Below are 60,948 nucleotides of genomic sequence, written 5' to 3' on the forward strand. Positions count from 1 at the left end.
CAATGCACACAAAAGACTGATGAAACAATTGAGCTTTGAAACTTATGTGCTGGATCTTGATTTTCACATAATGAACATCAATGGTTTGAAAAAAAAAAAAAACCTTTTACTGAATAGAACTGAATCTCTTAGATGTTTCTATTGATAATTTTGCTTGTAAATTATGATTTTATCGACATTGAAGTGAACAATTATGCCAATGTATGAGTTGATCATCTCCATGCTTGCTAAAATTGTTCTGAAGATAGATAAAACTGCAATGTGAACCTTAGATATTATGATTTTGTACTCCAGAACATGACATTTTTTTTTAAACATTATTAGAAACTTAATTAAGAGAAGAAAATTGCAGCCGGGACAGAGATTGTCGCACATGAACACCTCCATTTACACCAGTCCAAATTCACTGTAAATAAGCGAACTACTCGCCATGATCCTGCAGATCCAGATGCAATTTACCAAGTCGAAGCAATGGGTTGAAAAAGCACTACGAGGGAAGGGAGGGTTCAAAGATGACTATGAGGGAAGGGAACGACATCTTGACCATAGTTAGCAATACTTCATTTTAAACACCATTTTTGTTTTCCGTTTTGGACCTTTGCTGTTTAATACTTCGTTTAAAACTTTTACAGCTCCGTTTTTTTTAGGAAAACGTTTAAAATTTGTTTATAACGTACTAAACACGTTTTTTGGCGAACTTTTTAAATTTACCCCGTTATATTTTGTAAATGACAAACTTTTAAGGCTACTGATGTTGGCACTGCCATGTTTTGATAATTGCACGAAGGTTATTATGTACAGTTCCCACAAAGCTATAAGAAGCTAATTAAAAAGGAAAATATCAGCGGAGTTTGTGCAATTATTAGAACATGGTAGTACCGATTTGCCTGTTTTAAACGTATTAAATGCATTTTTTAATATACTGTGTTTTTTTTAATCAAGAACATATTAAACTTGAATTTTTTCCACCCTGTTTTTTTCCCGAATCACGTTTTGCTAACTATGGTCTTATGGTTCTGAGTCTCTCAACTAAACAAAAGCTTCTTCAATGGCAGGGCCAAGAAAATGGTACCCTTCTTATGTGGTTACGCTGTGTAAACTCAAATTCATTCTTGCCTCATATCTCTGCCACATTCAACTATAATTAGCTCGACCTTTGCCGGTGATGCGCTCCTGCATCTTAACCCAGTTGAACTCTTGACTCTTGCTCTCGAACTGGCTTCTAACCTCATCATATCTGTACCAGTTGCTGGTTTTGGTTCTAATGGGTACACAATTGTGATTATTCCCTCTTAATCCCATTTAACAAATTCCCTTTCCACCCATAATCTACCCTCAATGTCGTTGGATTTAAATTGGAATCAAGTGAGAAGGGCACTCTTTCTAGTACTCAGAGAGAGAGAGAGAGAGAGAGAGAGAGAGAGAAAGAGAGTTGAACAAGTTGGGCTTAAGATATCACCATAGTCAATGCCCCTCTTTCTAGTTATAATCTTTGTCAACACACTAAGAGAGAACAAGAGTTGGACTGAGTTGAAGGTATCACCATAGTCAATGCCTTTTTTTTCTACTTACAGGCTTTGGAGACTTGTGCTTTATATTTTGCTCAATGGATCAAATCTAAAAGTTGAAACAAGTTGAACTGGAGTGGGCTTCACGACAAGGTATCACCATAGTCAATGCCCTCATTCTAGTTATAGGCTTTGGCGACTAGGCATGCTTTATATTTTGCTCAATGGATCAAATCTAAAAGTTTATTATCATATTTTTACAAAAAAGAGGAGTGCTAAACTCATAGGAGCCCTTGCAAAAAATGAGGGAAAGGGCGCCCTAGTTGGTCAAAACTCCTTTCTGGCAGTTATAACCGTGATTTTCTGAGCATCCTAAATTGGTTTTGACCAATGAGGGCGCCCTTTCCCTCATTTTTTGCAAGGGGTTCTGTGAGTCTAGCATTCCTCAAAAAAAAAAAAAAAAAAAAAATTATATGGAATCCGAAAGTATATATAGATCTTTTCTACATGAATGATTGAGAATATTCAAAAGCATAAAGAAAATAATCAAAGTTTTACCTCAGTAAGACAGTTCAAGTACACTACGGATTCACAACTTTCTTCCTGGCTTCCTTTTACATGAGACGCTCCACCAATTTTGAAGATGATAACCCTTCAAAAATTCATCTCCTTTGATTTATATAATTAATATGGCTTTTGAGACATGGGGAGTGTAGGATCTAATAGGGTTCTTCTATCCTTGAATGGAGATCTTAAGTATACTCATTAGGTAACATCAATTTTTGGTTAGTGAAAAAAGTAGAACATCATTTTGAACGGCATCCCAATTGCATGATAAATGGGTACAAAGATCAACGGTTTAGCTTTTCTTGGTCGATTCCTAAACAAGGTTTGTTCGATCAAGGGCTAGGATCATCATCTGATGAAAGTGTTCTCATCACTAACTCACCTAAGCGCCCCGATTTTTCTTTAGGGAAAATCACATTTACACCCACTCTAGTTTCTGACACAAACACTTCTACCCTTGTGGTTCTAAACATGACGACTACACCCCCTAAAGTTTCAAAACGTGACGGGTACACCCCCTCCGTCAACGGTCCGTCAGTTAACCTGACGGAAAGATTGAAACTAACCATGGTTAATATTTTGAGGACTGAAATATCCTCATTTGCAGAGGGATTAGGGTTACACCATTTCCCACCGCCACTGTCGCACCTCCGGCCACCGCCACCATCGCCACCTTTGGCCACAGCTACCGTTGCCATCTCCGGCCACCGCTGTCACCTCCACCATAGACAATGAAACCCCATCCCATGGCTACGTCAAACTCACATTTCAAGAAAAAGACATTAATAAAAATAAATAAAAAACCCTAAAATATTAGGGTTTATGTTGATAAATAAACAATGGTTTGAATCAAACCGTAATTTTTAGTTTTCAAGTCTGAAAACCCTAATTTTCAGTTGGGGAAGACGAAGGCATTTTGGTCATTTCCACCTCGCCGTCTGGTCCGTTCAATTAAAAAACCCAATGAAACCACAGGGGGGGTGTAGTTGGCGCGTTTAGAACCACAGGGGTAGAAGTGTATGTGTCAGAAACTAGAGGGGGTGTAAATGTAATTTTCCCTTTTCTTTATTCTATACTTGTTTTCTTTCCTTTCCTTTCCTTTTTTTATTTGTTGACATCAAATTGATAGATCCTAATCTCCTACCAAGTTTCCTTGAAAAATAGAAGTGAATCAATAAATAAAAATAAAAAAATATTAAAGAAGATCCGTTTAAGACAACAAATGTCAGTAGAGACCCAAATATCGAGTCACAAGGAACAAGTTCAACAAGTTACCGAATAAAAAAAATCATTAGAGTACCTCTAATAAATAACATTATCCCCACGAAGGAAAAACAAAATTGATATTAGTAGCTGGCATATGCAGTGTACGTGGTAGTGCATGTATATATTTATGTGTGAGAAAATAATACCAGTCCTTGTGCTTTGATAAAGTATTTAATAAAGACAGGAGTGTCATTATCAAACAACACATTTCCACATGTTGTCTACATGTCTTTGTATACGTGCATCGCAATGGTCTAATTTTAAAGTGTCTAAAGTTGTAAGTATAGGTTTAATCAATTTGATCATTTGTAATAAGATTGTAAATATATATATATATATATATATATATATAGGGGAGTGATAAATCGACTCCCAAATATGATAAATCGACTCCCCATATGTCTTTCTGTCTCCTCTGGGTTAGAGAGAGAAAGAGGAGAGAGATAGACAAATGGGGAGTCGATTTATCATTTTGGGGGGTCGATTTATCACTGCCCATATATATATATAGCAAAGCTTTTATGATGGTTTGTAAGAAGATTATAATTATGGCATGCAACTTTTTATAAAAGACAAAAGATTTTGTTGCCCATTAGGGTAGTTTCCTTAGTTCAATATAGCATTATTATATTTCATAAACACGTCTTGGTTTGTATCCTTTTCTTGCTATCAATGATCATATGCATTTACCCACCGAGGCATTGGCTCTTCGGCATAAAGTCAAGGGTTTGCTCCCTGTTGACGAGTGTTCGAATCCTGGCCCCGACTTACCTGATACACGGGGTGAGTGGGTCGTTGCGTGTATCCGTAGGGACTAGTCCTACTCCTACTCCCGAAGGGGGTGGGGACATCCTACGTCATCAAAAAAACAAAAATGATCATATGCATTTGACAAATTATATTAAGGGAAACACTTCTAGGACAGAAATCCTTCTGAAAAAAAGACAAAACTGAAAATGGCTGATGAATTGTTCATTTTCATGTTGCTTTCTAAATTTATTTTGGTGGGGATTCTGGCTCGAGCCCACTCGCCTTCAAAAATTAAATTTCTAAAATCAAAGACATGTGTGATCATAATCCAATTTGGGATTGCAAAATTTTCAAAATTAGACTTCATGAATCATTAAAAAAATTCACTAATTTTTATCAAAATTGCGTCTAATTGTAATTTATTTCTTAAGAAATCTATTTCTATTTTTTCAAAAATATAATTCTCAAATCACATATTCAAAAAGCTCCCTCTTCACTCAAAAAGTCTTCGAAAAGAATTATTAAGTAAATTTAAACATCTGATGTTATCATATGGGACCCACACACATGGTTGTGCGCCCATAACCACCCGACCCGTCCCCTTCTAAGGTGTGTGATTCATGTGATTATAGTTAGGGGAGTGATAAATCAACTCCCCATGTGTCTTTCTCTCTCCTCTAGGTTAGAGAGAGAAAGAGGAGAGAGATAGACACATTGGGAGTCGATTTATCCATTTGGGGAGTCGATTTATCAATGCCCTATGAGTCTTACAATATGTAGCTACTTAAAAAAAAAAGAGGAAGTGATATATTCACTGCATTTTCCCTTGGGACAGCCCCTTCTAGTGTATTTATGACTATTATTTTATACTAGAGGGAGCTGTCCCAAATAAAACAAGGGGCAAATGTATAATTTCCCTTTTAAAAATAGTTGTTCAATCGATGTGTTGTAAACTTGCCTAGTGCATGGCACAAGGAACATAATATGAACATGCACACAACAACTATACAAAAGTAAGCTTATATAGTAACGGAGTGCAAATATCATTTTCTGAGGGCATGTTTGGCAACCACTTGTATAGTATACTATACTATACAGGAACTATACATGGAAATTTCAAACATACTGGACCCTAGATTTTTTTTCCATGGAAAATTTTTCCCATAATTTTTACTCAGTTCCAATCAACCACTTGTAGAGTACAGTACAATTACAAATGGCATGAACAAAAGTTATGTAGTTCATGTGGACTTCAATCCAATGAAAACTTAAGAGGGTGCATTTATTAAAAAAAGGTGGAATTAGTTGGAAGAGTAAGAGAAAAGGAAAAGTTCCCTTCCTACCTAAACACATCATTTTCTTCTCTCTCTCTCTCTCTCTCTCTCTACCTTCACCAACGACTCCCCCATGTTATGTTCACTCCTTGAAACTGCCTCCCCAACTAACTCTGCGGAAAGAGTGATCCTGGAAATATTAGAAAAGGGCTGGTAATATCATTTTGTCTCCATCCTAATCAACAAAAAAGATTTCTTTTGTTCTTGATTCTCTACTTCCCACCAAACTTTACGCCACGTTTGGCGGTCATGAAATTTTTTTCCATAGAATATAGTTTATCCCGTTGTGGGGGTGGGGGGCAAGGAGGGTGAGAAGTGGCTTTAAAATATGGCAAAACAAAAACTCTATTCAAAATGCACTCTCCCCCATACCATACTATATCTCTCCTAACTTGGTAATCTAAATATTCCATGAAAAAAAAATTCAAGATTGCCGAATGCTGGAGTAAAAGAGTAATCATAAATACACTAGAGGGGTCTGGGTCTGTCCCTAGTAATAAAAAAAAGAAGAGGGGCGAATATATCACTTCCCAAATCGTACGGATTTATGATCCCAACTATGTGATCAACCGAGATTTTATATGGGGGAGTGCGCTTGAAGTGCTGTACACCATAGATCATCTACATAGGATGATCCTAACCCTATGATCTGTAGAGGTTTCTATAATGTGAAAATGACATGCACTCAAAAAAAAAAAAAGGATAATACACCAGAACAATGACATATGCTCTTAAAAATGAGGACAATACACCAGAACAATGGTATATGTTGTTAACAGCTCAAACCAAATCACTGAAAAGGAAACCTTTCCAACCCACTTAGAAAGATAAAATTTCTATGAAATTCTACCTACTCTTGATTTGAGGAATATACGATTTGGTGGACTACCAAAAACAGAAAAAATAAAAAAAATGGATGTGATTTGTTGTGAAAGGCTGCCTACTCTTCATCAGGAATGATTTCATTGATTTGGTGTGAAACGCACACCAAACCAAAGTTTTTTTTAAAAAAAAAATCTATCCCTTCTTCCTACTTTTGATAATGGCACCCCTCCCTCTATCACTGTTTTGATGGGCTGTGGAGGTTCATATGATTGTCAATAGAACTAACTACCAAAGTTGGTAGCAATTACCCATAAAAAAAAAAAAGTTGGTAGCAATCCTCGGTCGATCTCCACCGTACATATTAGAGTGTACGGAGTTGATCTTGCGCCTTGATATAACACAGCCAATTATATGAAATTGATGTGATTTGGATGATTCATTTTGGTGGGCCCCATTAAAATGTTGCCATAACCTAAGTGTTCGATCGTGACCATTTGACGGTTCGGTGTTAGAATATGCGGGATCTCACCTTTGGATTGGGTTGAGATCTTACCGTTGGATTGTCTTGATGGCAGTTCAAAGGAGTTAACCTAGAGTGATTAAAGAAAGTAGTTTGGATTAGGAAAATTCTATCACTATCTCTTTCTACAATTACTCTTCACTATCTATGTTTATCCCTCTGAGTGTTTTTATATAAATAGATATTAGGGCTATTTGTGATTTATGCAAGGCATTCAAGATTAGTTAAATCATCCTAAATTTATCATTAAGTTAGTGTGGAACCATCATAATTGAAGGGTAGTGAGTATGTTTCATATGTGTCTTTATCACATGATAAGTAAATAAAATATAAGCTAAGTTTTTCAATTCTACATTGCACTAAACTTGTTTTGTCCCCCTCCTTTTTACCCGATAAGAAGATGTCATCAATAAGGCCAAAATGATATTTCCACCCCCTTTTCCCAGCTTTTGTCCCTAAAAACAAATACTTTTTCACTTCCCTTTTTTGTCGTCTCTTTCTTGGTGCTGCTAAGAAAAGGTGTCAGTATCATGGATGTCCTATCCTCTCGTTCGTCTATGAAAAAGTGAAATACCAATATAACCCATTTTTCTCCATTATTTACCTTAAATCACACGGGTCCCACCAAAATAATAAGGTTAAAATGGTCATTTCGACTTTTCACGCCAAACATGCGTAGTCTCTGGACTCTGGTCCCCACTCGCACCACTACCACTCACGTCCCATCATTTTGATAATGACACTCCTTACTTCGTTGACACTTCATCACCTTCTCATTTTAAAATGAAGGGTTCCTCTCCAACGGGAAAAAAAAAAGCTCTGTTTTTTTTCTCTCCTCTCCATGAAAGCTTGTTCTGAAACAAAATGGAGGTTTCATCAGAAAAAGATTTCTGGGACAGAATTATAGAGCTTACAAAGGGTGCGCAGGATAAGGACAGTGACCCCCACTTATGGGCAATTCAGTTATCTTCTACCTTGAATTCAGTGGGTCTTTCTCTACCTTCTATAGAGCTTTCTCACATTTTAGTTTCCCATATTTGTTGGGAAAATAACGTTCCCACCGCATGGAAATACCTCGAAAAGGCGGTAGCTGTGAAGATCGTTCCTCCTATGCTTGTCCTTGCTTTGCTTTCTTTGAGGTTTGCACAATTTTTTCTCTCTCTATTGTTCTATTTTTTTTATTTTTATTTTTATTTTTGATGTTTTGGTGGTGTGGGTTTGGTTAATTTTTTGGTTTTTGATCTGGGTTTCATGTGTATTTTATATTTGTTGTGTTTGGAGGGATGAATTTGGAGTTTTTGATTGAGTTTTTTTTTTTTTTTTTGGTGGGTTTGGTGGTTATTATTTGTTTCTTTGATTTATACTTTGGTCATGAGAAGTTGTTGATTTCAATGTATGGCTGTTTTTGTTCTGTTTGGACGAAAAGGAAAGCCGAATCTTTTTGGAATTTAGAGAGTGGGTGTTTTTTTTTAACTTTTAACTTTTTGTTTTTTGTGGAGATTGAAAGTGAATTAATGTGGGCTTATCTTTCGGTTTTCTATTAAAGCAATATGTCTACCTTTTCCTGTGCTCGTCTATATGATATTCGATTTTTTTACGCTATTTTTAGCCCTTCTATGCTAGTTTTTTTAGTAAAATTTTTAAGAATCAGAGTCCTTGAATCTAGGTCACAAAACACTCCTTTCCTCCTGGCTGAGAAAACTCGCAAAACCTTACAACTTGTAACCATAATATGTAGCTTATATATCAATGTCACTATGTTAAGGGGCCGTTTGGATACGCAGATTTTAGAATCCGGGATTTCTTCAAAATTGTAGCTAAGAGACAAGAGAAGAAGCGGACCAGCCGTTGTTTTTGACTCGTTTTTTACTTCTCGCCCTTCTTTCCGTCAGCAAGAGAGTAAGCAAGAGAGTAGCAGATCCTCCCATATTTCCAGGTTTTAGAAATCTCATGATGCAGGAGAGATTTCTAGTTTTGTAATTCGATCTATCCTGTAATCAGTGTATGCACCCTAAAAAATGTCATTCTTTTTTGTTAGTGCTACCTTTTTTATTGACACATTAAGGTTCATTTTGTCTGAGATCTGTTTTTCTACAGGGTGATTCCAAGTCGACGTTTCCAGCCTGCAGCATATAGACTCTATATGGAACTCCTTAAGAGGCACTCATTTTCATTTGCATCTCAAATTAATGGACCGAATTTTCAAAAGTGAGGTTAAATTTTATTTTATTATTGTTTTGTGAAAAATTAAGCATTAGTTGTCCATTGCTTGTCATTTTATTTTGCTTTTCATATTGTGATCTATGATATGTAAAATGCCTGTCAATAATATATGCTCATACCCAGTGTTTGATTGTAATATGTATATGTTATAAATTGTTTCATTAATTGTTCTTTGTTTCATTATTGGATGGATTCACCAATTGTTGTGGACTTTATGATAATATTATCTTGTGGAGTTTTAAGATTACGTATTGGGTTGAAAGGCTGGATTAATGTGAGATATTACAATAATGAGCCAGAAATGCAATTAATTACACCGTCTGTTTGCATTTCCAATAGATAACATTAGGGATAATTAGTTGGGGAGAATTCTAGAATGTTAGTCTTCAGTCTAATTTTGAGAAGCTTATTATTGTGTGTCCACCTGCAAAACCTGAATAAATTTATGTTTAAGAACTCATATTTGATCAACAACTCACCCAAGGAAAAAATTATGTTGCATTGATGACACAGGGCTGAAAGACGTAAATTTCAAAACTGGTTATTGCATGGTCAACCAAAGGGCTTTTTTAGTCATTTTCCTCATTGTAGGGGTATTTATATCCTTTTATTTCAATAGGACTAGTATAAATAAGGGATCTCTTGTCATTTTACTCAGCTTTTACAGAATTTGAATTGGAAAGTTGGGGATTTTTTGTTTTCTGCTTGGTGAGAATCCCAGCAGTGACATTTTCATCCCAAGAGCTTCTAAGATTAGATCTTTGGTTGACTATTCTGTATCTCCTTCGCTCCAGCTCAACCTCTTCAATTGCTTCTGTCGCGAGGTCTCAGGCATCTTCATGCGAGAGAGTATCTTTTGTGAGCGGACATGGTTTGGATTTGACCCTGCAAGGGAACATAATCCATTGGCACTTGCAGTGAGATTTCAGCGTTTTGATTTGGTTTGAGTCATCTAATGAAAATTTGGTTGTTGTGAGGAGTGTTTGTCATTTCACAAAAAATAAGAACGGAAAACAAACAAGTGGTTATTTATCAAAAAAGAAACCAGTGGTTAACCTGGTTGTCAACACGACATTTGCCATCCCTGCATGATGCATAAACTAAAATGTGTGACAAAATGCGTTGTGCTACATCTCTCTTCAAACATTGTTAAGGTTCTCCTTTCATAGTGAGTTGCTCTATTTGTAGATTATTAGCTTTTCACTTAAAGTATTTATCTTGTCCCTTCTTTTTCTAATTATATCTCATGTATATTGTGTCCTTCTTAGCTGTAACAATTCCTGACAGTTTGTTTTATGCAGGATTATGATGTCTATTGATGATGTTCTTCATCTCTCCCAAACATTTGGAATTCAGGCTTGTGAACCTGGGGTTCTAGTAGTTGAGTTTGTTTTTTCCATTGTATGGCAGCTACTTGATGCAACATTAGATGATGAAGGGTTGCAGGAATTGACCCCGGAAAAGAAGTCCCGATGGGCAACCAGGTCTCAAGATATGGAAATAGATGTTGAAGATAAGTTCAATGAGAAAAGAATGGAATATCATGAAAAAGTACAGAAATTGAATACAGTGACAGCTATTGAACTTATTGGACAATTTCTACAACATAAAACAACTTCAAGGCTTCTTTACTTGGCGTGCCAAAACATGTAAGAGAGGCTTATCTGCTAACATGTTCTTTGTGCATGACTTTTAGAACCCAATGTTATTTGGTTAGGTAGATATTAATTGCTCCGTCTTTTCATTCTTAGTTTCATACCATGTATTGAGATCTTAACGGGATTTATTCATATGGTATTTAGTGTGTGAACGAACATACAATAACACCAATCGACACAATCTGATTAGATTCCCAAACAGTCACTCCATCACATAATTCAATTGAAATGATTTGGTAGGAGGATGCCTTCACAATCTTGAAATTGTTTATAAGTGACAGTGAAGAACGACCTTACAAAGCTTTCTTCCCATCGCAAATATCTAAAGTACATTTTTCCATGTATAGCAATTTTATTTATATTTTTCTGTGTTTTAACTAAGGTTTTAAATTTCGAACGAAATCCGAATTTTCAGGTTTCGGTCGAGAACGAAACCGAAATCGGCTTTACCCGAAATGGTATAAAATTTCGGCCGAAATTTAAAGGATTTCACACAAAAAGAAGTTTTTTTATTGTTAAATAATACTTTCCCGAAATTTCAGCCGAAAATTTCGATTTCGGTTTCGGTGAGGACCGAAATCACTCCCGAAACCGAAATTTAAAACCTTGGTTTTAACTTAATGACTCTTGATTGCAACATTACTATTTATCTTTCTGTATCCAGCTTGAATTAATTGGATCCTATTCTTTTATGGGATTTGCTAGCGTCCATCACAGAACGCATTTCGCGGATGGCCTGTTGCATGTGAGAGCAGCCACCTCGTGAATGAAGACAAAATCTGCTAAAAGTGAGCCTGTGTGGGTGCTCCCACATGCAACAGGCCATCTGCGAAATGCCTTCTGCGATGGACGCCACCAAATCCCTTCTTTTATACTGTAAATTTATCCGATTCCCCATGCTCTTGGATATACTTCTCTTGTGATGAATTTAATAGATGAACCAACCATGTGTAGGTTGTAAGTCTATTTGATTTGCCTATTTCACTGGCACTTGGTTCACAATTCTAGTGACAGTGTGGAGCCATGGCTCATACGAGTTTCGTGTTTCCATCCAGGGTTGTTAGATTGTACATGTGAGGTGTGGCTAGTGTTTTCTGGCCCTTTTGGGCATCAAGGACTCAAGGTGCGTGGAGGTTAACGAAGGGATCATGGGACTGTTGGTGGCTGATTTTGTTGGAGAATTGATGGTTCTTGTCGATGGTGAGAGAACAAAACAGTGTTGCTTCAAGGCGTGATATCACTTTCCTTAAGACAAAATCCGCCCCCACCAGAAGTGTGCAAAAGGGATCCGCGAACTGCCTTCAAGATACAATGAAGCCTAGTAGGAAAATCCTACTAATGCTTGATGACGCCTCGCACAAGCGAAATCAAACCCGAAATGCCCTTCAGAAATTTCAAGCCTTAGAGAAATTTCCAAATACTATTTCTGCAAAATAACAGTATCTAGAACAGTAAAAAGAATAAGACAATATGTAAAAGACTTGGGGAAGTTTGAAAGAAAATAGAAGTGTGAATTGGATCTGTCGCACTACAAAGTTGCCAATTCATTTCTGTGTTGAAATGACAGAGATCTGCTCTTTTTTATAGAGCCTCGGGTGTCTTTTCAGTGTGAAAAGCACCTTTACAGGGCAACTTTTCAGATTGGTTTGAATTTTGACCGTTAGATCGAACCTGTTCGCAATTCAACGGTCCTGATCGATCCTGGAGTGACTGTTGGTTTGAGTAAAACCTCCCTCCAACCCCGCAACCACTAGATCAATCATCTACGGTGCGGATCGCAACCCTTGGGCTCTTGACCGTTAGGAGGATGGGACACAACCAACGGATCACACCCGTTGACTGTTGGAGCGCACTGGGCCCACTGGACCGACCATTCGGCCCGACTACCCAAGAAGTGCAAAGTGCGCCTAAAAAAGTGCCAATAAAGCGCCCTACTGCCCACCACGCGGTGGCTTTACCAACTTGAAAGGCAATAGGTGTCTTTTGTCCAGCTTATGTTATTGCCAATGAGAAAAGAAATTACTAGCTTTGTAACTATTCAACTTGACCTATATGGTTTACTTTTTAAAAGTAAATGCGGGATATCATGCTCTCTCTCTCTCTCTCTCTCTCTCTCTCTCTCTCTCTCTCTCTCTCTCTCTCATAGAACCACAAGTGAGGTGAAACACCACAATTAGCCCTCATTTATGCCCCCTACTCAAAACATAAACCAATAGCCTTTTTTTTCCAACTAAAATAACCTTTAAACAAGAGAAAAGACCAACTAAACTCAAATGGAAAAGAAGTTTACTCTAATGCCACTCAAGGGTCACGTGGGCCCTTTGGTGGGCCATGGCCTCCACGCATATGAATCCTTGGTGGGCCTTGGCTCTGGCATGTATCACTTTTGTTGTATTTTTCTTTTCTTTGAATCTTTCTTCTTTTGCATATGGTTGTAGTCAGACTGTGCCTCATCTTGACATGGAACTTGTTATCCACAGTGAGCTACAATTTGAAGATATTTTTTATTGTTAATATTTGTGCTACATTTTAGGCCCTTGCACTGGGGAGGTTTCATTCAGCGGTTACAGCTGATTGGAAGAAACTCATCTGCATTGAGGAATTCAACTATATCTCCAGAGACTCTACTGCACTTGGTATCGTCATATACACCTAAAAGCAGCGATCTAAAATGCAAACCCAGTCAACACCAAGAATTGCATTCAGATGTTGGTGATCACAATTATGGAGCTAGTTGTTCTGTACTTTGGATTCCTTTAGATATGTTTCTCGAAGATTGTATGGATGGATCACAAGTTGCGGCCTCGTGTGCCATTGAGATTCTTACTGGTAATTACATTCTAGAGTCACATAGTATAATCTCGTCTTCTCATATCTCAATCTTGTACCTTGTAGCATCTGAAATAAGAAAAATGCTTGACATGAATATGAGTTTAGTTTTGTGCCAGTGTCTCATGGAGAATTGATGGTTTTTTCCATTTTCTACAGGTTTGATAAAGGCTCTTCAAGCAGTTAATAGGACCTCCTGGCATGATACTTTTTTTTGTGTTTGGATGGCATCTCTTCGGCTTGTTCAGAGGGCAAGAATCTTTCAAACTAGATTCCACTTTTTCTGTTGACATTGACAGGAGTTGAGTAAATATGTTTTTTAAATACAGACAATGATATTTCCTTTGTTATTTTCTTCATACATAGGAAAGGGATCCCATTGAGGGTCCGGCACCTCGGCTTGACACACGGTTATGCATTTTACTGTCTATTACAACACTTTCAATTGCTGATATTATTGAGGAAGAGGAAGTTGCACTGATTAATGAAGCGGAACGCAAATCCAGTAATCAACCGAAAGAGAAACTAGTGGCGGGGAAGCGCCGTAAGGATTTAGTGTCATGCTTACAAATACTGGGTGATTACGAGGGCTTGCTCACTCCTCCACAATCTGTTATTTCTGCCGCCAATCAGGCAGCTGCAAAAGCCACCATGTTTGTTTCAGGCCTCAATATTGGAAGTGGGTACTTTGAATGCGACGTGCCGCTAAAATGTTGTAAGCAATATTCTGCAATTCCAAAATCTATTTTTCATAACTTATTTTTTCTTTGTTTTTGTCATTTATATTATGTTAATGAGGCTGTATAATAAAATATTAGATCCTGGTACAGTGATGCCCTTCTTTGAGTCATATAGGCAAAGATTCTTAATCTTAAATACCTCCTTGCAGCTGGAAATTTGCGGCATCTTATTGTTGAGGCTTGCATTGCGCGAAATCTATTGGACACATCAGCATACTTTTGGCCAGGTTATGTGAATGGACACATCAACCAGATCCCCCACATTGTTCCTGGCCAAGTGCCTAGTTGGTCAACATTAATGAAAGGGGCCCCGTTAACCCCATTGTTGATAAATGCTTTGGTGACAACTCCTGCTTCAAGGTATGATGGCATTCTGCCTCTCAAAAATTCATTGAGCCCATGGGCTATAACGATGGATGCGTTTTTTAGAATCTCGACATTTTTTTTTTTTTGAAATGGCAGAATGATTTCATTAAAAAGGAAGAGGGCCGAGATGGACCCCAACCAAAAATACAAAGCGAAATACAACAAAAACCAAAAAGAAAAAATAGACAATAAAATTCTCAAGGAGGAAGGAAGTCAAACCACTCCAAGTCTAACCTCCTAACCCCACTCCTAGCCAAAGAATCCACTCCCCATTAGCGGACCTCCGACCATGATTAAAACAAAAGATGAGTCCTCAATAAAATCATCAATTTCATCAAAAATTGAAGAAAATCTCCAAGGAGGAGACACCAACCCCTTCAACCATATTATCGCATTCCAAGAGTCTCCCTCCACAGTAGTGTTATCCATGCTATCTCTATCAAGCCTTTTTATGCCATGATAAACCGCCATCACCTCTACCTCCGAGGCATCACAAACTCCAGAAGGGCTGGAAGAAGCCCATACAACTTCCCCACAAGCATCTCGACACAATCCACCAGCTTCGGCAGGGCCGGCCCGGGTTCCCGAAACTCGTCCCATCAAAGTTAAATTTGAACATGTCAATTGGAGGAGCCTCCCATCTCTGCACGGTTCAAGGCCGAAACTCCTAACTAAAACAAACAACCCTCCAACCCTCCCATACGTCAAAAGCCGATACAAAACGAAAAGCCGGTAAACTTCTCGCCCATGAAATAGTGAGGGCGATAATTTTCATATATAGCCAGTACGGAGATTTTGCAACCCCTTCAAAGACACACGAGTTTCTCTCTTTCCATATCACCCACCATGTTGCAAGAAGACACAAATTCCACAATAATTTGCCTTTCTTCTTCCATGGCACAAAGGCCCAATGAAGCATCAACTCCAGAATAGAAAATGGAAAAATCCAACTAATACCAAATCTCAGAAATATCAAACACCAAATCTGACGCGTAAGGGAGCAATGAATGAAGAGATGGCCTACAGATTCACCATCTTTCAACCAAAGGGGGCAATGGTCGACAAGCATCATATTGTATTTTTGCTTGCAAAATCAATATTGTATTTTTGCTTGTATCAAATTTTGTTCTATGAACGTTGTAATCTTCAGGGCCAAGGATCATGGCAAATGTGTTTATTTGAAATGCTGCAATCTCGAGAAACCATATGAGGGTGATACTTGTGCCATTTACTTCTAAATGAATTTTCTCTTTATTGTGGATTTTGATGCCATCTTTCTTTCCTGAAGCGTGGTATATCAGATGCTCTTTTTGTAAATATACCCAGGGCAACACCACTGAATTAAGCTCATGGGTTTGATGGAAGTTTAGCAGAGCTAGAGAAAATGTTTGACGTTGCAGTCAATGGGTCTGATGATGAGAAAGCATCTGCTGCCACCATTCTTTGTGGTGCTTCTCTAATTCGAGGTTGGAATATCCAGGTAATTAAGTGTTGTTGGCACACAAGTTTAGTAGGCTGACGAGACTTGGAAATTCCAAGCCTTGTGTGGCTTCTTAACAAAGCTCTACTTCAATATTTCCACGTCATCTTAGTCTTTTTAGTGCACTGTTCCAAGTACCCTATATGATTCTTGCTGGTGGTCTTGTTGTGAGTAAAACTTCGTATTACTTGCAGGAACATACCGTTCGTTTCATTGTGAAATTGCTCTCACCTCCTGTTCCTCCAGATTATTCTGGGAATGAAAACCATTTGATAAGCTATGCTCCCGTACTGTATATTCTTCTTACAGGAATATCACAGGTCGACTGTGTTCAAGTTTTTTCATTACAAGGCTTGGTAGGTTCTGTTTTTATCAATAAAATTATCGCCATTCAAAAACAAAAAAATCAATGGAGCATTACACATTTCTTCTTATTCTAAGTGGTATTCATGTTTCCATTACCAGGTTCCAGAACTTGCAGGTACACTAATGGCAATCTGCGAGGTTTTTGGGTCCTGTATACCTAATATTTCCTGGGCTCTTCCAACGGGGGAAGAAATTTCCGTTTATGCAGTGTTCTCCACTGCATTTATTCTCCTTTTGAGGTTGTGGAGATTCAATCATTCACCTCTTGAACATTCACGAGGTTGTCAAGTACTCGGAGATGGCGCTCCTGTTGGATCCCAACTAACTCCCGAATACCTTCTATTGCTGCGTAACTCTCAATTAGTATCCTCCTCCAACATTTCCAAATATAGAAATAACACCAAGACATTCTCAAAGAATGCAATTCCCCCATCCATGCATCCCCTTTTTGTCGACTCATTTCCAAAATTGAAAGTTTGGTACCGACAGCATCAAGCTTGTATAGCGTCACCTCTTTCCGGTCTTGTTCATGGCACTCCGGTTCATCAGATCGTAGATGGGCTACTAAACATGATGTTCAGAAAGATGAATAAAGGAGGAAACCAGTCTGTCGCCCCAGTTGGTTCTGGAAGTAGTAGTCTGAGCAGTTCTTCTGGCCCTGGTAGCGAAGATCTCCCTCTAAGACCCAAATTACCTGCTTGGGAAATCCTGGAAGCCGTTCCATCTGTGGTTGATGCTGCTCTTGCTGCGTGTTCCCATGGAAGGCTGTCTCCTCGTGAATTGGCTACAGGTTGGTTGTAATTTTCTTATTAAGTTATAGCCATAGTTTTAAATTTTGCCTGAAATCTGAAATTTCAGTCGAAATATTTTGGTTTTGGTTTGGACTGAAACCGAAAGTGCATTGAATCGGAATAATACAGGATTTCGCCGAAATTTCAACCGAAATTGTTTTTCGCCCTTATTTATAAACTTTCCTCCGAAATGTTAAATATTTTCATAATTTCGGTTGAAATTGCTTAAATACTTTTGACTTGGTATGTCAGGTCTCAAAGATCTCGCTGATTTCCTCCCCGCGTCTTTGGCGACTATTGTAAGCTACTTCACCTCCGAAGTAACACGTGGTGTTTGGAAGCCTGCTTTCATGAATGGAACCGATTGGCCAAGTCCTGCTGCAAATCTGTCCACCGTTGAAGAACATATCAAGAAAATTATAGCTGCCACTGGTGTTGATGTTCCGAGCCTTGTTGCAGGTATTTTTCTTTCTTCTACCAGGATTTAGGCTTTTAAAATAATGGAAAATCAAATGACATTTATATGGAAAATGTACCTATGTACATTTCTAACAGATTTGCACCCTTGCATTATATGGAAACTCCTATTTTCAGACGGTAGTACATATCTTTGCCTTTAAATCCCTAAATACAATTTCAAAAAAAAAATCGTATCATCATACAAAAGAAATCTCCAATTTGCTCCAAATCCTTTGAATTGGTGCCGAATGTTGGTAGTCTAATTTGGGGAAATGGTGGCTCCAAAATCCATTATACTCCTTCTGCATAGGTTCATGTTATTAAGAAAACATTTAAAGGGTTTGGTGGCAATTCACATTTAGGATTGATTATGAGCAATTTGTTCTCCCTTCTTATGACAGACTGATTTTGGTGATTTTGGTGGCAGGAGGAAGCGCTCCAGCGACACTCCCGTTACCCTTAGCAGCCTTTGTGAGCCTCACAATAACATATAAACTCGACAGAGCCTCCGAACGCTTCTTAAACCTGGCCGGTCCAGCCTTGGAGAGCCTTGCAATAGGTTGCCCATGGCCAAGCATGCCAATTGTCGCATCTCTATGGGTTCAAAAAGTGAAGCGATGGAATGACTTCCTTATCTACTCTGCATCTCGGACTGTTTTCCAGCAGAACAGTGATGCTCTAGTTCAGCTCCTCAAGAGTTGTTTCACTGCCACCCTTGGCCTCTCTCCCTCCCCTATTTCCAGTAATGGTGGCATCGGAGGCCTTCTCGGCCATGGCTTTAGTTCCCCTTATGGCGGTGGGTTCTCGCCTGTTGCACCAGGGATTCTCTATTTACGGACATACAGATCAATCAGAGACATTATGTTCGTGACGGAAAAGATTGTTTTTCTTTTGATGATCTCAGTAAAAGAAATAGCCGATAATGGACTAAATAAAGAGAAAATAAACAAGTTGCAAAAGACCAAGTATGGTAAGAAATATGGACAAGTTTCTCTTGGTACAGCTATGACTCGGGCGAAACTTTCCGCTGCAGTCGGGGCATCATTGTTGTGGTTATCAGGTGGTTCTGGTCTGGTTCAGTTTCTATTTGAAGAAACGCTCCCTTCTTGGTTTCTAACGGTGCATGAGGTGGAACAAGGAGAAGGGTGTAAGGGGATGGCAGCCATGTTAAGGGGCTACGCATTGGCATACTTTATGGTGTTTTGTGGGGCATTTGCATGGGGTATAGGCTCGACGTCGGTCTGGAAACGGAGGCCAAGGGTCATCAGTGGGCACATGGAGTTCCTGGCCAGTGCACTTGATGGAAAAATCAGTGTCAGTTGTGATTGGGCTACTTGGCATGCATATGTGTCAGGCTTCGTGGGCCTAATGGTGAGGTGCGTGCCAACATGGGTGATGGAAGTGGATGTAGATGTGCTGAAGAGACTGAGCAGGGGACTGAGGCAGTTGAATGAGGAAGAGCTTGCTCTGGGTTTACTGGGAGCAGGAGGGATTAGCGCAATGGGTGCAGCTGCTGAACTGATAATTACTGGTAGTGAATGATATGCTCATGTAACCTTTTTGTAATGGTGATGCCCTACATCAGCCTTGTACACTATCCGTAGTACGTTTAGCCAGTATTTTATATTATTAGTCTTTCTAGCCATTTGGAAAGGAAAGAGGAAACTAGACAAGTGGGTTTTTTTCTTTTACTTTTTTTTTTTTTGAGAAGATAACTAAGATGCAATAAGAAAATGATTACATTTTTTTTCTCAAAGTAAGGATTTTACTGAAAAACGCAAGAAAACAGCATGGGAATGAAGGTTTTTTTTTTTTTTTTTTTGTTTTGAAAATTGACAATTTATTATGATCGGGATGGGACAAGATGCCCCCCCAAAGGTACAGCAGGGGAATGAGGTGATCCCACAGAGCAAAGAAAAATAAGGAAAAACACACAAGCTACATTCCATTACAATAGAGGTCATCTCCAACAATGACCACCACCCCCAACCAGAACTCCATCCTCCTTTTCTATGGAATATGTGAAGGAGATGCGCAAATTTCGTGAAAGATCTCTAATCTGCAATATTTTCAACAGAATATATGAAGGTAATGGGTAAATTTCTTGACTCTGCGACGAGATATTGGTAAGGTGCCATTGGCTTGGACTTTATGAACTTTAAATGCTAAAGCTCTACCGTCGAATTAATGGTTTTAAATGTTTTTTGTTCACTCTAAAGGCTTCATGAGCTTCACGCTCTAACCCCCTTTGCAACATACTTTTTCTTTTATGGAAAAGAGAGAGTTATAGGAGATGTTTGATATCTACACTTCTCTAGTGTACAAAGCACAACTCTTCTTGCTTTTCTGATAGAGTGATATCATATTTTTTTTTGAAGAAGGGATATCAGATAATCCACTCTTTTGTTATATTTTACGTTTACGATCAAGCCTTTTTTCTTCTAACATTAACAGAAGTACTACGATCAAGCTTATAACTAAGTACTTTGGTCTTAGATCTTCAGAAGTTCTCAAATTTTACACATGGGAAAAACCATCGACACTGATCGCATTAGCAAGGTCTGAGCCATTGCTTGCAGTGTCAAAGACGTCGTCAACTGATGTTGTAACAGTGGTGGAGCGACAATCTATCTTAAGGGCAGCATTAAACCAGTAATGTGCCTCTACCACTGAATTTTTTTTAATTTCTAGCAATTTTTGTTTGAATTTTGTATATGGATCTGCGAAATAAATACACTGTTGAACCTCCATCTTGTCATGTTAATCGATTTAAAACTGTGACTAATTATTATTGTATGGGAGATGGATACATCTGCAGCGGAGAGATCAGGGGCGATGCCACTTGTAAGGAAAGGGGGGCAATTGCCCCCCTTATTTTTTGGAAAAAATATATATATACCTTTATTTTTTAATATTTTTTTATACTTACCCCTTTTTTAAAAATATGCCCCCCTTTCCAATCATCCCTAAGATAGAAAATAAGTTTAAAATTTTAATGTTACCATTATTATCTCCCTTCTTTGTGCAAAATTTACTATAATTTTTGCCCCCTCGTGCAAAATTTTAGATAGAAATTTTTTCTATCTTAATTTTAAGATAGATAAAAAATTACTATAATTTTTGCCCCCCTTGTGCAAAATTTCTGGCATCGCCCCTGGGAGAGATATTACCCTTGCAATCAGTTGAAAGATGTATCTGTCACAGTTCCTCCATTTTGCAATTTATTTATCGTTTCTCGATTTTTTGGCCGTTAAATGTACAAAACTTTATTACCTGAAACCAGAAAACAAGGAACTGATGTACATTGGTCACTATAACTCTGCGTTCATATATTAACAGAACGAACTTCTGAAACTGAAAATGTTAGTAAATAACACATTCTACTCTTTATCACATATTTGTACTGGAGATTAGTACCTATGACTAACTGAGATGCCTGCTAGAAATGAACTGAGTTATTTTTCTTCCTCTTGGAAATGGTTTGGCAGTCATTCTCCTCTGTTTTTGTTGATCTTCACATCACTTTCTGACACTGATTTCTGGAGATCAAGAACATACCACTGTTTTTTTTTTTTTTTTTGGTGACGGGAGAACATGACAATGTTGTTGGTACAGTTATGTTTGATGCTGAAATTTGGAAGTGGGGTTGGGGCAAGTTGTTGTATGGCTCTTAACCAGAGGGATTAGAGATTGAACGACATCCGTCATGAGGGGTCGATAATCTGCCTCCGATTGCACACACACAGCAGCAATGGCAGCTACCTGTAACATGAGGAATGTGAAAAAAAATCTATATTTGAATTGACTTGTTCTGGTGTCTAAGATGCTAGTGATGATAACAATATTGATGAATTTACCTGAATTAGTTCTTTCTTTGAATATTGGCCTTCTAGAGCTGGGTCCACCATTTCCATAACCTTGTCTCCGTTGGTCAACCTTGGAAGAGCCTGAGATATCAAACAATGGTCCCCATTTTAAAACTTACTGGTTAAAAATCTACTTTGCCTTTAAGCCTAGGGTGTAGATAAGTTATCTAAACTAGTGTGTAGGAACTCTTTTCTCTATTTCGAAACCTCAGAGCATCAAAAATAGTAATTTGGTGTCAGAACCAACACCATCATGATCATTCTGGTGCGTTCTTCCCAAGTTTCAGGCTTTATCTATAAATTGAATGGGAGATGCATGTGTATTAAGCCCACTAAATGCTTAAAAAGAATAAAAAGTTGATCTGAGTTTGGTTACAAACCCATGAAACCAGGACATGTTCTCCAGGAGGCCTTTTGGTATCGACGGGTACACGGCCTGTTAGAAGCTCTAGAAGAACTACCCCATAACTATAAACATCTGATTTTGTGGTCAGATTGCCCATCGACGCATACCTACATTAACAGATTCATCTCCTTAAGGCCTATTTTCTCTTCCCAAAATATAATGCAATATTTTTTTTTCTTCTTTAAAACCCAAAATATATCAAATAGACAGTCATCAAAATGCTGTATTTTTACATGGGGAATGACACTAAATTGAATTTTTGCTCTGATGATTTCTAACAGAACTGAATATTATGAAGAAAATGTGTGAAACATGGAATACTTCCAACATCAAAACAGTAAGAACTTTTAAAGAAAAAGCGAAAATGCAGCTCTTCTCTTAATATTCCATTCTTGATGTATTTTTAACCTCATATAGGTAATGTTGCAATCTCTCATAACAGCCATTCATCATTGAAGCTTTCCTGATTGTTGTAAAGAGGTGCCCTGTATTAATCATAGGGTTTTTTAGCCACATCTATGCTTTCAACAAATATTCTCCAAAACTATGAGTGGATGTGGCATGCTATGTTGTGTGAGTGTCGAAATCCAGACATGGGTATCAAGTGTCACACTCAACTAACCTCAAAAAGAAAGATTTGTAGATTCAGTAAAAAAAATTTATTCAATTCTTAAATTTTAAATTTTTTACATAATAATATAGTTATAAAATGTAACATGTTGAGAATTTTTATAGGTTAAGTAAAAAAAAAAGTATTTTATATTCATATGAAAAACTTACTATTACGATGGATAATTACAGAGATGTAATAATTGTATAGTTGTAGTAGTATTCAGAAGAAGAAGAAAAACAGATAAAAGAGATGTAGAAGTATCCAATGAATCCTTAAGTAGTAGAATCCAACATCAGTACGCCACTCATTGAGAAGAATTCATCTGAAGTAGCATAACACTTACTCGGGTGCCAAATATCCAGTGGTCCCTAAGACCCGGGTTGTGATCTGACCGTTGATCTTGTCAGAACCCATCTTGGCCAGCCCAAAATCTGACACCTTGGCTCTATAATTTTGATCCAAGAGAACATTGCTGGACTTGAAATCCCTGTGGATGACCGCGGTGATCCAATGCTCGTGTAGGAACTCCAGACCTCTGGCACAATCCAAGGCGATCCTCAAGCGGGTCCCCCAATCGAACGGCTGATATTGCTTGTGGGAGGAAGGGTGGAGATGATGTTGGAGGTTACCGTTGGGCATGAATTCAAATACTAGGAGGCGGTGGTGTTGGTCAGCACAGTAGCCCAACAGCTCAACCAAGTAAGGAGAGTGCAATCGGCTCAATAGATCAACCTGCATTTGTGTTGTAATACTCATCAAATACCTAAAAAGACACTCTCCAACCCATCAGTAGTAAAAGAAAAACCACTTTTTTAATCTCAATCATTAAACAAAAAGTCAATGGGCTGATTTTGGGAGACACACCTCAAAAATTTGCTCTAGGAAATGATATCAACACAACCGTATTTTAATAACGATATGACAGCTCGGTAAATACTAAAAGACAAGATGAACAAGTGAAAATATAAGAACAGGGTTGTGCTAATATCACTTCCTTTGCTTTTAATGGCTGTTACAATTGAGTATGTTTCACCTCTCTCTGAATGACTGAGATTAAAATAAAATAGTTTTTCAGTTAGATTAATCTCAGCCATTCACAGGAAAGTGTCTGGGCTGATTTTGGGAGACACACTTAGTTAGGAAGTTAGGGACTTGGGGATAGGATGGAAGTGAAATCTGTCTCGTTACGATTCCCGAGAGCCAGCCCTCAAAATTATGTGGAGTGCCATTATCAAAATAGGAGGTATAGATATCATTTCCCAATCTATAGTATTGTCGTATTGAATATACTCTGACAATCTAAGACTTTCAAATACCCAATGAACGTGGAGAGATTGAAGCTCTTCCATGGGTCTTATCTCCAACAAAAAATAAAAAAATAGGAAATGATATCAAAACGACCATGTTTTAATATTTGCAATAACCCATCTTGTCTTTATTATTTAAAGAGCTGTCAAGGGTTATTACAGATTTACAGTTCCCAAAAAAGCTCTTACAAACCAATTAAAAAGGAAAAAAAACAAGCTGGGTTTGTGCAATTATTAAAGAATGGTTGTGCTATATATCTTTTCCCAAAACAGAGAGAGAGAGAGAGAGGAGATAATAGTAGAATTCTCATTAGGTATTTGCTGATTGTGTAAGAGAAGATTCTATTCTGATTGTGCATTTGCTGTTCTCTACTTCTTTTCCCCAATATTCAAAAAATGGTAAAAAAATAAAGGGAAAGAAAAATAAAGAAAATGGTGGAAAAAAAAGAAGATAAAATTACCTCTACTCTGAATTCACGTTCTCCTTGCTTTCCTTCCCTATTCAACACCTTAATTGCAGCCAGAGTTCCATGAACCAAGGTTCCTTTATACACAACTCCAAATCCTCCATTGCCAATCACATTATCTTCACTAAACTTATCTGTGGCCAATTCAAGCTCTTTGTAGGTGAACACTTGCCCTCCTCTAAATCTGCTCACATTCCCTCTATAAAGACAACTCCTTACATCTTTTTCCCATCAAATATCCAACAAAATCAAGTTAAAAAAGAGAACCCATAAGTTTTTTTTTAACATATAACCACCACAATCTGCGAAAAAATTCTAAAATTGGAAATGGGTACTCACCAGGGCTAGTAGTAGAATTGATGGTGGTGATACTGATACTACTAAGTTTAGAAACTTTACTACTGGTGTTGTTGCTGCTAATGCTGCTGTTGGTTTTGCTCTTTGAAGACTTGATTCTGCGTAAAGTTACTAAAAGTAGAAAAGCGGCGATAAGTAAGATAATTATGATGATGGGAATTATGATTATGAGTAAAGTATGTGAGGGGATTCCATGATGGTGGTGGTGGTGAGAAAGATTATGGTGGTGGGTAGTTCTTCGAGTTTGGGGTGATGGTGGTCTTGGTGTAGAGACAATTGGACTGTTCCCCATGAGGTCCTAAACCACACAGAGAAAGAGATAGAGAGAAGAGATTCAAAACATAGAGAGAGAGAGAGAGAGAGAGAGAGAGAGAGAGAGATGGATGAGATATGAGAGAAGAATAAAGAATGGTGAGTGAAGAGAGCAAAGACCCATGTATTCGGATCCATGACCACATGGAGGAGGCTGGTTTCCTTGATTGATGTCCATCACGTGCATCTCTCTCTCTCTCGTTTTGTTTTGTTATCATTGGGCATTGTCTTGCTCTCTTTTCTATTCGGGTCCATCATGATCAGTCATTTCTATGTAATAATGTAAATATCTGCCTATATTCGCTTTGCTTTAAATGCAACCTCATACTTGTCTTGTTGACAAAGGGCTGCAATTTGCTGGTTTGTGGGTTAATCATAATTCTTGTATTTTGTTCTCTCTGGAAGCAGGCAACTTGGCATCAGGGGCGGAACCAGGAAGTTACACTTGGGGGACTGCACTAGTAGTAAAAAAAAAGGGTTTCTGCACTCGAGCGCAGATAAGCTGATATCTGCGCTTGAGCAAGAAACAGGGGGGGTCGCATTTTTTGGTGGGAACCAAAGCATTCATTTGATGGACCCTTTCATGGATATGGTGTCCACCAAAAATCAGCTCCATTGGATCACCTTAGGGTGTCCGTTTGTGGGGCTAAAAAGTGGGCAGATAATGGACAAATGATCTGAGTTGTGGGGAGAAGATTTTATCCGTCAGATGGGAAAATATCATTGCCCTTTAATAAAATCCCTATTTTATAACAATAGAATTGTGAGTTAAACTTTCTCAGAAACGTTGGAAACGTAAAAGGAGTAAAATCCCTATTTTATAGCGATCGAGTAAACCTTTCTCACAAAGGTTAGAAACGTAGAGCGGGTGAATTTATCCTCAAGAGCAGTTAACTTTCTCACAGAAAGGTTAGGAGGGGATTTTATCCTACAGATTGGGAGATATCACCTCTCTTTAATAAAATCCCTATTTTATAGCAATAAAATTCTATCCAAAATTATAGGTATTAAAAATTAGTGATTTCGCAAATCTTTAGGGGGGCGGGGGCGTGGCCCCCCTCGCCCCCCTCACGCTATATGTAATTCCGCTCCTGCTTGGCATAAGCACGTAAATTCTCGGTGTATACATCTTGCAGTCTTTCCATTCATTTCTACTTTTCTGTTCATTTGTGCACTATGGGATTGAATGTTACCAAATGATCTAGGGAAGTGATAAATTGACCCTCATATATCTTAAATCAACCTCCATATAGGGCAGTGCTGAGAGAGAGAGAGAGAGAGAGAGAGAGACGGGGGTCAATTTATCACTGCCCATGATCTAAACCAAATTATGTTGTTAAAAAAAAAAACTGATCGATGTTGACACTTTGTTTATAATTGCAAACATGGTTTGAAATTTTGACCGAAATCCGAAAGACCGAAACCAAAACATTCCGAAACCGAAATTTAATTTAGTTAATTTCAGAATTTCGTTGAAATTTGTTATAAAATATTATTTTTTTATTCCGTTAAAGAATTTCGACTGAAATTTCATCCTAAATAAAGGCATTTCGTGTGCTAGTACCAAATTTCTGGGTTTCGGCTGAAATTCCGATTTCCGATAAGTCCGAAATTTTAGTTGGTGCTTTTTTTTTTTTTTTTTTAAAACGAGTATTTGCAATTCAATGTGCATATCCCCACCATCTTGATCATACAATTGATCAGAAATTGAGAAATTTAATGTGCGTATCCCCACTTTTTTTTAATACAATGGACCACCAGATCAACTGCTCTGATCGTGCGCCAGTGCAATTGTGTGTCATGACTTAACTGAGGATTCTTAAAAACTTGGGAAAAATACACTTAGACCCCCTGTGGTTTTTGACACATTCAACTTAACCCCTAATGTTTAAAAAGTTACAAGCAGACCCCTGTAGTTTCAATTTGTGTAAGATAAATCGGCATCTTATTCTGTTACCAACATATAAAAATAAATAATTTTTTTTTTCCAACTGGAGCAGAATCAGAATGCCACCTCTTGGGGCCGCAAATAGATTCCGGCATTCCCCGGTCCCTAATTCCTTCCGGTGGCATTTCTGTGATTCTGTCCCACCTGATTCCGTGCAGTTTTTGAACCAAATGCAATAGTTGGAATAGGATGCTGATTCCAGCGCCTGATTCCGGCAATCAGATCCAACCATTGCACAAAATCCTCTTCTCTTTATGTGGTTACAATCATGGTTTCAAATTTCAGTTTCGGAATGCGTTTTGTTCCTCACCGATACTGAAATTTCGGCCGAAATCCAATACGCTAATTAAAAATAATATTATATTTAATACCAAATTTCGGTAATTTCGGTGGAAATTTCAGGAAAATATTATTTAATTAAAAAAATGAGATTTCTGGTTATTTCAAAATTTCGGATGAAATAAAATACTGTTTCGGGTATTTGCAACTTCGGTTTCGGTTCTGATGGAAATTTCAGTCCGAAATGTAGGCTTTCGGTCGAAATTTAAAACCATGGTTACATGTCTCTTGAAAGGGAGCTCTCCTGTTAGGACCCCATCTTTTGATACCTACACTCCTCTACTTATTTTAAACTCCATTCATTCGTGTGGATGTTACAGGTTACAACTCCTTGGGGGTTGTATCTATCAAAACTAAGTACACAGATCAGTTTCCCTCTTCAGAAGGTACCCTACCATAGAAAACTCATACCTAACATCACGGGTATCTCGATTTTGATTTGGGTGTGTGTGTGAGAGAGAGAGAGAGAGAGAGTATTGCATGACTTTACAGGCAGGTCTAAATAGAGACGTTTCAGAGAGGCAAGACTAATAATGCCTTGGTAGTTACAGCTCATGTGGGCCCACATATCCCACCTTTCAAAGATCCAGACCGTTCATCTCAAGGTGGGATCTTTTAATGGGACTCTTACAAATCCCACCATTTCAAAGATCCAGACCGTTCATCGCAACGGTGGGGTCTTTCAATAGGTCCCTTACACAATATACATCCCATCATTGGTGGTATCTTTTAATGGGCTCCCTTTCATATCACATCCTTCAAAGATCCAGACCGTTCACCCCAATGGTGGGATCTTGTAATGGGTCTCTTACATATTGCATCCTTCAAAGATCCAGACCGTTCATCTCAATGGTGGGATCTTTTAATCTTCCCCTTGCAATTCTCAAGATACAGATAGACCCGTAGAGGGGGAGTGGGGCCCACCTGATGAAATATCCGCATACTGAAAAGGACATGGCATATGGCATGTTGTGTTGCCCCAAGACTGCATCATTCGCTGTAATAAATGAGAGGAAAGGTTCGTTGTCTTGTCTAGCATGTATGGGTGGGGTCCACTGACTGCTGGAAAGATGTAATGATTTACTGATTAGTGGGGGCTCCTGTTTAGAGGATCTAAACCCTTCATTTTGTCGGTCCCCGTTCTAGATAGACAGCCTCAAAAATCTTATCCATGAGATGATCCTAACCCTTTGATAAGTGGAAGCATTGGGACTGAGTCTAATTAGGTGGGTCCCACTTTACATGTTTGTGAACTGTTACCATCTATTTTACAATGAAATACATAGCCACAGAAAGGGACTGGCACATGCCCTACCATATGATGTAATTAGTAAATTTTATAAAATTCCCTACTACATTTCCCCCAAAACCATCATCGAATCAGAAAGAGTATTTATGAAAGACAGGAGTGCCATTATCAAAATATGGGTGGGGTGAGGGGCAGATATCGTTTCAACTCAACTCAACTAAGCCTTTGTCTCAAACTAGTTGGGGTTGGCTCACTTGGGTAATATCTATCTTTTAGTTTCTAACTTTCTATTTTCTGTCAATATCGCAAACAAAATTTTCAGCTAATCCAATGCCAAGCCATAGAATTTCCAATCCAATACTAAGACAGCACTGTGCAAAAATTCCAGATTTATTCGGCCTGCAAAAGCACCGTGAAAACAAGGGAATGATATTGGCACTCTTGTTTTAATAATGGTACTCTCCTCTCTTCATTTTTGCTGTCCCAAAAAAGCTACAAACAGCAAAATTCAAAATGCCAATAAAGCAAGGGGAACGTTCCATAATTAAAAAAAAATCAAGAGTGCAGATATCCTTATACCCTAAAGCCATTAAAAAAAAAAAAAACAGAGAGAGAGAGAGAGGGAGAGAGAGAGAGAGAGATCCCTCCCCTAAAAAATAGGGAAATGATTTCAGCACTCTATTGTTTTGATAAGATGCGCAAAGCATCTTGTCGCTTAGTATTTACAGGGCTTATAAGTGCTTTTTGAGAACTGTAAAATCCTTCTGACAGCCCTTTAAATGCTAGACAATAAGACGCTTCCCGCATCTTATCAAAACATTGAAGTTTTGATATCATTTCCCAAAAAATAACATGCATTTCACTAAAAGAAGGAAACAGGAACTAGTTAAAGGGAGCAAACCAGTGTTCATTACCCCTTGGTATCTTTTATTAGTATAAATGCATGTTCACAAGCAGATGGAGAAATCATTTACCATATGGTAGCCGTAGAACAGGAAGCAGACGGAGAAATCATTTACCACATGGTAGGCTTGGTAGCCATAGAACAGGAAGCAGACGGAGAAATCATTTACCATATGGTAGGCTTGGTAGCCATACAACAGGAAGGTTTTCTTAAAAATGGAAGACATATCATCAGAGTGTGTGCTTATGTACTTCTATACTTGGGCTGGTTCATATTTTTGGCAAAGACAGATATCAGCAACAGTGAAGTTATCTAGGAATGGAAAATGCAAGAAATTCATAATCTGAAGAAAACGAAGCAGATGAAACTTGACTCACGGCATGACCGCAATAGCAATCAGCGATCTCCTCCCTCAATGGCCAAAGTGCTCAGACCCCTGCAATTAACCATCCATTATAACACGTAATTAGTATTAACATTTATGTGTAATGAGAATCAACATATATTTCCTTTTTTCGAGAGAAAGGGATCAAATATAACATTAGTAATTTAAGCGAAGAATTAACATTAAAAATATCACAAACAGTCTAGCCATTTCCACAATTTTGTGGGGTACTTCTGCACATAAAAACACCCAGGTTGCCTAAATGTCAAATATGACCTGTTTGGTGGCTGTTCCTATATGCAAAAGCACTCTGCAGAAATGCACAAGTGCAAAAGTGGCAAGCTCTCCGTAGTTCCTCACTCAGAACCATTAAATTTAGGTCCAGTTCGTTTTGGGGCTTGTTTGTTTGAGATTATGACCACCGATTGTCAGTGCTAGACAGATTATTGGACTCAGATTTAAACATAATTTTGAGTCCAATAATCAGTTTGGCAATCACAATCGGATGTCATAATCTTAAACAAACAGGGCCTTAGAATGTGACAAAAGGTTGTGAGCCCAAACTTATTATTGGACTCAAAACTAAACGAAATTTTGAGTCCAATAATAGGCTCGTGGATCACAATCGGTTGACACAATCTAAAACAAACAGGGCCTTAGCAATAACGAATCCATAATCAGATCTTCCTAACAAGTAAAATAGAGGATAGGTGAAGTCTAGATAGAGTTCAGTGATAGGAACAGGCACCGTCCAAATTGATTTAGATAGGCATGAACACTTTGTAAGAAAGAGCTTGTGATTCATGAATGATCAGGACCATTGATCTGATGGACCACCACCACGTGATACAGTAAATTCCAAGCCCCATGGTCAAAGAGAGATCTTGACTACATGATCAGGGCTACAAACAATCAGCAGTTGAATATACAGTTTTTTTTCCCTTTATTTTGAACATAAAAGAAAAAGCATTTTGAGACACCATTACATAGACATATCACTGTGCGTGTTCGCACAACATTGTGTGCCATTTTACTAGTGATGTGTGAAAAAAGGTCATCTCCATAACAATAATCCAAGATTTCATCCATAAGGTGAGCAACTCTTCAAGGCCCTAGGCTTCGACATAGGGCCCGCTTGATTACACTAAAGGATTGTACCTTCAACTCATAAATTCCCTAGGCTCCTGAAAGAAGATGGAGAGGCCACATAGAAGAGACATGATGGAATCATTAATACACGTTATGCCAAGCAAACTAGGGAAAGCACGCCATAAACACATACGATCCTTAAGGGACCTAGACAACCCAACGAGGTTCCCTGAAAAAGTGTGCTAACATGCCACTAGGTGGGGAAATCCATCTTCTCTTCTCTTCCATGCAATCCTTGGAATAAAACTTTTTGAACGAACCAATGAAACTTGTCCAATATCATTTATCGCTTCCCCGGTTCCACCACACGACCACACTTCCTTGAGCTTTTGGTGAGGTTCCTTCTAGCATTAGCTACTTTATGAAAATGTCATGTTCCAATCTCCTTTCAACTAGGTCATGCTCGGTTTTGGATGCCAACTTGACTCCTCCCACCTAACCATGTCTTTGAACTCTTTCTTGAGAATGGAACTCTTTTACTTTTCTTCAACCAACAAACTTCTCAACTCTACCAATTTGTCCAAATTTTCTTTTTCGAGGAGGGGACCTTTATTAGCCAATAATGAGCTGAGAATATTAATTTTCCATTCTTTAATCTTCTTTTTAGTATATTCAGCTTTTACATGAATTTGAAACCTTCTCATTCTTCCACCTCAAGATGTCCCCACCACTTTTCTCCTTAAGAGATTGCTTCACCTCCGTCGAGACTAAATATGCCGCCCAATAATCAGCCTTTCATCTTTCTGTGAAATGCGGATATTATAGAACATGATTTTTGGAGATATTCATCACAGCCTTCACAGAAAGGTGAAAGGCTGACTCTCGGGTGATGCACTTGGTCATGGTGGAGGTGAAACAACCTCTCTCCTTAAAGCCCAAAAATTCAAACGACCCATATTTGAATACAAAAGACATACCAACTCAAGAAGAATCAAAGCATGATTTGGGATTGCTCTTGAAGAACATTTTGGCAAGAACCAAGAAAATGCTCCTCCCATTCTTTAGAAATAAGAAATTGATCCAATTAACCATCACCAAATTCTCTTAGTTGCTAATCCAAGAGAACCAAGCTCCACCGAACTAAAAGAACGTCAATATAGTTCATAATTTGTAAGAAATAAGATATTTCCACCCCGTGTTTTGATATTGTCGCTCCCTTCTTTATTTTACTTACATGATTTGTTGTCAATAGCTTTTGGGAATTGTATGAGGCAATGAAAAAGTTCAAAGAAAGAGGTAAATATTGAAACAAGGAGGTGCAGATGTCATCTCCCAATTTGAAAAGATACTAGCAGTTTTATTGCTCCCATTTTTTCGTGGAAGTTAACTGTGTAAAATCAAACTCTACATCATCAAGTTCTAACCATAAATGGCCATATCTCGTAGGATCTGTGTGGTCATAAATTCATGGCCACAGCCATTTAAATGTTATCCGCCAATAAAGCAAAAAATGATAGAAACCAAATATTCGTCAATAAACTCCTTAAAAAAGCTAGTTGCAACCCTCTTGGACAATGACACTACGCCTGGAATTAAAGCACGTTTACATTCCAGGTTCCTCATAACTGTAGGAACTAAGCAGCCAGTTGATTATCAGCCCCTTCATAGATTCCTTGATATGGAGTGGAACGGCGCGAAAGTTTGATTGCCAAAGAAAAGATCCAAATCAATCCAGGCACGTCACTTATGGCTTCTAAAGAACAATGGAAAGGATTGTTGATAACAAACTCGGCAAAAACCTGTCAAAGCTTAGATCGATCTTAGTAGATAGCTCAGGCATGGTATAGGATTAATAGGAAGAGAGATTCAAGAATAAGTTATCTTTTTAACAGTTCCAGAAATATCAAGAACTATGATCTTGTCTTTAGAGTCAGATCTGAGTTAAAAGCTCAAGATCTAATAGGTCATTTCCACATGTTACCTTAGGAAAAGATTAGTAGACAGTTCTGATACGAATTCTTTGTACTGGTGATCTCTGGCACAAGATACTGTCACAAGTGCTTCATGGCTTTATAAATGGAATTTACAGCACAAACAAATGACAAAATAACTGAATCTAAAGAAGTCAAAGAAGTGAAGAACAGAGACATTCTAAGGTTGGAACAGGAAACAAAACTGAATTTTATTCGTAATAAACTGATGATAGGCTTCAAAGGAATAGGATGGACGGATAGGATGCACTTACTTTGAAGAGGATCCACTCATATCCATAGAAAAGGGGGAAAAAACTCATACCCTCCAAAGGAGCTAAACACGACTAGCTTTTATTCCATCTAACAAACTGAACTCAAAATGGAAGCCTCTCCTCTATTTATAGAGGAAAGGAGGCCTTCCAGAACCTTCCCTTATGCTGCCAATTGTGCTTGCTTGTTGGCTGATGTGGCTCGCCACATGGCAGCATGGGAGGTGCCCATGGATGTGGTCCCCCTTTTGCCTCAAATGATCCCATGCCATGTGTCAATGATATGAGGCTGGTAGTTATAAAAAGTGGTCCCAACCTCCCATTTGGTGCCACATGTCTTCTTGATAGTAGTCTATGTGGTCCCCAAAGCTCCTCCTTGCATGCTTGGTGGCCCCTTGGCATGAGTGGTCCCCAACCGAATCTCCACAAGTGGTCCTCCTGGCTGCCACATGGCATTCCACCATTTCAATCGATCCACCTCTCCTTTGCTTTATATCCTCACTACCTTCTCCCCCTAGCCTCATCTTTCTTATTACAACACTAACCTCTCATTCTAATCACACTATTACCCTCAAAACACCCTTACTAATGAAAATAAATGACAACTAACTATTCACAATATTACCCTTAAAACAACCTTATATTTGGCGAAGAATCAAGTATATAATGCCAGTACGAAACATATACATGTGAGGTATCACAAGATAAGAGAATGGGTGCCAAATTAAAGCATCAACCTGGAAAAATACAGACGCCAATGCAGCAGATATACTAACAAAGTTACAGCAGCCAAATTCAAGCATCGCTTGGACTTCGCCAATATCAACAATTGGTGATGATTGCCGAGGCATCCCATGCAGTGGGATGGGCACTTGATGTGCATGAGGTGTGGAACTATGTTCCAAAGAGTACACAGTGGAGTTGATCTTCAGGTGCTTGCAAAATTAGCCAAGGTGGAGATTGTTGTGCAAATGTCTTGTGTTCTGACATTTTATATGACCCTGACGGACTCATGTGCGTGACGCACACGCGGACTAAGTCACATGTTGGGGTTACAGGGAGAAGGTTTCCTTTGTGTTTTCGTGGCAAAGCTCGAGGTTTTTTTTTAGGATAACAAAAAACTTTATTGCAAGCCCATAAAAAGGCAAAAGGGAGAAGGTGTCCCCATTGCATCAAATAGTGAAAAACAGAAGTCAAGGCATGTCATTGGGTACAATAGGATTACCTGGACTATCTCCCTCACAAAGAGACGGTCCACCCTCGCCTTAGCCAGATCATCCACCAAACCATTCACAGATCTTCTCATATCTCAAGACTTTGTAACCCTAAAACCAAAATAGTGAAAACTCTTCTCCCATGGACATAGGCACACTGCCGAACAACAATAATCTTGTTTTCTACATTAATCCTACGATTCATTTGGAGGGTAAAAAGACATAATGCCCTTCAAATAGCTAGAAAGGTAGGGGGTGCAACTTGGTCCGGGCTCAACCCGAACTCGACGGGTTCAACCCAATTTTTTTCGGGGTTGGGTTGTACACTTGTACATTTCTCGGGCGGGTTGGGTTCGGGTTGAAAAAAGCAACCCGAGGAACTTTCGAGATGGGTTCGGGTTGAAAAAAAGCAACCCGAGAAACTTTCGGGTCGGGTTCGGGTTGATGCATTGGAAACCCGACCCGAGGCAAAACCCGACTCTACTGTATTGCTTTCTTCAATAAGCACTCCACTGAAATATTTAAGAGGGCCGATGAAATTTTCATCACGAAAAGCCCTCTACTTTTTGGGAGTAGCAACAGTCTTTCAGTCCTTTCAGCCTATTTGTATTAATTATTTCTTACCTTTTAGAAGAAGTAATCAGGAATTTTCTCTTTTCAATAGCACCTTCTACTTTTTGTCAGAAAGTGTCTTGTACCACTCATCATCTCCTTCTCTGTAGACCATACAACCCTAACCCTCTTTACATTTCTTCGTCTATTTCACATCTTCTTCTTTCTTGAGTAAAATATGAAACAAAACTAACCATCCAATTTTTTTCTGGATTTCCACTCCAACAGCAATGCCTAATCTTCACCAGTAGACACAGCTTCACGGCAAATTATTGAAGCGGGGCGACAATGGCTGATCCCTGAAGACAGAGAACATGAACCCTCTCAAGTAGAAGGATCCTTCCTTTCTTCCTTCTTTTTCCTGTTTCTTCAGTGTATATCTTCTTCTTTTTCCTTCAACTCGGGCCGGGTTCGGATTGGATTCAGGTTGAGAAAAAAGTCAGCCGGGTTGGGTCGGGTTGGCCCTCTTCGGTTGAAAATCGGGTCGACCCAAGTTGTACCCCTAATAAAACGGGTAGAATACAACGATAACAGAGGAAGAAAACAAAATGATGGAAGATAGAGAAAATTGGATCCCGGACTTCAAAGCGAAATGATCTTATGAATTTCATCAAAGAAGTGGACGAAGAGGAAGTGAGAAGTTTATCAGAGGAAGAAATTAAATAACAAGAGGAGGCTTGGCAAGAGTACAAAAGGATCCTTAGGTTGGAAGAAATCACTTGGAGGCAGAAATCTAGGTTATTATAGGAGATGACAATTACTAGGAAACACAAAAATCTATAAATTGTGTACTTGTGGGAGGAAATTTGATTGAGGAGAAAGCACCTATTGTCAGTGAACTCAGCTTTTTACAAGGAACTTTACTCAAGCGAAGGACGGTGGACGTTGAGACTCAAAAGCGTAGGAGTTTCAAAAAATTTCTAAAGGTAGATCAAGTGGCTGTAAAGGGACTTTGAGGAAGAAAAAATTGGAGAGGTTGTGTTTTCTATGGATGGGGATAAGGCTGCGGGGTCGGATGGTTTCTCATTTGCCTTCTATCGTGAGATGTGGGATATTATCAAGAAAGGTGTGATGGAAGTGAAGAAAGAGTTTGTAGATAGAGGAAGGTTAAGCAAAGCTCCTAAGGTAACCTTTATTATTCTTGGCCCTAGAAAGGAGAAAGAGATGGAGGTGAAAGATTTCCCGCCAATCAGCCTTGTTGACAGCAAGTATAGACTTATTGCAAAGGCCATAGAAATAGCGTTGCTAGAATCAGCTTCTATCATTAATTTGTCAGATAGAGATTCCACGAAAATACAACTCCCATTTTGAGAGCTCAGCTCCACATAATTTGAGACTATTTTTCCTATTGGACTGGAGTAGCATTTGAGAAACTCGCCTAGGTTGTTTCTAAACACTTCTCCAATACCCACTGGCCTAGGTTGGCCTTGAAGCTGCCATCAAAGTTTAGTTAAATCACGTCTTCGGGAGGTGGCTGCCAATGGGGCGATGGTTTACTCTTTGATCTCCTTCCTATATGATCGTCTTACAATTACTTAAGGCAATACTCAATGAAAGCAATTTCACAGAATTTTTGCCTTTTGCCCATTATAGTAAATCTAGTTTGATTTCCGTTACAATCTTATAAATGGACTTGCTTCTCTCTTGAAAGATTTGATGCTTACGTTCATTCCAAACGCACCATATTAATATACCATAGGTCTTTGCCGCCCCCTTCCAATTGACTCGGATACCTATCCAAATACGATGGACTCTACGGAATTCAGAAACCACCACATCAAATAGCGATAGTGTGGCTCCTCAAATGTAGAAGGTGAAAGGGCAATGAATCATTAGGTGATCGAATGGATTCATCCCCGCTTTTGAATAGAATGTGCCTACTCGCAAGTCGGAAATGTTCTCTTGAACATTTTGCATAGGTTAATCTTTCTTGCCGCCACTGCCATCCAAAAAAAGAAAAAAATCGTTCTTGCTGCCACCATCCAAAGGAAAGCGACCACCCAAAGGGAAGTCGATGAAAACCAATTTTTCCCATGGGGATGAAGTGTTTTCATCACCCACCAAACATTTGAATAGTGATCTAACCGAGAATATGTTGTTTGAATCAAGGAAGCAGGATTCTTCCCTGGGAGCCTTCGATTCCCGCTCTGGCAACCTTGAGTAGGATTCTTCACTAGGAGTCTTCGATTCCCGCTTTTGATTCCCGTTTCGATTCCCGCCCTGGCAACCTTGGTTTGAATCTGTGATCCGAATCCTTTTATCGAATTGTTGATGGGATATAACTCCGCCTGTGTTTTTCACAGCCTGTCCCAAGCCAGGATAAAGGAGGAGGGTTGGCATCAGGTTGGCAGCCGGCCGTAAACATTGCCACTCTTCTATGAAAAGAATCCCTATAGTTGAGTTGATGGGATATGCAAATTCTGGTTTCGGTCATCGGAGAAACCGAACATTTCGGTTTCTGTACGAAATTTCGGACGAATTATTGTAAAATCACAGAGAAAATCTAGGTAAGATTCTTCACCACTGGTTTTTCTTTTAAGTTTATATCATTTTATTAAAAATTTCTTCAAGGAATCCTCCCGTTGTTCTTCTCTTTCCTATGAATTGAGTTGATTTTTGTCAGGGTTTCTATCAAAATGTCGATAGATACTTTACCTTTTTATCTGAAAAGTTGCATGTTTCACATATTTTGACCAAAACATTAACAAAATCCCGAAGTTTCAAGGGAAATCTGGTATTTTTCCGAATCCAAGTGGATTTTGTTTTGGTAGCAGCCGAAATCGAAATATTTTGGCCAAAATGAAATGTTTTAGCCGAAATTTTAAATCATGCCTAGCACTACTCTCGCCCAAGCATGATGGGATTCAATGCATTTGCCCAGGCTTTCTCAACAATATATTTGATCTTCACCCCTCGTGGAAAGCTAAAAAACACAAGTCTAGAAAAGCATGGCATAACTTGGACTCATCTAAAAAAATGTCATCCCAAAATCTATTTCCCTCCCCCAACCCGCCATAAACCTAATCTTTTGATTCATATAAGGGTTGACATTTAAAGTTAACCACTATATCCCTGAGCCTTTTCTTATCGGCATATTTCTACTCTCATCCCCCCCCCCCCCCCCCCCCCCCCAAAAAAAAAAAAAAAACACATAAACCATATGTTGCCCCAATGACAGTGTGCCACAAAGCTTCCTTTACTGGAATTGTATTTGAGCAATGGACTTGTATTTGGTGTTCAGAATGCAGTCTGGTATCAAATGGAGGGCTTGAGGTATATTTAACACCCATTGTTCTCCATTCTTACTAACAAATGCCTGGAAGGTTTCTTCCAAAACTCTAGGGACCTCAAACAGGGAGACCCCCTCTCCCCCTTCCTGATCACTCCAGTAGGAAACAAGGTTTTAATTTCGGTTTTGGCTTTTGTTGCCACGGAAACGGAAATGTTTCGGTTTCAATTGGAAATTTCGGTAAAAGTTCTATAAAATTACGGTACAGAAACATATGGAAACATATGCAAAATGATAAAATTTAAAGATGAAACTTCTGAAATGCCACAAATAAGCACAAATACACACTTGGAAACCATGACATAAGTAAGGCAACCATCCAGTTTAAAAACATTGAACACCTAGTGACATGTACTGTCACACATGTCTGAAAATTTATTACATACTAAATTTTGTATATAATTCATATAAATATGTATACATAAGACATTCACCACATTTCACATGCAATTCATATAAATACATACTGATATAGTATACCACTATTACACTTCGATTTTGGTTACGATGGGGATGGAAACATAAACATTTAGGTTGTTTCGTGTCGGTTGAGGTGGAAATTTAAAACCATGGTAGGAAAGGGCTTAGTAAGCGGTGGTGGAGGAAACGGCCTTTTTGTTTGGGTTAATTTGAATGGAATTGGATCCATAACTTCATCTGCAATATGCAAATGATGAACGTTTTCAGTTGTGCAGTCCCAAACAAGGTGAGAAACCAATGAATTGTGTTGAGGAGGTTTGCAATGGTACTCACGTTGCAAGTTAATGCTAGAAAAATTAAGATGGTTGGACTAATGTGGAAAAAATCATCATGGAGCACTTGATGAGGATGTTTGGATGTGGGTAACGGACTATCCCCATCTCTTATCTTGGTATTCCCTTGGGTTTGTAGCACTTGACACGCATGAACAATACCTGTGGAAATCCCCAATTCATAATAGAGAAGATGAAGATCTCGAAACTCATAGCAAACAATTTTTCTGTTGCGAAGTTAAATAAATTGATGAATAATTCTTGTTAAGTGATAACATTCAAAAAAAAAATCTTGTTAAGTGATGACATCATGCTTTTAGTTGATGAAGGCAACCATTTTTTCTCAATGACTTGCTTAAAATGATGGGTCTAAGTAAGTGGTAGAGAAATAGATGAGTGTATTTCCTCAACATGGTTCTCCATTTTGGTCAATGATGAACCTATACGAAGCGCTGAATAAACATAACCTTCCATAGGTTATTATTAAGTAACTGGTAGAGAAATAGATTAGTGTATTTCCTCGACATGGTTCTCCATTTTGGTCAATGATGAACCTATATGAAGCACTGAATAAACATAACCTTCTATAGGTTATTATTTACTCTGGTGTTTTTTTTGACATGATAATATATTAAAAAGGAATCGAGAAGATCCACTAAGAAAAGAATATAAGAGAAAAGAGAAAAAAAATACAAGAAGAACAAGAAAAACTATGGAGGCATAAAATCAAACTACTCCACGCTAGATCTAATAGCTCCCGATTTGGCCAAACAATCTGCTTCACCATTGGCTGATCTTCTCACATGATTAAAAGAGGCTAGAGATCCTGATAATCTATCTGAGATCTCATCGATCATGGAGAGGAATCTCCATGGAGGTGGAGCAGATCCCGATATCCATTTCACTACATTGGAAGAATCTCCTTCGATAATTACTTTGTCCAACAATCCTACTTCCAAATGCAAGATGCCCGAAAAAGCCACTTTAACTTCCGCCTCGTTAGAATCGCATAGACCACACGGACCTGAATATGCCCAAATTACCAAACCTTTTTCATCTCTAAGAAGACCACCTCTTCCCCCCAAACCACGATTCCCAAAGCATGCTCCATCAAAATTAAGTTTTAAAAAACAGGGCGGAGGATTAGACCATTGTTGGACAATCTTTGGCTTGGAAGACCCTTCTGAGCAAACTATAAGCCACCCCTCCCACAGATCATAAGCAGAGATACCAAAAAACAGAGGAGAGCTTTTAGCCCATTGAATAGAAATTGCTACAATCCTTTGAAAGGTCCCGTAAGCTGATTTGGCCTTACCTTCAAACACTCTATCATTTCTTTCTTTCCATATTGACCACCAAATAGCCAAAAGGCAAATCCTCCATAAAGCTTTCCCCTTTTTCTTCCAAGGCACATAATCCCAACATTGAAGAATCTGCAAAATAGAATTTGGGATAACCCAAAGAATACCGAATCTGGACAGCAGCAGCCCCCAAATCACCCTTGCGTACTTACAGTGAATGAAAAGATGATCAATCGATTCCCACTCCTGAAGACACAGAGGGCAATGATTCACCAGCATCATTCCTTTCTTTCTTAATAAATCCATTGTTTGAATTCTCCCCCGGCTGACAGCCCAACCGAAAAAAGCCACCCCTAGAGGGCAAGAAAAAGACCACACATTTGCTACTAATTCATCAGGATCTCCAGCCACCCTGCTCGAATAACAAGATTTTACAGAAAACACTCCAGACTTACTATGAATCCAGATTCTCGTATTCGATCCTAATCTTTTGATATAGGGTCCTTCAATCATCGAGAACAAATTTGAAAGAGATGATAATTCTCTATCAAAAAAATTCCCACCAAATGATCTTGTTCTCCAGTCTTTCAAAACAATCCACAACGAATACCTCTTTAACAGCAGCCACAAAAAATAACTTAGGAAAAATGACTTTTAAGGGATCTTCGGAACACCAGGCATCAAGCCAAAATCTAATTTTATCCCCCTTGTAAACCTTGAATCGACACCCCTTTGCGAAAAACATGAGATAATTTAAAGATGTCTCTCCAAACTGTCAAAACTTTCTTCGAATAACAATCTGTAGATTCCCACCTACCAGAAGATGAGCCATACTTACTACTAATAACCCTAGCCCAAAGGGAGTGCTCTTCTTCTTCGAATCTCCACAACCATTTACTCATCAACACATTATTGAATTCTTTAATCCTTTTTATTCACAAACCTCCATCTCTAATATTTGAACAAACCTTTTCCCATTTGACCAGAGGAATTCCAGAGATTTGATTTGAACCACCCCAAAGGAACCTCCTTTGAATTTTCTCCATCCTAGCCATTACATGGGCAGGGCAATGAAATAGGGATAAAAAGTATACCGGCATATTGGCTAAGACTAATTTGATTAGAGTTAATCTACTGCCTTTAGAAACCAAGTTTCTTTTCCACGAGTCTAATCTCTTCTCAATACAATTAACAACAGGATCCCACAGAGCTTTGCTAGGTCTACCCACTCCCAATGGGAGACCTAAATAAGAAGAGGGTAGAGCATCAAAATTACATCCCAGAATATCCACTAACTTTCGAGCCTCGTCCTCCAGGATATTTAGAGCAAAAAAACTAGATTTTAAAAATTTTGAGCGCTAACCTGAGATTAACTCATAACAACGAAGGATAGCCTTTATATTCAACAACTTAGACTCATCCGGAACACTGAAAAGCAAGGTGTCATCAGCAAACTGCAAAATGGAAACCTCTACTTGATCCTTGCCAATACTGAAGCCTTCAGTCAAACCTTTCTCACACCCTCTTTGAATAAGTTTACTCAAAACTTCAGCAACAATCACATATAAGAAAGGAGAAAGGGGATCCCCTTGTCTTAGACCCCTAGAAGATTTGAAGAAACCTTTTGCAGTCCCATTCACCAAAACCGAGAACCAAGCTGATGAAACACATTTTCTCATCCAATCTCTCCATCTATTGCTGAAACCCATTCTTCCTAAGATGTAATCTAAGCAGTTCCACTCCACCCGATCGTAAGCTTTTTCCATGTCCAATTTACAAACAATACCTTTTTCACCACTTTTTAATCGAAAATCGATGGCCTCATTTGCAATCAAGGAGCAATCCAAGATTTGTCTTTTACTGACAAAAGCACTCTGACCATCTGAAACGATGATAGGGAGAACTACTTTAAGACGATCCGCCAAAACTTTTGCTAGAATCTTATATTCACTCTGGTGTTAGAAGGCATTGAGTAGGTTTTCTAGGAACGCATGTCAATTGGGCTTAATTGGATTCTTTAGCGGGCACCATTTTGAGTTCCAAATTCCTCACTTGTTGTACATTCATCAAACATGGCATGAATCTTAAGGTTATATTGAGATGCTAAGAGGCAATGTCAAAACAAAGGTGAAAATGGAAAATGTGCATTCATTGTGTGTGTGTGGTGGGGTGGCGTGTGTGCGGGGGGGGGGGGGGGGGGGGGGGGAGGATGATAAATGAGGGTCTCCATGAAGAGAAAGCTATTTATCCAGATTATATGAGATACTCACTTTAGGGCTCGCTTTCAAGCTCTATCTAGGCCTTTTCCCTTGTATCCACAAGTATCTAGGATCCACTGGTGAAGAGGCTTAAAAAAATTGTGTTGTGGGAAGGCAAACTCATCTCCTTTGGTGGATTAATAGCTTCATCAAGTTGGCGTATCGAAACTACCGCTACTTCTACCTTTTCAACAACACAATGGTCATGCTATTTACTTAGCTAAAGGTGGGAAGGCAAACTCCTTTCCTTTGGTGGATTACTAATAGCTTCATCAAGTTGGCCTTATCGAACCTACCGCCACTTTATTTCCTTGTTTCAATGGCACGGTGGTCATATTATTACTTAGTAAGGTGGGAAGGTGTAAGCCAAGAAGATATGGAGGTTTGCTTACTTGGAACCGAGCTCCTCTAGGAAATTTTTTGGAGAGTAAGAAGATGTGTTATGGGAGTATGTCTTTAAGAGTAGCCAATTGTGCATGGGGTTTGTTCAAGGTGGGAAGTGGATGGTTAGTGTAAGAATGTAACATCTAGAAGTGTAGGTTATGGGATCTGGGGAGTGATAGGCTTGGTGAAGTTGTTGTTTAATTAGGGTATTTGGTATATCATTGAAGATGGTAGCAGAATTTGGTTCTGGAGGGGATCGTGGAGTGGAGAGGTTCCACTTTGTCCAGCTTTTGGTCCGTTGTATACTGTGGTCTAATAAGAGTAGGGATAAAATAGTATTTTGGAAAAAAAAATCAATGGGAAGGTTTTGGAGCCTTAAGTTGGAGGAACTTGAAGGATGAGAAGAAGGGTAAATCAGTAGAGTTATTCGATAGGCTAGAAATGATTCCACATTTCAAGAGAGGGAAGTAACTGTAAGGAGTTGGCTAGAGGTGCAGAGGAGGAACTCGTCATTGTCAGATACAATATGCTGGAAGAAGTGAGGTTGGGGTAATAGTGGAGTCTTTGGGTGGGTTTATTATGGTTTTTCTGCTGGCTGTACTCTTTGGGACGCCTCGTCCCATATGAGAGTATTATGTAGTTGTGCTCATGGTTTCAAATTTCGGTTTCGGAATGCGTTTTGGTCCTCACCGAAACCGAAGATTTAGCCGAAATTTCAAAATTTTGGACGAAATCAAATAAAGTAATATTTTAACACGTAGAAAATTTCGGTAATTTCAGCTGAAATTTCAGTAAGAAATATTAAATAACGAATAAAATCCAGATTTTTTGGTGATATTCCGTAAATTTTGAACCGAAATTTTGTAACGTTTCGAGTTTACCCAATTACGGTTTAGGTCTCGACTGAAACCCGAAATTTAGAATTTCGAACAAAATTTAAAACCTTGGTTGTGCTCTACATACATTCAGTAATAAAACTGTAATCTTTCGCATAAAAAAGTAATAGCATTGAGTGGAAATAGTATCCCGTAGGTAATTTTTCAATCTAGATGCCCTACAAGGAATTAGCTTGTGATAGTAGTGGGAGTCACCAATAGTTAAAGGCTATCGCCCATCTCATGTCTTTTAAGCTTACGCCGTTTTCTGTTCTTTTAAAAAAACCTTGGGAAAATTTTTAACCTTCACCATTTGCAACTTTAATACGGAGTGGATATTTTATGTGCCAAGCTACAGAGGAGAATGATCATCATCTGTCATCAACTTGCCACATGACACAGGCAACTTGCCTACATTCATAATATATATTGATGGTTTGGATGATATTGATCTACATAGCAAGTTTGATGCAGAAGTCGTCAAGTTGGCCATTATATAGAGATTAGCATTGTTAAAGGTATTCCAAGCAAGTTCGATGCAGGAGTCGTCAAGTTGGCCATTATATAGAGATCAGCATTCTTAAAGGTATTCCAAGCGCTCCCCTAAGAATACACCAAAGGAGGTGAAAATGGAAAAGCAAGCCTACATATGTTCCTCAAGAATCAACTCTAGCTTAGGCAATAGTTTCTAGGTAACAAAATGTGTAAAGTAGCAAAAATTGATCGTGAGGTACTATCATCCCTAACGGGTCAGAAGAAATAGTAAGGAGTTAACCCCCTCCCCCCTCTCTCTTCCTCCCAACCCCCAAAGAAAAGGTACAAAGAAAAGGTAAGGGATCAACGATCAATACCCTTTTTTGGTTGAAAATTCCTCTATCCACAAAACTTCTCATCGCTCATTCTTTTTATTTCTTTCTTATACAAGCATTTTCTAATCATTAGATTGGACTTCAGGAGAGGGTTTTGTCGATTCATAAAAATAGAATGGATCATGTAATCATGGATTTAAATGCTTAATTATGAATTATTTTATACATTTAGTTAATTCTTTGATGGACATTTTATGAGTCATTGAATAATATCTGGATTTGATTCTCACGTACCAGTGCCTATGGGTAGCAAGTAGCAACATTAAGCGGATTTCAATCTATTTCATTGGATTAAAATGATTTTTCAAGTTACAATAATGAATAGATATATAGTAGTACTTAAAACATAGGAAAAAAAGCCCTAGAAAAATTAGGTGTTAACTAGGTGAGCTAGTGCCGTAGGCATCCCAAGGACTCTGTAACCTAGACTGGCTGCTAGCAACCTTCAAGTCAACTTGAAAATAATGAAACAACTGACATTAAAAAATAAAGCAAAAGACTTGGTGAAATTGACAGAGGTCAACTAGGCTAGTGCCTTAGGCATCCCAAGGACTTTGTAACCTAGACCTCCCTAATGTCCTTTAAGTAACAACATCGGTTGAGATGTTGAATTCTATAGTTATTGTGTCTACTAGCAACCTTCAAGTTGACTTGAAAATAACGCAACAAGTGACATAAGAAAAACAAAGCAAAAGACTTGGTAAAATTGACAGAGAATTAAAGGTCGCATCATATATTGGTGCTATCATGTCCAAAAAATTAAGGTATTAAAGAAAATTAGGAAGGTGTAAAATCATCGTGAAAAGTTGTGAGGTGGAGGAGGAAGCAAAAATATTGAAGGCACCATCATTGGGCAATCTAAAAACCTCAAATCTAGAAAGCACGAGGGGTAAGGTGTATGCCCAAAGAATTCAAATGACTTTGGTCAGCGCATTTGCAAAGGATGAGGGCCTTCACTAACTTTTAGATCACATCAAAGTGGAGTGACTCCTTAATGTTATTTGATGGGCATGGATAAAGTGAGTCCTTGGAGGCTAATGGGATCCATAGAGGAGATATTATACATATGCAATACATAGGGGTCACCCTCCATCAGATTTAGCATGGAAGGTTCCCTTTCTAAAGAGGGAGTGACAAGATCAATGACGTGAATTGGGAGTTTTTTATTAATAACAAAAAAAAAAAACTTGTTTAATAAGGCAATAGGTGTAAACCCTGCGTGGAGTTTAAACTTTAAACTTGTAACTAAGCAAAACCATATCAAAGTACAAAGCATCCAACGCCCAAGATCAGCATTTGCTCCTCTATTGCTGCATACTCAACGGTGGCATACACATTGACTGCCAAGTTTCAAGGAAACCTCAACAAAGCAAAATACGATTCAGTTTTTTTAATAAAAAAAAAATGCTAGGAAACCAGCATATGAGCATACAGAAATTACAACCATTCAGAGCTTATATGAAATCCACAAGGGTTTTCCTTCGTTGATTTCTATAATATTATTTTCTTCAGAACTCGAACATCCTAAAAGACCCGATAGGACCCTCAATCTGATCAATTCAACGTCTCTTGTTTCATGATTCAAATATGTTGAAAAACCAACATGGTGTTTAAACCCATAACTAAGGCAACCCATAGCAAAGTAGAAAGCAACGAACACCCAAGATCAGATGCATATCATTAGATATATTACCAAGCACACAAACCATATAATTTTCATGTCATTGTAAAAACAACATAGGATCTATACATAAAAGGTCCCCTCACAATCACACAAAAAAGAAAAACCGTGTTCAAGAAAAGCCACAACATGTGACCTCAGATTCAAGATCAAATTAAAATAAAAACAGAAAGAAAGACAACAAAAACAGAAGCGAAATTTCTGAATTACAATTAACATGCATTTTCTTTCATGATCCAATGGTCAAAAACTCAAAATAACTTAAAACAATTTAAATGAGAAGAAATAACGAAATGCAAATCTCTTGATCGATAAAAAAAAGAAAAAAAAAACTCACTTCTTATGCCTCCGGCCTCGTTTCGACCCCCACGCCTCAAGCTTCGCAATAGGGCAACCACATCTAGCCCTAAATAACAGTACAGCCCTCCCATTTGGCGGAGCCATTTTTCTCAGTTCAGATCTCAAACACTCATAATCCGGATTCCCCTCCGATCCACCCTTCCAAGGCAATTTATCAAACTCACCAGAATCCGATCTCACGCTCTCCTCAGTCTGAAGCTGAATATCAAATTCCATTGCCTTTTTAAGCCCTTTACAGTTAGGGTTTTCACATTTTCTAGATCTGTAAGTGCAACAGATCTCAATGGCGAGGATTGAAATTGCGAAAAATGCGAAGAACCAGAGGATGAAAGGGAGTGGAGATTCGTGAAAAGATTCGGCGAGGATGAGGAAGAGAGAAGGGAGGATTAAAGAGAGGGATTGGAAGATGTAAGATAAGTAGGATGTGATGAGGAATGTGCCGGAAAAGAGAACGAGGATGAGGATTAGAACGTCTAGGGTTGCAGATGGGGAGTGTTTGCAGAGGAGAGATGAATTAGGGTTAGGGTTAGGGTTAGGGTTTGGAGAGGGTTTCTTGTGTTTTTTGGTCTGAGAAGGTGAAGAGGTCATTGTGGTGTAAGAAGAAGAAAGAAAGACGAGCATGTTCGCTTTGCTCTCTCTCCGTGTGTTTTTTTTACCATTTTTATCGATACATTTTTTTGGGAACTGGTTTTTTCGCCCCTACTGTAGGATTATGCGCCCCACACTGTAAAGTGAATTACTGAATTGTAGGCAGACTCACTTGACGCTTTTTGACGTCAAATCACATTTACAGCGGGCGCATAATCCTATAGGGAGGCGAAAAGATCATATCCCTTTTTTCCTTTTTTTTGGCCTTTTTGTTAAGGTTTTGATTTTTAGTAGCGGTGGGTTTTTAAAATGCGAGGGGTGGAGGTAGGGGTGCGCAGGTTACGTAAGTAAGTTGCCGGGAAGGTGCGCAGGTTAAGAAAAAAGCAGTTTTTAGGCAAGAGAAATCAAGGCCGTTGATCTAGGAGAATATTTAAAGGGCTACAAAATTCAATGGTTTAGCTTTTCTTTGGGGTATCAAGGGCATAGATCATTGAAACGGACTTATGGTTGTTATTCGAAAAATGGATCTGATCTCATAAACAAGACAGAAGTGGGCCCCAGTCAGTGTGTTTTTTTAGAATAAAGTAAAAGTGGTAAGCCCATATAGAATAGTCGAGTATTTTTTTTAGAAAGTACTGTACGGCCCACACCATAGGATGATCCAAGCCGTCCATTTGATGGGCCACCACAAATTGTAAATAGTTTGTGCCCAAAAAATCATTTCCAATAGATGGGAGGACTAGGATCGTCTTATGGATATCATTTTTCGGGCACAACCTATTTACGTTGTGGCCCGTCAAATGGACGGTTTGGATCATCCTATGGTGTTGGGTCAAAGATGGTGCTTTCTTATTGTTGAAGTAAAATTAAAAATTTATTCTTGTAGTAAGTTTGAAATCAAATACCTCGATGATTCGAGCCCGGACGGGTGTGGCTCTTCGGCATGAGTCTCGGGTTTGCTCCCTGGAGACGTGTGATCGAATCCCACCCGGGCTTACCCGATCCGCATGGTTTACGGGCTATTGTGCGCATCCGTAGGGATTAGTCCTACTTCCAAAGGGGGTGGGGACACCCTACGTCACCACAAAAAAAAAAAAAAATACCTCGATGCTCCCAAGTATTTTTCTAGGCATAGAGGTTGCAAGAATGTTGGGTCTAAATCAATGCTAATCCTATGGATTTAATCTAAACCTAGGGTTGTGACAATTGAGTCATTCTCCGCTAAATCATGGAAAGAAAAAAAAATCCGAAGAAATTTTTTTCCATCAGAAACATTTTTCTTGCAATCCAAACAGGGCCTAAAGGGAAAATCAACCAAGCAAGAGAATAAAAAAGGGGTGTCAAGTTTGAATTATTTTTAAATCACTAGTAGGTGTTCTTCCTGTCCAGCATTTTCACTTGCATGCTTCTTATGATGTCGTATTCCCATGACTTACAGTAAAAATGTCATCCAACTCTTCTGTAGATTCACTTCACTATTTTTATTTAAAACTTAAATCTGTGTTGGGTTTTAACTTAGTTAATCTGCAGAGATTCAAACACTTAAAATATGGTAAAAAGTGACCATGATCATCAACCAGTCTTGTCCATTTCTACTGGAGCCACCATGATCAAATGGTACTAGACCCTTGGTCATGGGTGATTAAAATTATATTATTTTGGGTTAGTTGAAAGTCATTCAGCCAAGCATAAAATTCAGAGAATCAAGGAATTTATTGTGAAATCATCAGTCTTTAAAATGTCTTTTGTGAAGTGTTTCTCCCACTGTATGAGACTGATTGCTAATTATGCCCTTAAACATAGCTTGAACTAATAAGTAAAAGCTTAGATGGTAACCCAACAAAAGGGCTTGCCTCTTATGTACAGGGTGCAAGGAAGGGTAAGGATTAAACGATAGGTGCAGAAACTCGTGCTGTAAAAAGCATTGCAGAATACATGCTAGCAAGTGCAAATGTCAGAAGGAAAAAGGTATAGAAGTAACTGATTTTGCCTCAAATCTCTTTCTTTTCTTCTTTTCCTGTATCCAGTTTATGTGAATCACGCAGAGGTTTCTTCGCAACTGCAATACAAAATGAGCAAACTGCAAGTAATAGCAAATGTAAGATGGTATATAATACAGAATGCATTAGTGAATCTTGAGCATGGCACTTTGAAACAACGATGCCTTTCAGTCCCGGAGAGGCATAAAGACAGACGGATAGGTGCTTCAGGGCCTCTTTGGATGCCACCAAAATTAGTGCATTATTTGCAAATAAAATTATCTTACGCTATACAGCTGTGAGGCCAGCCATGCTATACTGCTCAGAATGTTGGGCCACCAAGAAGCAACATGTGCATAAGATGAGTGTAGCAGAGATGCGAATGCTTAGATGGATGTGTGGCCACACAATGTTAGATAGAATTAAAAATGAAGACATCGTAAAAAGGTGGGGGTGGCACCAATTGAGAAGAAGATGAGAGATCACCGCTTCAGATGGTTTGGGCATATCCAACTTAGGCCTTTGGCTGCTCCAGTAAGTAGAAGTGACTCGTGCCAAGTTGATGGAGTCAAAAGAGGTAGGGGCAGACCGAAAACAACTTGGGTAGAAACAATGAGGAAAGACTAGATGGTTGGGAACATAATAGAGAACACGGCCTTGGATAGGAGAGAATGGAAGAAAATGATCCATATAGACGAACCCAACTAGTGTCAGGATTAGACTTAGTCAATTTGAGCAGGGTATCTTTCACCTTCTTCATAAAATTTTTCTAAAGGATTCATTAGCCGACCCGAACTAGTTTGGGACAAAGGCTTGAGTTGAGTCGAGCAATTTTATTTACAGATGGGACATTAAGTCCTCTTTGGAAGCCAATAACCATTGTGACCATTTTTTATAAATAACCATATTTAAATTGAAAACCATCTGCATATCAGATTATATCCATTATTAATAAATAACCATATTTAAATTGAAAACCATCTGCATATAAGATTATAAGCAAATAATTTTTAGATTTGAGATTATCATTTAAAAATAATAATTTTTTGAGGTAAGAGATAAGTAGGAACAAAGGTTCTGGAGCATGGAGGTCAATATGCCAATTAAGAAGTTTTGAAAAGGGTTAGGTTTGGGTTAGGAAATGGGGAAGGGATTAGGTTTTGGATGGACTTGTGGCTAGGAGGGAGTCCTCTGTGCCATGCTTTTCTGGATCTTTTAAATCTGATTAGAGTCAAGGATAGGGTGAGGGTGTCAGATTGCTTGGGGGAGTTGTTCATAGAAATCTCTAGTCTGGGTCATCTAGTTTTATGTTGATGCATTCCCTTGAAGGAGTTTATCCATCAATCACAGAGACATGGACCTCTTTGGATAACTATCTTGAAGGAGTTTATCTGTCAGTGGAAAATAGTGGGACTGTCATGGTTCGTTCGCTCTTCTCCATTATTATGGAGGAGGAGGTGAAGTGCGCGGTCTGGAGGAGAATGTGGAAATCGGCCATTCCCTTCAGAATTCTTTTCTTTGTCTGCACTGTGATTCTTGAAAAGGATAACCCTGAATATTCAGCAAAAAGGATCCAGGCTAGTAAACAGCCGCATTTATGCAAACAACGTGAAGAAATGGCAAGACACAAGTCATTTCATTGTCCAATGGTCGCTGAAGTGAGGAGATCGTTGTTGCATGGTTCTAGGTGTCTTGGGAAGGATTTATTTTAAAGAGGGTGGAAATCCATTGCATCAGATCGGGTGGCTTTCTTGTGTGAACGCAACCCAAGAGGGGGGTGAATTGGATTCAAGGTTATAAATTTCGTTTCGTTTCGTCCGAAATGGGACGAAACATTTCGTTTTCAGAAACGAAACGAAATCCTCAAAATTTCGTTTCGTTTCGTCCGAAATTGGCTATAACGGTTAGTTTGACTGGTTTTGCATAAATTGCATCAATGCCCCTGTAACGGCTCTTTTGGGTTTTTGACTATTTTAGCCTCCAAATGTGATCGTTTATAGCTGACCTACCTTCTTCTCCTCCACCTTCACATAAGTGATTCTCTTTCTCTTTTCTACTTTCACTTACACTATCTATTCTAATAAATTTCCTACAAGTCTACACTCTTCTTCAACTCAATCCAAGTCCATTTTGGAGCAAAGGGAAGGCCTACCTTCAACTTACAACTACAAGAACTATTTCCTAAGGCTTGCAAATTCCACTACAAATTTCAAGTGAAGGCTTACAAGTTACACTACAAATTTCAAGTGAGGGAAGGCTAATATTATCTTAATTCTCTTCAAATCAAGTTCAACCTCAAGGTTCTCTTTATTTCTTTCCATTTCCTTTCTTTTATTTCTTACTTCATTTGTCCCCTTCTACTTCATTTTTTTGTAATTTGTTTCAATTTCTTTTCTTCTAATTCATTTTCCCCCTTCTTCTACTTCATTTCAGAATGAGTGGGTCGGGCTCGGGACCTTCTGCAGGAGCATCCTCTATTGGTTCGGCACCCGCTAGATCGGATGACCCGGCATGAGCGTACGGTACATTGGTTCCGGGTCAAAAAAAATAAAGTAACTTACACATTCTATGACAAAGTCATATCAGGTAGAGGTATAACCCGCTTGAAAGAACATTTAGCGGCTGTTCCTGGTGAAGTAGCATCATACAAAAAAGTGACTGAAGATGTAAAATATCGAATGAAGCAACTTTTAGATGCAAAGAGAAAAGAAAGGGCTAGGATGAGCCAATCCAGAGCAGAGGTTGGAGGTTTTTATGGCACACCAGACGAAGAAGAAGAGCAGAATGAAGAAGACATTGGTACACCATTGCCTCAACGAAGGGGTAAGGAAGTTCTTGTAGAACCGAGTGGTACAAAAAGGAAGAAGAAGGGAATCACAGGAGGGATCAGGAATTTCTTTGCACCACGAACAACCCCTGGAGCCCAGCCAAGCATTAAAAGTGCTTTGGCTAACAAAGAAACAGTGGATAGAGCAGACATGGCGGTTGGCATGCTTTGCTACGATGCCAATCTCCCTTTCAACGTTGCCAATTCACCTTTCTGGCAACCTATGTTTGATGCTGTAAATGCCATGGGTTCGGGTTATAAGGCACCTACTTATCATGCTTTAAGGGGTTCCATTTTGAAGAATATAGTGGATGAGGTAAACAACTACTTGGAGGAGATTAAGATGTCATGGAGATACACTGGCTGTAGCATTATGGCAGATGGATGGACAGACACCAAACAACGTTCCCTAATCAACTTTTTGGTGTACTGCCTTAAAGGAGTCATATTCCTCAAATCTGTTGATGCATCTGGCATAGTGAAGAATGCCGATGAATTGTACAATATCTTTGAAAAGATTGTCGGAGAGGTGAATCCGGAATATGTGGTGCAATTTGTAACTGACAGTGAGCCAAGTTACAAAGCTGCTGGGAAAAGACTAGAAGCCGCGTTTGGTACATTCTTCTGGACTCCGTGCGCAGCCCATTGCTTAGATCTCATCTTGGAGCATCTGTGCAAACCGACTGTATTTCCTCACATAGCAACCACAATTGAGAGGGCTCGGACGATTACAAAGTTCATCTACAACCATGGAAGCCTCTTGAATTTGATGAGGAAGAAGTTCACAGGTGGGAAGGAGTTGTGCCGTCCTGCTGCAACCAGATTTGCTACAAATTTCATTAGCATACAAAGTCTGGTGTTGAATCGGAAAGCACTTCAGCAGATGTTTGTGTCTGATGAGTATAGTACTAGTAGGCTTGTCCAACACCCACTGAGTGAATGGGTAGTTAGTACTGTGTTGGATAAATCTTTTTGGGACCAATGCAAGTACATTCTAAACATCAGCGAGCCTTTAGTGAGAGTGTTGCGTTTGGTAGATCGGCAGGACAAACCGGCGATGGGTTACCTATATGAGGCTATGGATAGGGCCAAAGAGAACATCAAGGAGAGGTTGAAGAGAAAATCATATTACATGCCCATCTGAAGGATCATCGACCAAAGATGGGATAGGCAACTCCACAGTCCCCTCCATGCAGCAGGATATTTCCTTAACCCTGCTCTCTTTTTCACTCCTACCTTCTCTAGGCACAGTGAAGTAACCAGAGGCTTGTTGGCATGCATCACTCGACTGGTACCTGATGAAGCTACACAAGACCTCATCACCAATCAGATTGAGGATTATCGAGAGGCTAAGGGTATGTTTGGAATGAAGATTGCAATCCGCAACCGAACGAAGTTGGGACCAGGTATATTTGAATTGTTTGTTTAATTAAGTATAATTCATTTTAACTTTCGGTTTCTCAACAAATAATGCTTTACTATTTGTTACTTTACAGTTGCATTGTGGAATCAATTCGGAGGTGACGTGGAAGAATTACAGACCTTTGCGATCAGAATCCTCAGTCAAACCTGCAGTGCGACTGGGTATGAAAGGAATTGGAGCACCTTCGAACACATTCACTCTGCAAAGAGAAATAGGTTGGAGCACTAGAGATTGGATGACTTGGTGTTTGTCCATTACAATCTTAAGTTTCGACAAAGGTATACAACGTAATATAATGTTTTCAACTCTCACCTCATCACTTTAAGCTTTTAAGTTTATCCTTTGATATTAAACTTAATATTTTCCTTTTCAGGGACTTGTTGAGGAAATCATCTACCACTAGTGACCCTTTGAGCATAGACCATCTGGATGTCATGATGGATTGGGTTGCAGAAAAAGAAGATGTCATATTCACGCCGGAAGACATTGGGTGGGAAAATCTTGAAGCACCTACTGCTGTGGTTGGGGCCGGGGACGACAACGACGACTTTCTCATGCCTCTTGAAGAAGATGTCCCTACTGGTAGTCCAAGTGGTTATGACGGCGGCGACGACGACGACGAAGAAGACATTAAGTATGATCATCCGGGTTATGATGACTGAGAGTTGTTGCTACTAGCTATTGTCTATGTTTCACTTTCATGTATCTCTTTCTTTTTATGTTTTTCTATGTATCAGACTATTAGTTGAACTTGTGCAAGATTTTATGTGTTTAAGTAATGAATATGTCTTTTGGGACACATATTTTGGTCTATTTATTAGTTTTTCATCTTTTTCTATTGATTTTTTTTTTTTTGGATTTTTCTCTTTTTTTTTTTTAGTGACCGAAAAGTTTCGACCGAAATGCACCAAAATGACCGAAATCCCACCGAAATTTCCTTTCGGTGGCCAAAACGAAATGGCGACCGAAACGGAATTTACAACTATGATTGGGTTAATAAAAAAATTTGCCCTTGTTTGCACTTCATGGAAACAACATGGCCACATCAAATGGTAACCTTTGACTACCAAACTAAACATTTACAGACACACAAGAAAAATATTCAAAATGACTTATTATGAAAAAAATAAGAAAAAATGAAAATGGTCAAATTTAAGAATGACATGAAAGCAAATTACTAAGGTCAGAGGATGCTTACCATAGATTGAAATGACAACATTTGGAAGGGAAAACATGGGGACAATGAGCAAGGCCCAAACAATAATTTTCACAATCCATCCACCATGGTGCCATGAATCTCGTTTGTCACTCTAGTCCTTAAACACCAATCATTATGAGGGCCAATATAGTGAACAACAAGAAATTTCCTAAACTCACACGAAGAACTGCAGCAATCTGAAACCACTCTTTCGAGGGAGTATGAGAGAAAGCATTTATCCTTGAGAAAGCATTTATCCCTGAAAAGTCAAAAGATCAAATTCTAGTCACTTCTCATACATAAACCTAATGAGAAAAATATCTTTTACAGCAAGTGGATTACCTCATATAAGGTCTGTTGGGAGGTGAAACTATTCAAGCAAGACTGTGTTCAGAGCCCCTCCAACATTAAAAAATATTTAAAGAAAAATATTGCTATTTTTTTTTTCTATCTTTTGGATAGATAACTTAGTCAATATATTGTTTGAGCTAGTAATAAAACCATGGATAATACATCAAATTTATATTTCAGAATCAGAAGACAACAACACGCCTTCCACTCCATAAATGCATAAAATAAACTCTTAAAGATTACATGGAAGCCTGCTTTACAATACCCAGATCAACTAATAACTCCGGGTTCCAACACATTCTATGATATAATTTGCACTATATCCTGCTGCTTTATATACACTTAAGTTCCAACACATTCAAAGAATTCAGGAGCTGCTCCGTTGGGCTTCAAATAGAGCACAACTGTGAGGTTGGATTTCATAAGTTGCTAATCCTTCTGTCTGTTGAACGGGATCGCCATCCATCAAGAAAAATCCTGGGAATGGAAGAGCTGTGTCCACCAGACGAAGCCATTCGATTCCTTCTGAAAGTTGAGGTAGAATAACACTCTCTGAGAACTCGCTAGCATTGAAGGCAATAAACAAGTCACCCCTATCAGAACTTGGCTGCTCCTCGTCTTTCTCAGTCTTCAATGTCATGGCTAGGAATTTGCATGATGGGTCTTCCCAATTTGGTTGAGACTGGTCATTTCCATGCCAATCTATATTTTCTTCCTTCAAGAAATTCCTTTTCTGTAGAAGATCACTTCTCCTCATTCTAAGTGAACCTAGAAATGCAATAAATTTTGTTGTTTGAACTCCAAAACCAGTTCTTAAACTATTCCAATCAAAATACCTCCGGTTGTTGTAACATGGTAAACCGCCTGTAGATTCGCCACATTCATCCCCCATGTTAAGAACAGGAACACCAAGGGAAATGTATAAAATAAAAAGAAAGTTGCGTATCTGTTTAACTCGTTTTTCAAGGACGGCATTGTTGTTAGTAGGACCTTCTTCGCCACAGTTCCAACTTAATTGGGAAGAGAGATCACTGCTACTGAAGCTGACTAAGTCAACAAGGGAAAGACCAAAGTTACTCGCGGTAAAATTAAATGAAAATGCAGGGCCCCTACTGTCAGAGAAGACATCCCCACTCCCACAGAGTCGTGTAGCAAGACTACTGAGACCACCTTCACCCCTCAGAAAGTTTCTTACATCGTAACAAAATCTCGTATTCATTTCTGCCCACCTTTTCCAGTGAGGAAAATTGATCTCCTTGAATGACATTTCAAGTGGAGACCAACAGTCTGCAATGATTTTGGTCTTAGAAAGTACTGGGTCAAATGCAATAGCCTCAACTAAAGGCGGGCGGGATAAACACTCGCCACCTACCCCTCGAGTCAGATATGAAGCGCCCACGAAACAAAATCCATCAATATGAAAATTTGTCACCCAATGTCGAAGACTGTCCACAATCAACTGTTGGACAATGGGATTATTGCAGTTCAAAGCATTACCGGCTCCTGAGCCCACATCGCTATCAACAATATAATAGGACGAATTATCAATTCCTCGGAATGATATTGTTTGACAGGAATTATCTCCCCCTTCAGCAGTATGGTTGAAAACAACCTCCAACAAAACCTCTATGCCATTGGAATGCAATACTTTAGTCATCTCCTTCATGGAATTTATAGCTGACATGCCATCATGTCTAGATCCATATATGGTCATTGGTGAAAAGAAATGATAAGGGAAATAGGGACCTTTTTGCTCATCAAAAGGGAAAATTGGTTCTAATAATATTGCATTCACACCAAGACTTTTAAAATGACTTAACTTCTTAATAATACCAAGAAAGGTCCCAGCAACATCGTTAGGCAGCTGACTAGACTTGTCCCCAGTAAAACGCCTCACATTTAATCGATAAACCACCAATTTCTCCAAAGGTAATCTAGGATGAATGTCACCTTCCCAATCAAAAGTGGGCTCCTTACATAAGACCCCGAGACACTTAACCAGAGATACAGATTTGCCTTGATCAGGAAAGAAAGCTCCAAGAACCTTTGCATATGGGTCCAAAAGTACATGTCGCATGTGAAATCTACCTCCCCTGTCCCAAAGAATATCCCCCTTACAACGGAACCCGTAGCTCACATATTGCTCACCACTTTCCATTGAGACATGCCAAATATCACCCGTCCGGTTAACATATGGATCTAAGTCAATCTCCAAAGAGGGCTCAGCTGTCTTCTCATGATACAAGCACAAGACAACACTTTCTGCGTTCCTTGAAAAGAGAGAGAAGTTCACTGAACCATCATTTGGAAAGGAAATGCCCAAGGGTGCAGGATTTCCCCGACCAATACCCACAGGCACGCAAAATTTTGTTTGCCTATGGCTCCTTATCCCCGAGTCACTGGAATTAGCATCAAATGAAGAGTGCAGAAGAAATGACAAGTAGAATGGAGCTTGATTGGAATCAAATTCCAACTCTAATACATATGTACCTAAGGATTTCTGAATGAATGGTGTCTGTATGGAATCGGGTATGGTTCCTGATGTAAATTGGCCCTCGTTTGGAGCCAAACTTTGAGAGTCTAGAACCTTCAAATGTGAAGAATGGAATTTGAGAATGCCCCAACTTAGCACCAAGTTATGCTCACTACTAAACTGTGACAATGATGAAGCTTCAATATATACAGCATATTTCATATTTTTCCTCCCAACCACTACCTTAACCTGCCCACCAATATCTGTTCTGAATACATAAGTAGAAGCATTTTCTAGTTCTTCAATTCCAGCATCCAAATCCAAAGATGGCACAATTTGATTAACAGAACTTTGCGATGCGAAGACAGTCAGAGCAAAACTTCCCTGAGAAGGACTGATTTTATTTTGTGTACTTCCCAAAACTCTCTTACTTCTCAACACAGGCATATTCTTTATGCTATGGGTACCTCTCTTTCTATCACAGTGATGGCCACCCATTGCCAACTCTGCTAATTTGATCATGTTACTGCTTAGATTGTGGGTTTGTATTGTAAGCGGCATTGGAAGAGTTGCCCTGGGCGTTCGGGAAGAAAACACTAGCAGGATAGGAGAAGATTGCCTACCGACTTTGCTGTTTTCTCTGTCGGAGATAAGGAAAATCAGTAAACAAAATGAGGGACCTTTGACAACAAGAAAAATGCAAATATGAAGCCTGTTTAGCAACTAATTGATGTTTCTGTCAAATTATTCCCATTAAAAAGCTAAAGGCCAGGATACGATCGAACATAAACATTAGCTGCTTCTTAAACATTGCGTGATTTAGTGGTGGATAGTACAAGGCTGCAAGCGAAAAAGAATTTAGTATGAGCAAATCCAGCCTGAAATTTTCAACATTCTGAAACACCTATAAATTGAAAGGCAAACTTTAAAGTTAAATTTTATCGAAAGGTTCTTTTCATAGATGCTAACTAAAAAGAAGCAGATGATTTATATGGGAGGTTAGTGGCCACAGGTCACAGTCCATTGCATAAAGTTTGAAGCTGAACACAGTCTAAAGTTTCGTTGGTTGAAAAAAAAATTCCAATAAGGCAGACTACCGGTGGATTTAACAATCACTAGAAAGACAACTAGGCATTATCTAAATTACCAATACTTTATTATATTGACTATCTGAATGTCTTCGTAATTGCATGCTTTTTTTTTCGAATGATGATGTCCTCAATGCTGCAGATTTTAACAATCGCAGGGCTTAGTATTGGAAATCTAATAATTTCATAATATTAAGTTGATCACAATTTTAATAATCTAGCCCTCCCCAGACCCAGCAATGGTGGGATCCTCGTGCACTGGACCGCCCTTTTTTATAAGTTGATCACAATTTTGACTTGAAGTGTGGGACAGTAGGCTACCAATATAGATAATTCAGAAAGAATTGTTTGATAAAATTTCAAAATGTAAGCAAAATACTCAATTTCCATTCTACATGTATTTTTGTGTTAATAATCGGACTTATATTCTTGCCAAAACTGATTTGTTTTAGCGAAAATGAGTCGGTTTCTACCCATCCGCTACGAGACATGCATCCACAAGTTTCATTTGGGAAATTCTGCACTTATATTTTCATTGTTTTCAGCCTCTTTAGGCTGTTTCTGCCAAAAATAACATTATGAATCATTCATGATTAGCATGGGAAAGATTTTCTATGTGCATGAATGCTCATATTTTCCACTCTCTATGAACAGCAAGCATTATCAAGTTTAAAATAACTCCAAATTACTTGAAAATCAAATAAAATAATCACTTAAAAGTGGCAGAAAAAACGGATTAGAGCATGGATCAGTAAATCATTGCCTTCATCAACAACCTATTTCAAACATTTAAATTCCAAGATATGTTTTTTAGATGATTGATCATTAGTAACACTTAATTATTTCTTCACTGTTTGTAATGTTCTTTCCAATAATTTTATTTTTCAATGTTCTGGACCCCGAAAAAAAAACCCAAGAGTTTCTGCAAGAAAAGGAGAAGCCCAAATCTTTGCACAAAAAAAAAAACCCTAGGTGTTTTGAATATTTAATGAATGAAAGAGAAGCTTGCACAAATTGAGAATAAGAGTACTCTGGTTACAAACCCTATTAGGGTTTGAAGCACACATTTATAAATCGTATCTCTATTGAGGGGCTTTTCATTTAAAAAAAAAAGAGAAGCAGAGATATCGAAGACAGACAGAGAGAGAGAGAGAGAGAGAGAGACAGTACCTGTGCTTCGGCAGAGAGGCTGAGAGAGGGCGATGACTCGGTCGTAACTCGTGAGGGAGTGAGTGGGGAATGGGGTGGCGACAGTGGGTGGCTTCCCTTCTCTGTCTTTGAGTTTGATAAAAAGAACGAAGGAAGAAAGAAACCCCAAGTGACTAAGTTAATAAGTTAGGGCTAAGGGTGTCAATTTTGGCTCGGGCTCGGAAGCTCGCTCGAGCTCGGCTCGAAAAAAGCTCGGGTCGAGCTCGGCTCGAATCCTTAACGAGCCGAGCCTGGCCTAAGTTAGGCCAGGCTCGGCTCGGCTCGTTAAGAATTTAATATATTTAAATATATATATTATATATTAATATACACCCTAAAAGGGTTGTCTAGGGAGTGAAAGAGGGAGGTAAAATATGTCACTTCTTTTTTGGAACCCCATTTGTTACTTGGACTACCCCCTAGTGTAAAAAGAGTAGTAAAAAAACACTAGATAGGGCTGTCCAGGGAAAATGAGGGGTGTAAAATTAATATGATTCGAGCTCGATAAGGCTCGCGAGCCTGGCCGAGCCGAGCCTGGTTCGAGCCCGAGCCTGGCTTTTAAGCTTAACGAGCCGAGCCGAGCGGCTCGTTTACACCCCTAGTTAGGGCATAATAAAAGGCATAAAGAAATAAAAAAAAATTAAAAACCAAAAAAAGGCATGGTACCCGCGGGTTGACCCGACCCAACCCATGTTTTTGTGGGTTGGGTGGCCCGCAGGTCAATTTTGGCCGGTCACTAAAACTCGGACCCGTGCCCGCAAATTTGCGGGTGGGTCGGGTCGACCCGCGGGCACGGGTCGGTTTTGCCAGGTCTAGGCCCTTTACAGGTTGTGAAACACTTTTGTAAATGGAGTGTATGGCCCACACCGTAGGATGATCCAAACCGTCCATTTGATGGGCCACAATGTAAATAGGTTGTGCCCCAAAAATCATTTACATAGGATGATTCCAACCCTCTGATCTATAGAGGTTTCCATAATATGTAGTTTCTATATAGATCGGAGAGCTAGGATCATCCTATGGAAATGATTTTTTGTGACCCAACCTATTTACGTTGTGGCCAATCAAATGG

The 60,948-nt window shown here is 38.9% G+C and overlaps 4 protein-coding genes across 7 annotated transcripts; 1 reads left to right on the forward strand and 3 right to left on the reverse strand.

Annotated features, from left to right (window-relative positions):
* The first annotated feature begins 7,562 nt into the window (after positions 1 to 7,562).
* LOC143852678 (mediator of RNA polymerase II transcription subunit 33A-like) lies at positions 7,563 to 19,327 on the forward strand. 2 transcript variants are annotated; one of them, XM_077362211.1, is made up of 13 exons: positions 7,771 to 7,909; positions 8,555 to 8,772; positions 8,868 to 8,978; positions 10,295 to 10,642; positions 13,185 to 13,480; positions 13,640 to 13,731; positions 13,847 to 14,195; positions 14,370 to 14,580; positions 15,952 to 16,066; positions 16,261 to 16,422; positions 16,532 to 17,222; positions 17,476 to 17,682; positions 18,110 to 19,327. In XM_077362211.1, exons 3-13 carry the CDS (start codon positions 8,914 to 8,916, stop codon positions 19,222 to 19,224), a joined length of 3,651 nt encoding a protein of 1,216 aa, XP_077218326.1. In that variant the 5' UTR covers positions 7,771 to 7,909; positions 8,555 to 8,772; positions 8,868 to 8,913; the 3' UTR covers positions 19,225 to 19,327. The 2 variants fall into 2 exon arrangements, with proteins under 2 accessions (XP_077218325.1, XP_077218326.1); XM_077362210.1 differs by lacking the exon at positions 8,555 to 8,772 and having other exon boundaries at positions 7,563 to 7,909.
* A 1,533-nt stretch (positions 19,328 to 20,860) lies between these two features.
* On the reverse strand, positions 20,861 to 25,218 carry LOC143852679 (putative serine/threonine-protein kinase PBL7). The gene is made up of 6 exons (XM_077362213.1): positions 24,681 to 25,218; positions 24,336 to 24,562; positions 22,911 to 23,299; positions 21,929 to 22,061; positions 21,540 to 21,629; positions 20,861 to 21,444 (listed from the first exon to the last, which is right to left on the reverse strand). The coding sequence occupies exons 1-6, from the start codon at positions 24,988 to 24,990 to the stop codon at positions 21,298 to 21,300; spliced, it is 1,296 nt and encodes a 431-aa protein (XP_077218328.1). The 5' UTR covers positions 24,991 to 25,218; the 3' UTR covers positions 20,861 to 21,297.
* Positions 25,219 to 29,429: 4,211 nt separating this feature from the next.
* On the reverse strand, positions 29,430 to 47,420 carry LOC143852680 (Ribosomal protein L34e superfamily protein). The gene is made up of 2 exons (XM_077362214.1): positions 46,739 to 47,420; positions 29,430 to 29,886 (listed from the first exon to the last, which is right to left on the reverse strand). The coding sequence occupies exons 1-2, from the start codon at positions 47,380 to 47,382 to the stop codon at positions 29,847 to 29,849; spliced, it is 684 nt and encodes a 227-aa protein (XP_077218329.1). The 5' UTR covers positions 47,383 to 47,420; the 3' UTR covers positions 29,430 to 29,846.
* A 1,623-nt stretch (positions 47,421 to 49,043) lies between these two features.
* Positions 49,044 to 60,004, reverse strand: DBE1 (debranching enzyme 1). 3 transcript variants are annotated; one of them, XM_077361601.1, is made up of 4 exons: positions 59,859 to 60,001; positions 55,119 to 58,240; positions 54,777 to 55,035; positions 49,044 to 49,429 (listed from the first exon to the last, which is right to left on the reverse strand). In XM_077361601.1, the coding sequence occupies exon 2, from the start codon at positions 58,159 to 58,161 to the stop codon at positions 55,495 to 55,497; it is 2,667 nt and encodes an 888-aa protein (XP_077217716.1). In that variant the 5' UTR covers positions 58,162 to 58,240; positions 59,859 to 60,001; the 3' UTR covers positions 49,044 to 49,429; positions 54,777 to 55,035; positions 55,119 to 55,494. The 3 variants fall into 3 exon arrangements, 2 of the variants coding, with proteins under 2 accessions (XP_077217716.1, XP_077217717.1); XM_077361602.1 differs by having other exon boundaries at positions 49,044 to 49,408; positions 59,859 to 59,991; XR_013236752.1 differs by lacking the exon at positions 55,119 to 58,240 and having other exon boundaries at positions 49,044 to 49,408; positions 59,859 to 60,004.
* Positions 60,005 to 60,948: the final 944 nt, after the last annotated feature.

Source organism: Tasmannia lanceolata, unplaced genomic scaffold, assembly GCF_043159265.1.
Source record: "Tasmannia lanceolata isolate RefF3 unplaced genomic scaffold, GAP_Taslan_0.1 ptg000019l, whole genome shotgun sequence".
NCBI classification, from domain to species: Eukaryota; Viridiplantae; Streptophyta; class Magnoliopsida; order Canellales; family Winteraceae; genus Tasmannia; species Tasmannia lanceolata.

What these genes read in the sequence shown, in the direction of transcription:
- LOC143852678 (XM_077362210.1), top strand. Translation starts at nt 7,635, where the DNA reads ATGGAGGTTTCATCAGAAAAAGATTTCTGGGACAGAATTATAGAGCTT. An exon ending in TGCCATTGAGATTCTTACTG is followed by an intron (nt 13,481 to 13,639) that starts GTAATTACATTC and finishes CATTTTCTACAG; the next exon opens with GTTTGATAAAGGCTCTTCAA. An exon ending in CGACGTGCCGCTAAAATGTT is followed by an intron (nt 14,196 to 14,369) that starts GTAAGCAATATT and finishes ACCTCCTTGCAG; the next exon opens with CTGGAAATTTGCGGCATCTT.
- LOC143852679 (XM_077362213.1), bottom strand. Translation starts at nt 24,990, where the DNA reads ATGGGGAACAGTCCAATTGTCTCTACACCAAGACCACCATCACCCCAA. An exon ending in CAATTCTACTACTAGCCCTG is followed by an intron (nt 24,563 to 24,680) that starts GTGAGTACCCAT and finishes GATGGGAAAAAG; the next exon opens with ATGTAAGGAGTTGTCTTTAT. An exon ending in AACATGTCCTGGTTTCATGG is followed by an intron (nt 21,630 to 21,928) that starts GTTTGTAACCAA and finishes TTGATATCTCAG; the next exon opens with GCTCTTCCAAGGTTGACCAA.
- LOC143852680 (XM_077362214.1), bottom strand. Translation starts at nt 47,382, where the DNA reads ATGCTCGTCTTTCTTTCTTCTTCTTACACCACAATGACCTCTTCACCT. An exon ending in CGAGGCCGGAGGCATAAGAA is followed by an intron (nt 29,887 to 46,738) that starts GTGAGTTTTTTT and finishes GGTTAATTGCAG; the next exon opens with GGGTCTGAGCACTTTGGCCA.
- DBE1 (XM_077361601.1), bottom strand. Translation starts at nt 58,161, where the DNA reads ATGCCGCTTACAATACAAACCCACAATCTAAGCAGTAACATGATCAAA.